Here is a 72,089-nt window from a genome sequence, read left to right as displayed (position 1 = left end):
AATAATTAATATTCATTAGCATGTCATTAAACATGTCATTTGCATCATGATTATATATGATCTATTTTATTATATTATGTGGTAGATAAATAAATTATTTAGTTACATATTGATTTAATTGAAAAGTAATGATTTTGGACTAAATTGAAAAGTTAGAAAGAAAGAGGATTAAATTGTAATTTGCCTATTTCCACACCAATATACCACCTCTTTCATTTGTTCTTATCTACGTATGCTTTCCAATTTCCTTTTCTTCTTTGTCTCTCTCATTTTTCTCCTTTCCTTCTTCAACTTTGATTTTCCAAATCAAACTCTACAAAACTTTTAGTAAGTGAAAATCAAATTCTTCTTTTAAGCTTGAAAGATTTGGGCTTTCTTAATCAAGGAAAACAAAGGTGAGTAATTTTAATTGCTTGATTTTGCTGTAAATTAGGGTTAATGATATGAAATTGTTGATGATTATGTGTTTTGGAATTGTTTAATCAAGAGTAAACATGCTTTTACTTGTGATCTTGAAGCTGAAATTTCTGGGCAGATTTTTCACTTATGATTTCGTGACCTTAGAGGCTTTATCTCGAAAATTTTCAAACATGAAAGTTGTAGGTATATGTCTCAAGAATATCTCTGTAAAATGGTTTTGCAGATTGTTGAGTGAGTAGGAACTTATGAGGTTCGATTTTGCTGCTGCTCTGTTTTTGGTTCAGCAGGTGACCTGGTTTTGTGCTGACATTTTGAGGCATTTAGAGGCTGAACCAAGCAGAGAGTTAAACATAAAAGTTGTTCATTTATATATGTAGTATATGTCTGAAAAATTTCATAATTTTTGGTTGAGTATAACGTGAGATATGTTGAACTTAATATGGCCTGCCCGAAACTGTTTTAAGCAGAAATCGGGCTTAGGATTCAGAAATTTGTTGCTAATTGTGTGTTTCACAACTTGAGCTAGAAAAGTCCAAATTGAGTAAAATTAGTGTCTATAGAAACTTTAGAATGTTAACTTTATATCTGGAGAGTTTCATCAGAAAATTCATTTGTTTGATTGGTCATTTAATAGGAAACTTTTTTCTGTTCTGTTTAGATGGAAATTTGAGCAGCTGTATAGAAAATGCCATAACTATTTCTATACCAATGATTTTGAGGTGATTCTTTCTGCTATGGTTTCTATAAAAATGGAAGTGTAATTCTGGAAAATATGAGATTTTTATTAATTGTACATAAGTTTTGGTGTAATTTCTAAGTCAGTATCTACAAGCTGCCTTCATCAACAAATATGTTGATTTGTTGTCATTCATCTCATGCATCATATTAATATCTAGAATATATGTTATTTTGTTGAAATGTGATATTTTATTGATAGTAAATATATATATATATATTTATGCCTTGTGATTGAATTGTATTTGTATTGAATATGTGAATAGGTTCATCCAAAGGCAAGGAAGTGGTAAGAGAAAAAGAATAGGATTACTTTGTTATCCTATAACTTCGGTAAGTATTTAATAGACTAAACTTTGTGTATATTGAGTAGGGACTGCTGTTTGATTACTTGATAATTTCTTGGTTGACTGAGTTGATATTAGTTATGTTTTTGGCTTGTTATAAAGTGAATTGATTGTGATGTGTTGTGAAGTGAATTGATTGTGATGTGTTGTGAAGTGAAATGATTGTGATTAAGGATTGATGACTTTTGTATGGATATTGTGTGATCGGAAAGCTGAGCCGGATAGCTACCCGAGTATGTGAGATGGCAAGGCGGATAGTCTTGTCAAGTGGTTACTGAAATTTAAAAATGTGAGGAAATGTAAGGATGAGTCATCTGATCCTAATTTGATAGAAATAATGTGGAATTGAATTATTTGACTTGGTTGAGTTTGAGATTATTTGCATTACGTGAGATGAAATTATATGTTTATGAGAATAAACTGAAATGGTTGATTTTGTGATTGTTAGTTAAGTGTTGGTATAATTTTCCGTATTGATAAAGATTTGATAATTCTAGCCTAATATACTATAGTTTAGTAAATTAAATGCTTATTGAGTCGCTAGCTCATTCCTTAGCAATTTTTTTTTCAGGTTAGTGCAGTTGTAGATAGCCTTAGGCTGTGCATTGCTCTTTTGCATCGATCAATATTATCGGTGGGCCGGAGGAGTTATCTAAAGCATTGGGGCATTTTGGGAACTTGTGTGAATTAAACTACTGTATAAATATTTCTTATATATATTAAGTATGTCATGCCACTTAAATTGTATGAATGTATATTGTAACTAAGTAGTAAATTATGTTTATAAAGTTATATATATATATATATATTGCTATTCAATGGGAAGTTTGAGTTGGGGTGTTATAAGTAATCCGACCACGATTGCTTGAAACTCCCTTTCTTCAATGCTGCTGAGAGTTTCAAAAACCATTGCCGGGAAGCTTGTTTTAGGTTGTACAATAATTTTTATAGCTTACAAACTCTTGTCTCCCCCTTACGGCCAAAACCCATTGGAAGTTGCATATAGATGTTCTCGTATAAATCACCATTGAGGAATGCATTGTTGACGTCGAGCTGATGGAGATGCCATCCACGGAGAGCTGCCAAACCAAGGAGAAGTCGAATCGCCGTCAATTTGGTAACAGGAGCGAACGTTTCTCGGTAGTCAAGACCGTCCACTTGGCTATAGCCCTTGGCGACAAGCCGGGCTTTCAACCTCTCTACTGATCCGTCGGCCTTTCTCTTCACCTTGTACACCCATTTACATCTGATCGCCTGCTTGTCTCGCGGAAGAAAAGCAAGAGTCCAGGTGTTGTTGGCTTGAAGAGCTTTGATTTCATCGTTCATGGCAGAGACCAAGATGGATCCATTCAAGCTTGAGAGAAAGATTGAGGATCCTTTACTGCAGAAATATTATTGATAAATGCATAATACTTAGGTCGAAGATGATCATAACTGATTACCTTGGATAAGGGATGAGGAGCTCCGGCAGAGACCAACACATTTGAAGAAGATGGCTTGGACGAGAGCGAAGCAAGCGTGTCTCAACGTGGAACTGGTCGAGAGCCGGTGGCGACGGGTGATCCTGGAGGATCGGTGCAGTTGAGGCAGCAGTGGGGTGGCAGCGGCTGCTGGCGGAAGTGGAGACTCGGTGGTAGTTGGCGAGATATTTGGATGAAGTGGTGATGAGGAAGAGTTTTCGAGTGGTGGATTTTCATGTGAGCTAGGGCAAATTGAGGTAGATGATGTAGGCCTAGAAAAATCTGAATTGGAATTATGAGGATGTCCAAAATTATGGGGATGTGATGGAGTCCGAGAAAGAAGGGAATCATCATGTGATCCTGTGGGGAGCAAATCAGCTCCGTTTTCCGTGTGATGAGAGAACAGACTAGGATTGAGTGGACTTTCAAGCAATAAAGGTGGATTTTGTTCGAAATAAATAGGAGTGGATGACACATGGAAATTCTCTAGTGATAGACTTGGAGAAATGGTTAGAGAAATGTTCTGATCGGCAGGGTAAGGTTTTGTTAGGTCAGGAAAAATATTTTCATGAAAGATAACGTCTCGAGAGATAAAAATACAATGTGACTTTAAATCCATGACCTTATACCCTTTTTGCCCTTATGGATAATCCAAGAAAATGCACACCTTAGACCCAGGCTCAAACTTGCTTGGTTTTGAAGGATGGGTTGACACAAAGCATTTACATCCAAAAACACGAAGATGATCATATTTTGGAGTTTTGTTAAACAATTTTTCAAAAGGTGTCTTTCCATTGAGTAAAGGTGTGGGTGTCCGGTTAATGAGATAAGTAGTCGTGAGAATGGCGTCACCCCAATACTGTGGTAAACGAGATTGAAATAAAAGAGCTCGAGCAACATTTTGTAAATGGCGATGTTTTCTTTCTGCAATTCCATTTTGTTGTGGAGAATTAATATAGCTTGTTTGGTGCAAAATGCCTTTTTAGGAGTAAAATTCAGTGCATTTAAATTCAGGGCCATTATCACTTCTTACTGTTTTAACTCGTGTATCAAGTTGTGTTTCAACGAAAGTAATAAAGTTTTGAAGAAGTGAACGTGCTTCTGATTTTGAATGCATAAGAAAAATCTAAGTAGCACGAGAATAATTGTCCACAATAGTCAAAAAATACTTAGCACCAGAAACTGTGGGAATGTATCCCACCCCAAATGTGTACATGAATTAAATAAAAAATGGACACTTGAAGACTAACTTAAGGGAAAGGTGTTTCTTGTTTACTTAGCTAATGGACAAATGGGACATTGTCTTGCAACACAAGATTTATTGTGCAAAAATGGGAAAAGGGATGTTACTTTGGCTGAAGGGTGACCGAGTCTCTCATGCCATGGCAGATCTTGTGGCATTTGGACCGTACTGCAAGCTCTAGACGTCGGCATGTTGAGGCAGTAAAGCCCTTTGTTCCTAGCTCCCGTCCCAATCATCTTCCCCGTTTGTAGGTCCTGTATAAAACAAACAGTCTTGATAAATATCATAACATAGAGTGTATCCAAGGCAAGTTTCATAACTGAGATCAAGTTCAAGTAGAATCCAGGCACACATAGCACATTTATCAACTTGAAATCCTTTGTAAAATGCACAGTACCAATGTGTGTCACCGGTAAAGTAACACCATTAGGCAATCGAACCGTTTTATGCTCCACTGGTTGTGACGTGGTGAAGAGACCAGGACCATGCACAATATGATCAGATGCACTACTGTCAATGACCCAAGACACATCTCCGGATTTTCTAAGCAAAGCACACACCATACTTGACATATAATCAACTCGAGGTCCGTGGCCAACATAGTTTACGGACGGGCTGCTCATCATGTCAAGCAAGTGGTTATCATCAGATGCATCACAGCTTGCCTCCTTTACCTTTGATATGAAACCCAACATGTTGTCACAGTCCTTAGTTGAACATCCCAATCCAGAGAGATCATATGGGTTGCTCTTGGCTACGGCATTAGCTCGAGTTGCCATGTTATTATTCCCTTGCCCCTGGTGTCTCCTCTTGGTGCGGCAATAATCGACAGAATGTCCTTTGCCATTGCAGTAACTACAAACAATGTGTGCACGATAATATTTCATAGAATGAGTAGTTTAGTTACACTTTTCATAATATCTCCCAGTCGATTCATTCGATTCGGTTTGCCGTGAGGGATTATCTCTACTCCCTTTCTTGCTCATCGTTTTAGCAGCAAAAGCCGAGGCTTCCACCACTGCTGGTGCTTGCTTCTCGGCAATGATCATGGTTTCTAGAAGCATTGGGCCGCACATTAGGGTTTGATTCTTTATTGCTTATCTCTTAGTCCTTTCTAGGGTTAGAATCATTTCAAAACTCTATAAATAGAGCTATGTATTTCGGCTAAAGGACATAAGATCGATATACATTTCTGAATGAAGTTTTATTTGATTTGTTAACTCTTATTCCTTAAGGTGTTCCTTATTGAATTTCTTGAGATTAAATTAACTTGTTTGATTTAGTTTCACATCTACATGTTTGATCAATCAATTAACTTTTTATTAGTTTCTTGAGTTGTTTGAACATTCTTCATCTATTTATAACTAAAGGGCTTAGTAGTTTTATTGATAAGTTTGTTAGTTCCATAATCAATTGCAAACTTTCAAGTTAGATCTTGGGGCGACAAATTCGAACTTATTGGTAAGGGTGCTTCCTCTTAAATAGGGAGAGCGTTTATCAGTTTGATTTTCTCACCATTACTTATCTTGGTGTTTGAACGTATCCGGTTTGAGTTCGTATCATTTGGTATCGGAGCCAAACTTGTTAGTTGGTTCATGTTTTTCAATTAAAGAGTCATCTTCTATTTCATCTTAATTTCGCTCGCATCATTATAAATAAAAAAGAAAGTATACTATTTTCATTCGCATACCAAGGCGATTTCTAAAAAAAAAAAAAGGGAAGGAACGGAAAACTAACCCTAACCATTTGTGTTTGGGTAGTTCTCAAAGAATTGACTCTTGATTTATTCATTCGCAATTCCTTTTAATTAATTGGAGCCGTTCTTCATTCTTATAATTCCTGATTTGGGTAATTTTGTTTGTTTTCTCTTAAAAAGCTTTTCTTTTGGGTTAATTGAGTCTTGTTCGATTAGTTGTAAGCTTGTTTTGTTCACACGCTTATAATTCATTTTATTGATTCACGAGTGTTCTATTGAACTTCAGAATTAATAAACGTTAAGAGGTTGTGAAAAACTTATTCTTGTGATTACTAGAACAATTTGATTTAATTTCTATAAGGAATTCAATTCTTTGTGAGTGAAACACGTGAGGGAGTGATCTTTTCTTGTTTTGCCTTTAACTATAAGAAGCCTCCAGAGTATAACACTTGATCACGTCCTTTTTTTTTTGTTTTCTTTCTTAGTCTTTTGGTTTAACCATGTCATCTGAACCATCATTGACTTTGGAAAATTTAGCTTATACATTGAGAGATGTAGTAGAACATATGACAAAACAATTTGAAAAACAAGATGACAAATTAACTAGGTTATTGAATGATATGCCTAAAACGTCTAAAGGGGATGGTTCTGATAATGACCAAGAAAGTGAGTCTAAAGGGTCTAGACATAATCTCCAACCCAAAATTGACACTAATTTGGGTAGCATTAAGATGAAAATACCATCTTTTCATGGTAAGAGTGACCTTGAAGTTTATTTGGAGTGGGAAAAAAAGGTTGAAAGGGTTTTTGAATGTCATAACTATAGTGAGTCTAAAAAGGTTAAACTTACTTTGTTGTTGAATTTTGTGATTATCGCCATTTGGTGGGATCAATTGGTGAGTGGTCGTGAGGCGTCATGGGGAACACGAAGTTGGTTCATGGGATGAGGTTAAACGCATTATGCGTAAAAGGTTTGTGCCATCGCACTACCAAAGGGATTTATACAACAAGTTACAAAATCTAGTACAAGGTAGTAAGAGTGTTGAGGAGTATTGGCAATCTATGGAGATAGCTATGATTAGAGCTAATATAGATGAGGATAGGGAAGCCACAATGGCAAGATTTTTGCATGGTTTGAATCGTGATATTGCTAACATAATTGAATTGCAGCATTATGTAGAGATGGAGGATATGTTGCACATGGCCATAAAGGTGGAAAAACAATTAAAAACCAAGAGCAGAAGTGCTGCCCCTAGCTCAAAATGGAGTAACGCATGGAAAGGGAGCAACCAGCCCCCTAACAAGGGTCGTGAGGCATCAAAGGACATCAAGCCAGCCCCTAAATTTGATGTTAACACTAAACCAACGACGCAAAGTGACCTCAAATCAAAGAAAGTGCAATGCTTCAAGTGTTTGGGGTATGGACATATATCTTCCCAATGTCCAAACAAGCGAACCATGGCAATTCGAGGTGGTGAAATGGTCTTTGAAAGTGATGAAGAATCCGAACCAGGTGAGGAGGATTACCTATACATGCCTGAGTTGGAAGAATGTGATGATGTGCAATTGGGTGAGGTTAGTAATGTACTTATAACTTTTAGAGCTCTTAATTTACAACCTATTGATGATGACGCTCAAAGGGAAAACATATTCCATACTACATGTAAAGTACAAAACCATGATGCTAATTGTAGTTTAATCATTGATGGGGGTAGTTGTACTAATGTAGCCAGTGCTATGATGGTTGATAAACTTAGACTTCCAACTATTAAGCATCCTAAGCCATACACCTTGCAATGGCTTAATGATCAAAGTGGGATTAGAGTTACTAAGCAAGTACGGATTGCATTTAGTGTAAAGAAGTATAATGATGAGGTATTATGTGATGTTGTTCCCATACAAGCATGTCATATGTTGCTAGGTAGACCATGGTTATATGATAGATCTGTAATTCATAATGGTCGAACCAATGCATATTCTCTTGTAATGGATGGAAAACTGTATGTTTTGGCACCATTAAGTCCTAAAGAAGTTTGTGAATTACAAAAAGTTGTAAAGGACCGAATGGAAGCATATGAGAAAGAAAAAAGAAAGTGTGAGAGTGCATATGAAAAAGAAAAGGTGCACAAGCAAAAGGGGAGTTGTGTGGAAAATAATAAGGGGGGAGAGCAACGAGTGGTAAAAGGAGAGTTTAGCGAGGGTTTGCGCAAGAATGTGAGCAAAAGAACGAGTAAGGCGCAAGAAAAAGGGGAGGCAAGCGAGAAAAAAGTGAGTTTCTTAGTTAGAGAGCGAGACATGAGAAAGGCTTTGAGTGAAAATAGGCAAGTACTTGTACTTATGTACAAGGAGACTTTATTTAACACTAATAATCTTAACTCTTCTCTTCCTAGTGTGTTTGTAAGTGTTTTGCAGGAATATGACGATGTGTTTCCCGAGGAGTTACCTAGTGGGTTGCCACCACTAAGGGGGATAGAGCACCAAATTGACTTTGTGCCGGGGTCATCCATTCCAAATAGACCAGCCTATAGAGTCAATCCGGAGGAGACCAAAGAGCTGCAACGCCAAGTTGAGGAACTACTAAGTAAAGGTTATGTTAGGGAAAGTCTTAGCCCATGTGCTGTTCCTGTTTTGTTAGTCCCTAAGAAAGATGGGTCTTGGCGTATGTGTGTTGATTGTCGTGCAATTAATAAGATTACCATTAAATATCGTCATCCTATTCCTAGGTTAGATGATATGTTAGATGAATTGCATGGAAGTGTTATCTTTACTAAAATTGATTTGAGAAGTGGCTATCACCAAATTAGAATGAATATAGGTGATGAGTGGAAAACATCATTCAAAACTAAATTTAGTTTGTATGAGTGGTTGGTCATGCCTTTTGGCTTAACTAACGCACCAAGTACTTTTATGAGACTAATGAACCATGTTTTGCGTGCGTATATTGGTAAATTTATGGTAGTATACTTTGATGATATTTTGATTTATAGTAAGAGCTTTAGTGAGCATGTTGAACATGTTCGGATGGTGTTGATGGTTTTGCGTAAGAATTCTTTATATGCTAACCTTGCTAAGTGTGATTTTTGCACAAACAAACTTGTGTTTCTTGGTTTTGTTGTTAGTGAAAATGGAATTCAGGTCGATGAAGATAAGGTAAAAGCAATTAAGGAGTGGCCAACACCAAAGAATGTTAGTGATGTGAGGAGCTTTCATGGGCTTGCAAGCTTCTATAGGAGGTTTGTCAAGGACTTGAATTCTGCCGCACCATTTAACGAGCTTGTAAAGAAGAACGTGAAGTTTCATTGGGAGAACAACAAGAAAACGCATTTAATATGCTAAAGGACAAACTTACTTCATCTCCCATTCTTTCACTTCCGGATTTTTCCAAAACTTTTGAAATTGATTGTGATGCTTCTGGTGTAGGTATTGGAGCTGTTTTAATGCAAGATGGGAAGCCAATAGCCTATTTTAGTGAAAAGTTGAATGGAGCTAGCTTGAAATATCCAACTTATGACAAGGAATTGTATGCTTTTGTGCCTGCACTCAATGTTTGGCAGCATTATTTGCTACCTAAGGAGTTTGTGATTCACACGGATCATGAAGCATTAAAGCACTTGAAGGGACAGAACAAGTTGAATAAGCGCCATGCTAAATGGAGTGAATTCATTGAAGCATTTCCATATGTCATTAAGTACAAGCAAGGTAAAGAAAATGTAGTTGCCGATGCACTATCTAGAAGGTATGCTTTACTTGCTTCTCTAGAAACAAAATTGCTTGGTTTTGAGTATATCAAAGATTTGTATGTTGATGACCACGATTTTGGTTCTATTTTCTATGCTTGTGAACATGGTGCTATTGATAAATTTTATAGACATGATGGATTTTTGTTCAAAGAAAAACGTCTATACATTCCTATGTGTTCTATGCGTGAATTGCTTGTGAGAGAATCACATGAAGGTGGTTTGATGGGACACTTTGGTGTTCAAAAGACTTTAGATGTTTTGCATGATCATTTCTATTGGCCTAAAATGAAATCTGATGTGAATAGATTATGTGCTAACTGTATTGTATGCAAGCAAGCTAAGTCTAAATCACAACCTAATGGGTTATACATGCCTTTGCCCATACCTAATTCTCCTTGGATTGACATATCTATGGATTTTGTGCTTGGATTACCTAGGTCTAAGCATGGGCATGATAGTATTTTTGTTGTGGTGGATAGGTTTTCAAAGATGTCACACTTTATTGCATGTAGGAAAACCGATGATGCACAACATGTTGCTGAATTGTTCTTTAGAGAAATTATACGTTTATATGGTATGCCTAGAACTATTGTCAGTGATAGGGACACTAAGTTTTTGAGCTATTTTTGGAAGACCTTATGGGGTAAATTGGGAACTAAATTACTTTTTTCTACTACATGTCATCCCCAAACCGATGGTCAAACTGAGGTAGTAAATAGAACTTTGTCACAATTACTTAGGACCATGGTTAAACGAAACTTGAGAACATGGGAAGATTGTTTGCCGCATGTTGAATTTGCATATAATCGTAGTATGCATTCTTCTACTCAATTTTGCCCATTTGAGATTGTTTATGGCTTTATTCCTTTGAGTCCTTTAGATTTGATTGCTTTACCTTTGAGTGAACAAGTGAATTTAGATGGTGCAAAGAAGGCTGAATTTGTGTTGAAGTTGCATGAGCAAGTGCGTGCAAATTTGGAAAGACACAATGAACAAATCACCAAACAACGCAATAAGGGCCACAAAAGGATGGTATTTGAAGTTGGTGATTGGGTTTGGGTGCACTTCAAGAAGGAAAGGTTTCCCAATCAAAGAAAATCAAAGTTGATGCCACGTGGTGATGGTCCATTTGAAGTAATAGAGCGCATCAACGATAATGCATACAAAGTTGACTTACCTGGTGAGTATAATGTTAGTGCTACTTTTAATGTTGCTGATTTGTCTCCTTTTGATTTTGATGAAGGCGTTGATTCGAGGTCAAATCCTTTCAAAGAGGGGGGGAATGATGCAACCAAAGATGCATCTAAGTCAACTAGCATGGATCCACTAGCCTTTGGAGGACCGATGACACGAGCAAGGAGTAAAAGGTTCAAGCAAGCCTTAAATTCTTACTTGGAGCATGTTTTGAAGATGGCTAATGATGGTGCTTTTAATGAAGATAACAACGCCTTGAAGATAGTGACATTAATTGCTATTAATGAAGCTTAAACTTCCGGTCATGGAACAAGGTCAAGGTCAAAGATCGGGGATCAAAGTCAACAGGCTTTCCTAGGGTTTCTAGAAGCATTGGGCCGCGCATTAGGGTTTCTAGAAGCATTGGAGGTCTTACCTAACCCTAGGGCGGCCACCACTTATGCTTAGAGAAGGAGGCAGCGCATTAGAAGTCTTTTAGGGTTTGATTCTTTATTGCTTATCTCTTAGTCCTTTCTAGGGTTAGAATCATTTCAAAACTCTATAAATAGAGCTATGTATTTCAGTTTAAAGGACATAAGATCAATATACATTTCTGAATGAAGTTTTATTTGAGTTGTTAACTCTTATTCCTTAAGGTGTTCCTTATTGAATTTCTTGAGATTAAATTAACTTGTTTGATTTAGTTTCACATCTACATGTTTGATCAATCAATTAACTTTTTATTAGTTTCTTGAGTTGTTTGAACATTCTTCATCTATTTATAACTAAAGGGCTTAGTAGTTCTATTGCTAAGTTTGTTAGTTCCATAATTAATTGCAAACTTTCAAGTTAGATCTTGGGGCGACAAATTCGAACTTATTGGTAAGGGTGCTTCCTCTTAAATAGGGAGAGCGTTTATCAGTTTGATTTTCTCACCATTACTTATCTTGGTGTTTGAACGTATCCGGTTTGAGTTCGTATCAGATTCTCTCTCGTCCCAGAGACTCTTCAATCTGGTGTAGTAAGCCGTCACCGAAAGAGATCCTTGCTCCACCTTATACAACGCCTCCTCAACTTGGAACGCTGACAAGCAACTTGTCTGAGTGAATCGCTCCTTCAACTTGTCCCAAATGGCCTTGGCATCCTTCAGCTGAGAAACACTTTTATGCATCTCTTTGCTCATAGATCCGAGCAACTAGTGTTTGACCATCGTGTTACAACGCCTCCATTGTTGTTGCTCTTCTCCGTCTTCTTCGGGTTTTTTTTGAGTTCCATCTAGAAAACCAGCCTTGTTCTTCATGTCTAGGGCATTGATGATGGCCTCCTGCCATGTTTGGTAATTGTCTTCTTCAAGAGATATGCGGATCAAGGCACCACCTGTCTGATCCGAGTGATGAAGGTACAAAGGATGGTATGGGTTGTTCTCCCATGGTTGAGGAATACGAGGATGTGGCGAAGCCACCATCTGCTGCTTGTTATTTTTTTCTCCAGCCATAAGGTGTTGGTACTGAATTTTTTTTTTTTTATTTAGGTCTCCAGAGCTCTTTGCTCTGATACCATCAAGAAAATATAGCTTATGTTTTCCTGTTTCACTTTTATACAATGTTACAACCTATATATATATTCAATTCTAACTACAAGGCAGGACTCTTAGTTAAGATGATATACCAATACTATTCTAGGAGTAAATAACTTAAAGATAATTACATACTTAAGTAGAGATAATTACACAATTGAATAGGAATATCCTTTTCTTCAAGAGTTGACAAGGTCAAAGACTCCATTGCAGTTGTTGTCCTGTGCAGGAACCATCTAGGAGAGATCGTTAAGGGTTTGACATGCTTTGTATCTCAAGGTTCAAAGGTGTTAGCTGTTGCTATAGTTATCAATCTGTGTCTTGATTGCATTCAGGAGCTGATTCTCATGACATTAATATTTTGTTTAATTGTAAAGAACTTCATTATATTTTTGTTCTCAATTTTGAGGTGCCTTAGGAGTTAGCAAATGATCTTGATCAAGCAAGGATGAAACTTGGGCTTTTTCATAGCATTATTGTTTGTTGTATTTAGAAAAGTTATAATGGGATTGCTAGATGGCTAGCCTCTAAATTCCTTGTTGATAGTCTCCCCCTTGCTTGGTTAAATGTTCCTCCCTAAGGTTTTCCAGACACTGTGTATTCCAGTATTTAGTTCATGTTATTTCTTTCACTATTAGAATCTGACAGTTTGGCGACGATAATTTAGCAGCAGAGTAGGAGGAGATTACTTTTGGTATTTGTACAGAGGTTCGATAGCTCATTTAAGAGGTCCTCACAAAGTTTCTGATTCCAGGCAAACATATCCTCCTCCACCACAGCCCAGCAACAACATCAATATGACGACCATGATTAGCAGGACAGCCACCAATAGTTTAGATTTTTTTTTGTTCTTTGTGTATATTTGTTAGTTTGCACTACAATAAACCTGATAATACTTTACATGTTCATTTTTTATTATATTACATTTTTTTATATTGGCTTCCTTTTATATTGATGCCAAATGTGATTTTATAAATTAATATTTAAATTATAAATAAAAAATAAATATAACTAAAAATTAAAAAAAAAGAATAAAAATAGCTATGGGTTAATGACTACTTAGTGACGGATATGTCATCGCTAATTATTGTATAATCATAGCCAAAATAGCGAGAAGTATTTTGTCGTCAAAATAGCAATGGAATCAGCAATAAATTCAATATGGCGCTAGTGTAGCGACAAAAGTTCTATCGCTAAAAACCTCGCTATATCCAGCGACGATTTTCGTTGCTCGACAATTAGCAACAGACTCTCACTCGATAAATAGCGACTGTCTAGTTGTAGCCAAAATAGCAACGAAATATTCTATCGCCAAAATAGCAATGGAGTCAGAGACGGATTCAATCTGTCGCTAGTGTAGCAACGAAAGTTCCATTGCTATATCTAGCGACGATTTTCATCACTTGACAAATAGTTACGGACTCGTTGTCGCTATGTCGTCTCTATCTTTACTGATCGAACAAGTCTGTCGTTTGCTTAGCGAGGAGCTTTAAAATTCATCACCGATTATTACTAGCAACAGATTTATTGTGTTTAGCGATAGATATACTGATAGATTCTTACAGTGTTCTGTCAAAAAAAATAATATTTTCTTTAGTTTATGTATTATTTTAATGGAAGAGTTTAGATTATATTTTAGACTGTTAAAATCTACTATTTCGAGTATTTATGTGAATTAGACAGAGATGGTAACTTCTTTTATATAGTAATACACAATCCACTTGTTTTGTCTCAACTCTTGCCACCTGATGTAACTTATAATATTTTTATAAAACTATCCTTTAATTTCAAAATATTAAAAGATAATTTTATAAAAAAGTATTATATGCCACATTAGATGGATAATAATTGGGATAAAAAATAAATGGGATATTTCGTATTCTTCCTTTTTATATTATATTATTAGGACTGTAGAATTTGAATTTTTTATAGGAAAATTTATAAATTACCCCCTAAAATTTAGCATAATATGCACTTACATTCCTCATTTTTTAATAATGTGCATTTTAATCCATCTCTTTTGTATGTGGTTTATTATAATAATCCTTATATTAGTATTCCATTAATTTAATGACAATTTCACTCTTAAAGTGTTGAGGTATCATATTTTACTTATTTAGAAGGATATTTTTACCTTATTTAAGTATATTTTAAACTGAAAATAATTTAAGAGAGAAATAAAGACATTTCTCTCTTAAATTAAGGGGGGGAAAAGTACCTTTTCTCATTTCCCATCTAAATTTGTTTCTTCTTCTTCAGTCTCTTGGAATGTGGCTTCAAGTTCAAGTGCTTCAATAGGAACCGAGATCGAAGGAGGTAGATTCAAGAACATGCCATGTGGGTGTGGGTAAAAGAGCAACAATAAAGATTTCTAAATCCTCTAACAGCAGAAATAGGTTGTATTATGCTTATGTTGATAATATTTGTGATACTTTCTTGGGCTAGCGTATCTCTATTAATGGAGAAAGAAATGAAGTCCCTAGAAGAACAAGAAATATAGGAAGTCAAGGTAATTTTTATGGTAATACAGATTTCATTCAATTAATGGAAATGAAGAAAGAGATTAGGAAGGAAATGGACGAAAATATGATGCTTTGTAGAAAGATGGTTGCCATTGAAAATGATATGGGGTTTGTTAAGACATTTTTAGCAATTTCTATAACTTGTAATCTTTTCATATTTATTGTTGTAATTATATTATTAGGGATTAGAATGTAATAGATTCTTGGAATTTCTGTAGCTTGTAAATTGCATGATGAATGGTATAATCTTTCAATCACTCTTGTACTATTAATTTCTACCTTTTTAATAATTAAACCCACTGTTAATCAAATAATTATTGAATAATGATAAAAAAAGATTTCAAGCTAAGGAAATCAATTCAATCCTACAATGGCAGTAGCAAAGCTAATCAAATCAAAATCATCAGTTAATGAAATAACAGTACAAACGTACAAAAAGACACATAAAGCCACCTTAACCATCAATGTATATACCTAAAGCCAAAATAAAGGCATATAAGGCCACCCTACCCATCAATTTATATACCTAAAGGTAAAAAAAAAAAAAGGCATGTAAGGCCATCTTGACCATCAATGTGCAGTACACAAAACACTACAAGAAAGGCACATAAGGCCACCTAAAACAAATGTATATACCTAAAGCCAAAACAAGAATTCCAATTGGCTTGCTAAAATAGAAATCATCAATTTAGTCACTCGACCTAAATAAAAATTTCAATTAGGGCGTCTTCTTAAGTAGCTTGTGAACTAATGGGGTAGATAGGGTAGGTTGCATTGAAACTTGCTTGAAGAAGTGAAGATTAATATCGAAAAAATAACTAAAAAAATTAATAAAATGGTAAGAGATTTTGCTAATACCTGACTACTAGATGATCTTGCACTTTTTGTACCTCTAATAAGATCTCTACCACATGCACGCTTGTTGTGACCAAATTACTTGCAAACTACACATTTAATAGTTGAAGACCTTTTTCTTTTCATTTATGGTTCTCCTTCTTCTCTCCTTCTATTCTTCTTAGGTCTTCCAAGTAATCTTTTCAATAGAGGAGATAAAATGAATAGGTCTTATAGATTCATGATTAGCTTTTAGGTAAGTCTTAATGTTATAATATTGATGGTAGTAGTCTTCAAGGTTTGTTCTTTTGTACCCAATGCAAGCAATTGCATGCCTACATGGAAGGCCACTTAGGTTCCACCATTCACAACTACATTCCACATTTACCAAATTTAAGGCAAATGAATGATCACCTTCTTTGACCTAAAATAAATCACTCCTCCCATTTTGTACCCAATACAAGCAATTGCATGCCTACATGGAAGGCCACTTAGGTTCCACCATTCATAACTACATTCCACATTTACCAAATTTAAGGCAAATGAATGATCACCTTCTATGACCTAAAATAAATCACTCCTCACAGGTAGCACCTTGCAACTCCCTGTTCCTTAAGTAATTTTGTTGATGTAGTTCTTAATGGCTAGTTTCACTTTCCCTTCCTATGTGCAGCCCTTTGCATATCTATATCCACAAATAACTATCACCACATAACATATAATAGTTAAGACCAAAGAAATTAAATTAAATACCCTTACCTATTATGTAATTTGACCATTAATTTCTGCCTTACAGCATCAATAAGTTGTACAATAGGCTTAGATCTTACCTTAAGAATCCAACTATTAAAACACTATGTCATATTATTAGTCCAACGTTCATTTTTTCCTTCAGGCCAGAAACTATTCCTTGTCCATTGTGGCAAGGGTATGTTGAGTAGCCATTGATATGGTCCTCCATTATCTATCTCTTTCATAGCATTCAATCTAAACCAGAATTCTTTACTGTCGGTAGCCTTAGCAGTAGCCCAGAAACTAATATGCAAGTCCAACCCTGAAAGTCTCTTCTTGAAATTCTGGCATAGATGTCTTCCACAAAATCTGTGACAAGCATCAGGAAAGACACTTCTAAAAGCATCTGTCAAGCCCTATAAATTTCAGAATTAAAATTATATTACAAACTGATCATAACATAAATACAATTCAATAAGAATTTGATATTTCACCTTTTGTCTATCAAGGATAATGGTTAAAGGAAGTTCATTTGTGTCCTCTCCAATATAATCATACAAATTTTGCAAGAAAAAAAGCCAACTATTTGAGCATTCGATCTCCACAATCCCTATAGCAACTGGAAAAATTCCTTTATTTCCATCAAGAGAGACAACTGCTAGCAATAGATCTCCATATGGATCCTTTAAATGGGTGCCATCAAGACTAATGAACAGTTTACAGCGTCCATGAAAACCGATAATCATTGCTTAAAAACAAACAAAAATCCTCTGAAATTATGGTGGACCAGCAAGATTATTAGACCCTTCAACTCTCTCACAAAATTTAAACTTTACTACTGTTCAAGGTTCTTATTTCTTTGAAAGTTCAATATACTTTGACAGTTTTTTGTAAGAATCAGAATGCAATCCTTCATTTTTCATTCTTGATTTCACTTTGGCCCTGTATATCTACCCATTTGATGGATCTAACCCATATTCCATATTCAATTGATCATAAATCAAATAATAGCTCATGTTTGGGTCAGCTTTGAGTTGATGCTCTAATTTCTTTGCAATCCATTTTAAATTGGCATTATAATTTTTGTTGTTTGTTGGCCTTATGCAAGTGTGTATATTGTTTAGAGTCGTGACCATGAATGTCCTTCCATGTGGCAGTACTGATGTGTGGATTTTCCAAGGACATCCATCGCCCTTGCAATATGCAGTAACTCTATCCTTGTCATTCTTTTTCTTAAAGAACTCATAGCCCTCTTCAAAACCATAATCTGTTAAAACTTCTCTAAAAGCATTCATATTTCCAAACACTTGCCCACACTGAACTCTATTTTCTTAAAAATATTAGTTTGAATTCCTTTTAGTAGATATTTAACTCTACTTTCTCCTTCTTTATCTTCGAATTCTATACTGCCTTCCTCATTGAAGCTATAATTGCTTAACTTATCTTCCCTATCATCTGTAATTTCAGACTCACAACTTTCAGTAGTTGAAGAAGATTCAGACTCTATTTCCTCACTATCATTGTACTACTCATACCCTTATTTGGTATATGCTCATCATCCTCACTTGAAGAGAAGTGATAATCTTCATCAGACAAAATTACTTCTTCCACACTATTGTATTTATCTTTTTTCTATTGCAGTCTCCTACTTGCCCTCCCTTTGCTAAATCTAACAGTCTTTTCTTTTCTTTGATCTCTTTCCTTTTCCTTTATCCACACTTGTACTCCCACTTCTAGGCCTCCCTCTTCCTCTGGCCATATTCCTATGACAATATGAGGTATTGTATATGCTCCCATCTTCTAACTGAACAGGGCCTAAGGGTTGCATATTCATATGTAAATTCAATTGATCAACAGAAAGTGACAGTAAATTGGGATAAATATTAACGATAATGACTAGTGTATTAGCATATTCCCTAAATATATCAACTACAGAATCATCATCAATAATTTGTAAACTATCTCCACATTTCAATGTCACAAAATTTGAGTCAATTTCAAGCAAGGAATATACATCTTGAATCATAGATAGATAGGAGTATTTCTCAAGTTTCATATTAACCACAGACTTTTCAATCAAATTATTGTTCAACACAAGTATATATACTAGAGTATATGAACTAGCAAATGCCATCTGGAAATAAAAAATTAATTAAACAATTATTAACACTAACACAGTTTAGGATTGAGAATTTTAAAGAATCTCTATTGCTCTTTTAAAAGAAAAGTATGCGGTATTATGATTTGTTTAATAAAAAATCATAGTAGTTAGGGATTTTTAATATAAAAATGTGAGCACTTAAAAAAATTTTAATAAAAAATGTGAGCACTTAGAGATTTTAAATATAAAATGACAGCAATTAAGAATTAAATTAATAAAAGATGATAGAAATTAGAGATTAAATTAATCAAAAGCAATAACAATTAGGGATTAAAAAAATAAAAAACGATAACAATGTCACACACCTTTTTAGACAATAATATTCTTGTGATGTTGTTGTTCTTTCCAAATAAAAATGTTTTAAGAATTTTGATTCTTTTCAAATTTCGAAAAAAATTAGAATTTATCTTCGTCTTTAGATTCTTGTTCTTAGAAAGTGAGATAAAAAGCTTTTATCTTTTATGTAAACAATAATTGCTCTTTTTAGTAATTTTATCTAATACTAACATCTTTTCAAAAGTGTTGACAAGACGGATTAAAATGCACATTATTAAAAATGGAGAATGTAAATACAGATTATACCAAACCTTAAAAATATTTATAAATCACTTTTTTTATAATTACAAATAACATATCAGTTAATTTAAAATAAGACAAAGGAAATAAAGGACAAAACTAAAAGTTAATAAATAAATAAAATTTTATCAATTTTAAATAATTAAATATATAACCAATCATTTGATGCTTAAATTAAAATGTTTATTTATTACTGATTAAGGTCCGAAATGTAGGGTCAAGCGGTTAAGAAAAAAAAATAGAAAAAAGAAAACTGAGAGTGGAGTAGAGAGCGTGAGAGAAGTGCGCGTGAGCTTAGCGATAAGTTTACTGCTTGGGCAATGCACAGTACACACAAAATCAGCAAGCAAGTCATCAAAATCAAAGCTGACACGAGAAAAACTGCATTAGCATACACCAACGCCACTCATTCCTGAGTTAGGTTTCAATTTTAATCCCTCTTTTGTATCTTAACTTTTTCAGGTACCCTTTACTTGGATGATTATGTCTCTCTTTTGAATTTTTCAATTTCTTTTCTTTTTTGATGTGCAAGTTCCAAAAGTTGCTCAAGTCTGTTGATCTTTATAATTCTTAATTTTCTTTTTAGAAAAAGGTATGATTCTAGTAAATGGAGAAGAGCCTTTTTGAGTGAATTTGATTTTGGGACCCTTCCAGGGTGCTCAACTCAAATATGTTGTTGACTGTGTTGTGGAAAGGAATGGTATCTTATATCCTTTTCTTGGTACTTAATTCTTGCTTTCATGGCTTTTGGTTTTGTTGAGTGATCAACTACTTTATTAGGACTTATGTTATCATCTTAGTCATTAACAAATGAAAAGATTGCAATTTTTACATGCCAACTTTTTAATCTAACTAATGACTTGATAAGAGTTTTTCACCAGAGTCAAATTCTTAGTGGCTCGCATATATACAACCCTGAGTTACAGTAATGATGGTGGGTTTGATAGTGATAATGCTAACTGATGTAGGTATCGCGAATAATGTCATTGTTATTATTGTATTTCTTTTAGTTGATACATGTGTTTGTTTCCAGAGCATATTGCAAAATCTACTATTGTGAACCAAAAGGGCCAATTTGATTCGGTAGATCATTGTAAACGTTCATTAAGTATTTCTTTCTCCATTGCTTCTTGTATATGTATATATTTTTGCATGAATTTGCAGCCAAAGCTTACTGAGTTGTCTTGACTAAGCATTCTCGGCTTCTTTTGAATGTAGAATAATGGCCACTGGAAAAGGCTTCATCAACACTTATGATCACGGTACTGCTCTTGAGAAGAATAGAGTTCAATGCAACTATTGTGGTAAAGTGGTCAGTGGCATCACTCGTCTTAAGTGCCACTTAGGAGGTATACGGAAAGATGTAGTCCCTTGCGAGAAAGTTCCAGAAAATGTGAAGGAGGCATTTAGAAATATGTTGCAAGAAATTAAGAAAGAGGCTCTTGCTAAGGAATTTGGGAAACAATGTCAGCCAGATCTTCCCTGGAAGAGAAACTGGTCTCCCACCCCAAATGGTGTCAAGCATATCAAGCATGAAGCTAGTCAAACTGCTGGTTGTGAGAGCAATAAGCAGGTAGATATGGATTCTGGTGCAGAAGATGGTGCAGCAGAATATCTTCCAGTTTGTAACAGAAGAGTAGATCCAGAATTTGCCATAAATGGTGAAGCAAAAGAAGATGCCTCATCAAGGCAAGCTAAAAGATGCATCGGCAGGTTTTTCTATGAAACTGGTATTGATTTCAGTAATGCCAATTCTCCTAGCTTCAAAAGAATGCTAAATACAACTCTTGGTGATGGTCAGGTGAAGATCCCTACTATTCACGAGTTTAAAGGGTGGATTCTTTGGGATGAATTGAAAGAGACACAAGAATATGTGAAGAAGATTAGAAACTCATGGGCAAGCACTGGATGCAGTCTTTTGCTGGACGGATGGATGAATGAGAAGGGTCAAAACCTGGTTAGTTTTGTGGTGGAAGGCCCTGAGGGTCTGATTTATCTTCGTTCAGCCAATGTCTCGGATATAATCAATGATCTAGATGCCTTGCAGTTATTACTTGATAGGGTTATGGAGGAGGTTGGAGTTGACAATGTAGTTCAAATTATAGCATGTTCAACAACAGGCTGGATGGGAACTATTGGCAAGCAGTTTATGGACAGACGCAGAACAGTATTTTGGAGTGTTAGTGCATCTCATTGCATTAAGCTCATGCTAGAAAAGATAGGGGCAATGGATTGCATTAAGTGGATAATAGAGAAGGCAAAGATTATCACAAAGTTCATTTATGGAAATGGGGAAGTTTTGAAGCTCATGAGAAATTATACAAATAGTTATGACTTAGTAAAGACGTCCAGGATGAAGTTTGGTGTACCTTTCTTGACCCTGGAGAATATTATATCGGAAAAGAAGAACTTGGAGAACATGTTTGCATCATCTGAATGGATGACCTCAGTTTGGGCTTCTAGTCCAGAGGGCAAAAGAGTAGCTCATTTGATGGGGGATCTCTCATTCTGGACTGGAGCTGAGATGACCTTGAGAGCAACAGTACCACTGCTTCGTGTTCTGTGCCTGATCATTGAGGCTGACAAACCTCAAGTGGGTTTCATATACGAAACCATGGATCAAGCAAAGGAGACAATTAAGGAAGAGTTCAGAAACAAGAAATCACAATATGTTCCTTTCTGGGAAATAATTGATGAAATCTGGGACACCCATCTTCATAGTCCTCTACATGCTGCAGGCTATTATTTAAACCCAAGTTTATTTTATTCAACTGATTTCTATAGTGATCCTGAGGTTTCTTTTGGCTTGTTATGCTGTATTGTTCGCATGGTACAAGATCCGCGAACACAAGATTTAATATCTTTACAACTTGACGAGTATAGACATGCAAGAGGCGCTTTCAAAGAGGGGAGTGCCATTAACAAAAGAACCAATATTTCACCAGGTAAGGGTATCCTAACTGTTGTTTCGAGTACTTTGGGGTTATTTTCTGTTGGTAATGAAAACCAAAATCATAAACATCACATCCTGTAAACCTAAATGCAGCCCAGTGGTGGTCCATCTATGGGAAACAACATCCTGAGCTGCAAAATTTTGCTATAAAAATTTTGAGCCAGACGTGTGATGGTGCTATGAAATTTGGGCTAAAGAGAGGTTTGGCTGAGAAGCTTCTGTTGAATGGAAGGAATTGTAATGAGCAACAAAGATTGGATGAGTTGACATATGTTCACTATAACTTGCACTTGCAAAACACACAATTTGGTGTTGAAGGTGGCCTAGGGGCTGAGGAGATTGATCCAATGGATGATTGGGTTGTAGACAAAACACTGGAGATTGCCCCCAAAATTGGTGGCTTAGAGTGGATGGAAGCAGATTGCACTGAAGCTACTGTCAATGTGGATAAACCTTGTGAATTTTAAGTAAGATGTATGAATTAATAGATCCTATTTTAAATTAGAAGCGAAAGACAAAAAAGGAAAAGAGAGAGCACCGTAACATCCACTGTAACTAGGGTTTCTTGTGCATACTTTTGTCAGATATTGATAGTCAATAGTTGTAAAATATCTTGTGCTTCTCTCTTGTTCTTCAGATTTAGTATGCAATGTGCTGTGGCATTGGCATGTGCAAGAAATGCAACAAGTCATTATTTCGACTTAACAATACAGCATTAATAATTTGATATTTAATTTTATGATAAATTTTAGTAAATATTTTATGATTTTTATAAAATATATTTTGTATTTACTAAATTAATGAATAACTAGTTGTTTACCCGTGTTCGACCACTATTATTATATGATTATAAAATCAAATTTATAAATAAAATTTAACAAAATATTAAATATTAATATTTATTCATCATATTTTAAAAATAATAACAAATTAGATACTTCTAATTTTTCTTCTTAATTTTTTAATATCATAAAATTATATTAGTGTATTTATATAAAATTATTTTAAAAATATTTATTAATTAATTCTAATATTATATAAATTAATATTGATGATATTATTTTTTCTTAGAATTAGAAATTACTATATAATTAAAAATATTAATTTATTAGTAAATATTATATATAAAATATTATTTTTAGAATTAAATTATTATCTAATTACAAAATTATTTATTAGTTTGCATAATATTAAAATATAATTAATATGCTATTTATTAGGATAATATTATCTAAATAGAAAACTAATCATTAACTAATTAAAAAATTAATTTATTATTAATATATTATTTTTTAGGATTAGAATTAGTTTTTAATTAGAAATGTAACTTATTAATCAATAAGTTAATAGAAAAAAGTCACAAATATACACATAAGCTTGAATCCTATGTGTCTAAAATAAATACATACTAGTCGTTTACCCGTGGGTTGCACGGCCATTACTATTATTCGATTATAAAATCAAGTTTATAGATACAATTTAATAAAAAATTCGATATGTAATATTAATTAATAATATTTTAAAAATAATAGCAAATTAACTTTTTTAAATGTCCTTTTTAATTGTCTTAATATTTTAAAATTTTATTAGTGCAATAATATAAAAATATTCTAAAGATACTTATTAATTAATTCTAGTATTATATGAATTAATACTATCAATATAATTGATATTACTATTTTTTAGATTAAGAATTTATTATATAATAAAAAATTAATTTATTATTGAATATAATATTAAAATATTATTTTAGATATTATTTTCTAGAATTAGAATTATTATTCAATTAGAAAATTAATTTATTAATTAATATAATATTAAAATATAATTAATATGTTATTTCTTAAGATAGAATTAGTATCATTATCTGATTAGAAAACTATTTATTAGTTAATATAATATTAAAATATAATTAATATCCTATTTTTTAGAATTAAAGTCGATTTAATTAGAAATGTAACTTATTAATCAATAAATTAATAGAAAAATCTATACTCAAAACTAGGACTGGAATACCCTAAAACTCACCGATTTTTGCGATATGGCCACGGTGCCGCCGCGTTCCCAATGTCCATATGGCCACATTAGCTTGAATCTCATATATAAAAAATAAATGCACGTATCAAAATAAATAAGTACACATGTCAAGATAAAAATTCTATGTGTCAAAAAATTTAAGTTTTAGAAAGTTATATATATATACATATATATATATATATATATATATATATATATATATATATATTAATTTGTAATTTAAATTTATTGAAATTTTTTTTATTCATACACGATTAAGTTTGAAAAATAAATGAATCAAAGTTGGGGCTTTTCAAATGTGTAAAAAGTGCGAAAGAGAGCCTGTTAAGAATTATAGGTACAAGGTACAAACAGAGTCCGTGAACTATTTAGGGGTGTGCAATTAAATCCCTATATTTCAAAATGGTTCAATGTCACCCCATAACTTTTTAAAAGGTACAAATAAACCCAATAGTTAATGTGGTTAAACTTTCTGTCTACGACTTGTGGGTTCCTATTTAGTAAAAGGCACTGATTTAACCGCCTGATTTTTCAAGGCCATCTTTGCTTCTTCAGAATGAAAGTTCAACCTAATTTCCAAATCTCCATTTATTTGCTTCTTGAAATTAATTAGCTTTCTCAAATCATAAAACAATTCATAACTTACTTTTCTTCTTCATTTTCTTTTTGTCGATACCAAATAATGGATGTTAGAAGTTCTATGTAAATGCCAAATTCTCTTTGAAGAATGTGCCTTATTTGTTGCAAAGCAATTATACGCCCCTTGTGACTGTGATGAACGTGTAAGAGTATTTATTACACAAACTGAAATAACAGTGGCAGGAGGTATTGGAAGTATGATTGTAGCGTAAGTATGAAATTTGATTTGGAATTTTCATAAAATGGTGGTTATTCTTATTGTTTGCAGTGATTTTATATGCTTAGTGTTCTTGTTTTTCTCCTATTTTTTCTTGATTCCATATAGCAATCAATGTGACTTTTCTTGGTGGTATGATGAATGGTTGAGTAAGAGAGCCCTATTAATATTGACTGAACTCAAAAGGTTGACGATGCTATGGTTGTTGCTTTTAAAGAGGTTCATGAACCGAGGAAGTAAGATGAGGGATTGAGGTTCAGGCTTAATAAAGCAAGGCAAGAAGTAAGGATTATGAAGAATGGTAAACATCGGAATAAGGAAAACCTTATTTTGATCGTAGGAATATTAGTTATGATGCTTTGTTTGAAGTGGTAAAGTGGAATTTGGAAGCTTTAGATGTAGGAGCTAACAAATTGGATATGAAGAAAGGTGTATTAAGTGTTCAGTCAACCTTTTTTGTGTATGTTTACAGTGATCATGAAATGGTCTTTTGATGCTAATTTGGTGCAAGGACTAACTAACTGAAAGTTGATATTGAAAAGAGATATGGACATTCACAAACTTATATGTTATATATTAGAGATAAATAAGGATTGTTTTAGGTTTGCTAAAACAGACACAAAATAGCAATTTTTGTAACTATTCATAAAATAATGTCATAGCAATACAAACTAAAAAATTAGCCAATATTTCATATGGCATGAGCAAATTGTCTAACTACTCATAAAATAAGTCAATACTCTAAGCAAAATCAAAAAGTTGTCATTCTAACAAAGAAATCATGGCTTGGGCAAATTCACAAGTGCTCAGCTAAAAAAGCCTACAGACCTAACAATTTTCACAAAGTTCATTTAGCTTCTTGCTAGATTCATCCTTGTTAAACTTGTTCATAATCTTTTCAATTGTTTGCTGCCTCTTTTCACTAGTTGTCCTAGTAAGTTGGCCACCCTATTTTAAATCTGAAGGAGTTTTATGTTGCAAGTTAGTTGGGCCAGAACCATCTTGAACAAGTTTAAATTTTCCTTCTCTCTCTACGGTAGATCTTTTAACTGGTTCAATTGATAGTCTCTGTAACAATGCGTATATGAATGTCCAAAAACTCGAATCATTCTGGGAAGAGTTAGAACCTTGACCTATCCCTTCATATTACGAGTTTAATAATTCATGCACATACAAAAAACTCAAATCAAATCACATAATGACAAATAAAAATACTCTTAAAGTAAAAGCATTAAGATGGCATACTGGGAATATTGTTTCTTCATATATTTTCATTCATGTAAAGAGCTAATCCATATTTTTATGCTCTTTTGGCATCCCTATGAACCGGTAACTGCCATACAAAAGGGGAAAAATCATTTAATCAATCACACGCGAGCTTTTACATTTTATGCATAATTATTCATACTTTTACCTTTTCTTTTTGCTCATTAGTTGACTATACTACTTGTTTCAAATGGCCTGTGTGAGCTCTTTTCCTTTAAGTTGGTGCTGAAGATCCTAAAGCTCCAACTTGCTGACAACAAATATATAATGAGATTATACTATTTAGTGAGCTATTATTTGTATTGAGTTAATAGAAATATACTTGTGATGAAGCATTAAAGAAAAAATCAGGCAAAGAACTTGCTTCGTTCACTGTTGGAGATGTTGTAGTAATTTATTACTCTATCTCATGGGGTGTTGAGGTGCAACTGTCGTATGATTGTTTTCATCTTTGCCATCTACACATAAAACCTAGAGTCTTTTACATAAATATATCTTTTTTTAAGGTATTAATAACATAGACCTGAAAAAAATATATCATATAAAAAATAAATAAATAAATATATATATATATATTTATTATTTATCTATAGTTATTATTTCACTTTTTAAGATATATTTTTATATTTAAGATATACAATTCTTGTTTATTATCCACATAAACAATTTTCAATCAAATATCATTTAAGTATCAACCAAACATCAATCAAATATAATAAAGTCATTCCAAAAAATACTTAAAATAAATAAAAAAATTTAATAAATATAAATGTAAACACTTGAACATAATTTTTCAATACAAATCTAAATTTTAATATTTTGTATCTTCTTCAATAAATAAATAACAGCGTAAAGAAAAAAAATTGAAGATAATTTTTTATAAATTTAAAAATCAACCAAATATAAATGAAATTATTCAATTAAGTTATTTTACTGTCTCCGTTGTGAGTTACTTATCTTGCATATTTATGTTTGCTAATTTTATAGCAAGCCAACCTCTCAAAGAAGAATTAGTCTGTGACTTTACTATTTCTTTTCATTTTTTAATCATTTTCTGTAACAAATCAAATCAAAATCAACTAAAATCAAGCACAACAACAAGATAAATTTAGACACTGAAACATAATTTTTAAACTAAGAAAACTAGTTTCTAGTATTTTTGGCTTTTTTCAATAAATAAATAACAATTCAAGAAAAGAAATTATAGACAATTTTTTTCATAGATTTAAAAATCAACTAAACATCAACCAGACATAACAAACATTAACGAATTCATTCAATTACATAAAAATTAACTGAAATGAATGAGAAGATAATATATATTAAAAAAACTTAAAACATTTTTCTTATTCCTTTGTGAATTTATAAATTTCAAACCATATTTTATTTTATCTTTTAGTCAAAAAATTAATAACAAAGAAAATCAAGTGTAATATAAAAAAAAAAACATAAAACTTAGAAACTTTTATATATAGAAAAACCAAAATATTTTGAAAAAAAAAATTGAACTTTTAATCGAGCAAAAACCAAATAAATTTTAAGAATATTTCAAAATGATTATTTTTTTAAAATAAAAAGAGAACTGAAAATGAGAGAGATCATAAAAAGAAAGAAAAAATAGAAGTTGAAACCAAAAGATACAAAATAAAAATTCAAAAAAAAAAAATAAAGATAATCTTTTATATATCTAAAAATCAACCAAACATCAAAGGTGGCAGTAGCGGCAGTGAACGGTAATTAATGGGAGCAAAACTATTTTAAGAAATTACATCAACCAAAGCTTCAAATAAATTATCAGCCCATGAAACAAACAAAAAAGTGAAAAGCTCTATTAATTGCTTGCTAGCCATGCATTTTAGGATGTACTGTCCAAAAAGTACTAAATAAATAAAGAAACATGATAATTATTTTCTTAATGTTGGTTGACATTTCTGTAACTTAGTCTTTTCAGTTTTAATTTTTTAAATATAAAATCTTATTTTTGGAAAACAAGCTTTAAAATTAGAGAAAAATATCACTTTAGGTGAAAAATCACTTTACATATGAAAAATCACATTTTATTATAAAATAAAGAACAAGAATAAAGAGTGTTGTAAAATAAAGAACAAAAATAAAAGAAATAAAAAGAAAAGAGAGAATAATTTTTCTGTATGTGTGTATATGTAAATATGTATGTGTCATTTTATTAATTATAAAACCTATTTATAGGCGTAAAGAGTTATAAAAATACAAATTTATTTACATAAGAAACTCTACACATTGAAATAATGATAGACATCCAATATAATTTAAAATAATAAAAGACATCCAATATAATCCAAACACTTTAATATTATCATAACACTTTTTCTTGGATATCTATTACAATGAATATGCATCATTAAAACTTTACTAAGAAACACCTTGTGGAAAAAAATCTTAATGAAGAAAAAGGAGTACATGGCGCATGCCAATTTTATTCATCAACTTCTCAAATATTATTGTAGGGAATGCTTTTGTAAATAAATCTGGCAAATTATTAATAGATCGAATTTGATGAAAATTTAAGAAACTTTACTTTTGAAGCTCATGTGTGACTAAGAACTTTGGCGAAATGTGCTTGGTTCTATCTCCTTTAATATATCATCATTTGAGTTATGCGATACAAATATTATTATCTTCATATAACACTGTTGGGCTTCTTTTTATCAAATGGGAGATCACATGTTTCTTTGATATGTTGGATTATAGATCTCAACCATATGCATTCTCTACTAGCCTCGTGCATTGCCAATATTGCTTAGTAGAATGCTAAGATATAGCATTGCTACCATATGTAAACAAGTAACTCGTTTGTGATTGAACTTTATGTAGATTAGATAAATATCCGACATTTGTATATCCAATTAATTTTGACTTTAATCTTGTGGATAAAATAAGCTCATATCTTGTGTACCATGTAAATAACGAAAAAATTATTTCACACTATTCTAATATTTTCGAGTTGGTGAGGAACTATATCTTGCTAGCAAATTCATAGAAAATGCTATATCGGATCTTCTACAATTAGCAAGATACATTAATGTTCCAATAGCACTAAGATATGGTACTTCTGGACCAAGTATTTCATCACTATCTTCTCAAAAACGAAAATGATCATTTTTCACATCCAGGTGTCTAACAATTATGGAAAAACTCATTGGATGAGATTTATTCATATTAAAATATTTTAGTATCTTTTTAATATAAGTTGACCGAGAAATAAAAATTTCTCCAAATAAATGTTCGATCTACAGGCCGAGAGAAGATTTTGTTCGTCCCAAATTTTTTATTTTAAATTTATTTTTTTAAATAAAGCTATAGTTTTTGTCAACACTTCAAGAGTCCCAATGATACTTAAATCATCAACATAAACTGCAATTATAGCAAAATCAAATTTATTTTTCTTAATAAAAGTACATGGACAAATTAAATTGTTAGTATATCCTTCATTCAAAAGATATTCACTAAGACGATTATACAATATTCATCCAAATTATTTTACTCTATATAAGAATTTTTATAGCTTAATTGAATACATTTCTCCAGTTTTTGAGCTACATGCTTCAGGCATTTTTAGTCCTTCAGAAACTTTCATATAAATGTCATTATTAAGTGATCCATATAAATAAGTTGTAATAACATCCATAAAATGCATATGAAGTGTTTCTAAACTTGTTATGCTAATTAAAAATCTAAATGTAATTGCATCCACAACTGAGGGAATAAGTTTCTTCATAATCAATGTCAGGTCTTTGTATGAACCCTTGTACTACAAGTAGTGCTTTATATCTCACAATTTTATTTTTTTTATTGTGTTTACGCACATAAATCCATTTATAGCCTACTGGTTTAATACCTTCAGGTGTTAAAACAATGGGTCCATAGACTTGGTATTTTTCTAATGAGTTTAATTTTGTTTGGATTGCATATTTCCATTTAGGCCAATCATTTCTTTGTCGACATTCAATGACAGACCTAGGTTCAATGTCCTTACTTTATTTTGCAATGTCCATTACTACTGCATATGCAAATATATTGTCGACAACAGTTTTACTTTGATTCCATCTTTTACCTGAAGTGACATAATTAATTGATATCTCATTGTTTTCATCATCTTCAGGTACTTGAACTTTTTTTGGAATTACTTATTCATCTATGTCTTCCGTTATATGCTCTTCAGGAACATCAATTTTGGGATTATCACTTGGTTTATTTTGTTCCCTTTTCTTTCTTAAATTTTTATCCTTAGAACCAGGTGGTCTACCATGCTTCTGGTGTGTCATGGAATAATTTGCTATAGTATTAACATGTTGTCCTACTGGGACATCAATTCTAGTTAGAGCATTTTCAGTTGGTATATGAGATTTAGTAACTCTTTTTTGTCACAAAATATATCTGGCAATTGATTTGTTATACTTTGTAAATAAATTATTATTTAAACTTCTAATTCACACTGTTTTGAATAAGGATCAAGATGATTTAATGATGGCTAATTTCAAATAATTTGTTTCTTTAATTGTTTGTTCTCTCCTCCGACCTAGGAAATAAAGTCTCATTAAAATGACAATCATTAAATCTCACAGCAAAGATATCTCCCATTAATTGCTTAAGATATTTAAGTATAGATAGAGATTCATATCTAATAAATATTTTCAATCTCCTCTGAGATCTCATTTTTATACAATATGGGAGGTTAATTGGGATATAAACAACATATCTAAAAGTTCTCAAATTAGAAATATTTGGCTCCTGGCCAGAAACCAAATATAATAGTTGGCCTGATGCGAATAATAATTTATGCATGTAAAATTGCATGTCCCCAAGTAATTATTGGGAGGTTTGTCTTCATAAGCAATGGTCTAGCTATTATTTGAAGATATTTAATAAAAGATTCTGCTAAACCATTTTAAGTATGAACATGAGCTACTAGATATTCAACAATTATTCCAATTGACATATAATAACCATTGAAGGCCTTAGATGTAAATTCACCAGCATTATCAAGACGAATTATCTTAATAACATATTCTAGAAACTGTACTCTTAATCGAATTATTTGAGAAAGTAAACTTTTAGTTTACTACCACATTTGTTTCAATAGTACACATATATGTGTAAATAAGCCAGAGAAAGAAAAAGTAATTCTTTAATACACATTCTTTGTCCATTGTGAGGGTTGTAATATAGAGATATTCAATAGTTTCTATATTTGTAGTCTCAATATGATATTCATTTCAGTAGATATCTTTAAATCTCAATAGATTTCTACGAGATTTTGCGGAGAACAATACATTTTGAATAAAGAAATATGTACCTTCAAGTAGTAATATATTTGTTCTTTCAGAACTTTTTATTATTCTTTTACAACTGGATACTGTATTAACATAAACTTTTAGGCATTTACATTGCTATCACGATTAGATGATCAATTTTTTCTTTAAGATCTTAAAAAAAATCCAACACATTTAATTATGTGAGATCAAAAAAGTCATCACTAAAATCATCATTTTTTACCAAATTTACTTATATATTTTTACTTTTCTTCTTGAAGGACTCTTGATATAGATCAGTAAGGTGCTTTAGTATATGATAGGTACGAGACTAATGCCATTTCATGCCATATCGATAGCATTGATTTTTTAATTTTTCTTTGCTCCATTGTTCTCTTCTCGATTCTTTCACTTCTGGTAGAAAGATGCATTATTATTTCTAATACCACGATTGTTGTTATTATAATTTTGGCTTTAACCTCGGCCACATCCTTACCACGATTATTTTTTCGTCTTCATCGTCCATTGCCCAACATTATTATATGTTGTCTCAACCACTTCAGGGAATGGAGTAGAATCAGTTGGACAAGTTTCATGATTTTTCAATAGGAGCTTATTATTTTGCTCAGCAACAAGAAGATATCAAATGAATTTAAAATATTTCTTGAAATTTTCTTTTTCTTGATATTGCTACTGTAGAAGTATATTTGAGAAATGAAAAGTAGTAAATTTTTTCTCTAGTATATCATGATCAACAATATTTTCTCCATATGATTTTAAAATCTGAAGACTACAGAATCATATTCAATTACAATTTTGAAATCTTGCAATCGTAAATGTATCCATTCATAATGAGCCTTTGGGAGTATGATAAATTATGATGGTTATATCTTTTTTTCAGTTTCTCCAAAGAACTAATGGATCTTTAGATATCAAATATTCAAGTTTCAGTCCTTCATGAAGATGATGACAAGAAAAAGTCTTCACCTTGGCGCAATCTTATTAATATTAATCTTGATTTTCATCTTTGATTATATTTCCAAGACCCTTAGCATCTAAATATATTTTGACATTTAATATCCATGACAAATTATTCTTTTAAAGACTAATATTTTTAGTTCTTCATGAATATAAAATATTAATTCTTTAATAAATTGGGATATTAGATTTCAAGATATTTTATTCTTCAGGAACTCATGGTCAAAATTCTTAAGAAATCTATACCTTAATTATTTATTTAATTAGTTCTTCATGAACTAAAATTAATATTAATTCTCTAAGAATAAAATTTATAATATAAGTTCTTCAAAAACTATATATAATAATAATTCTTCAGGAACTAGAGTTAATCTTAACTAACATCAAATAATATATCTATAAAATTTATTAAGTTATACTATGCATAATCATGTTTTAAAAAGCTACAATTACAAAATACAATATCAGAATAAAGATCTCTTAAAAGCAAAGTTATATTGATAAAAAAAATAAAACTTTAATCCTACAAAGTTTGCAGATAAAATTATAACTATAATACAAACTAACATTTAATTGTTTAGCCAAAACAAGAAAAATTAATAGAAATCTAAAAGCCACAAAATTAAAATTGAAAAAAATAAGGTGATATATACTCATTAGGACTACCAAAATAGGTCCTTGTGAACTCAATAATTAATTCAATAAAGATAGAGTATAACCTCATGCAATTTTTCTTTTTAGAAAAAAATTGAATCTTAAAACAAGCAATCGTGCTGATAACTTGTTGCAACATAAAGAACAAGAAGAAATGGAGTAATTTTTTTGTATGTATATATGTATGCATGTATATGTCATTATATTGATTGTAACACCTATTTGTAGGTGTAAAAGATTACAGAAATAGAGTTGTATTTACATAAGAAAATCTATCTATTGACTTAATGATAGACATCCAATATAATCCAAACACTTTAATATTATCATAACAAATTTAAAATCTTATAGGACACTTATGATGCTATAAAAATTTAAAATTATTTTACTTCTGACAACACCATTATATCATATATAGATAGTAACTCTTAAAGATTCGTATTGAGATAATTCGGCATGTCCTTTGCTTGCGAACTTCTTTATGAGGGCGGGTAGCTTTGGAGATCCCATTCCTCACCAGGTATACGCCCTGATCTTTGCTCCACACATCCGTCGATCGACCGAATGGACCGGTAAAATGAAGTTTTTTTTAATTTATATTACTGACAATTTAAAATGGTTAGATTGGCATGCACGTTTACTACTTTAAATGTAGGCCATATACACGAACTGTAACTAGTAGTAAACTTATACTAAATGCATATATATAGTCACTTAAACTTTATTCATTTAGTCACTTTTAACACTTTAATTTGTAATTTAATCTAATAAAATTTGTAGTTTTGTAATATTTAAACATCTTTTAACAAGTGACTTCATTCAATATGTTGCATGTTGATGTATGATATGTATAAGTGTTTTAATATTATCATTTAGCAGAGTTTGGGTATTTTTTAGGTTAAAATAAAAATAAAATTATTTAAGAGATTATAAAAATAAAATTTAGATGTTTGTTAAGTTAAATTGAATATTAAAGTATTAAAGTGACTAAATGATCAAAATTCAGATGTTTAAATATGTACTCTATTGTAAACTTATCGTCCATTGTCCAAAAAAGAATAAAAGTTGTTGTCACTACTCTTAAGAGACCGCAGTAATAACTTGGCAATTAGCGGGCATTGAATAATATAGTGGTGGGACAAAGATTTGAAGTTACAACTGCCATAAATGGATCCCCTTTTTTTTAACCAAACATAGATACGCAGTATTAATAAAAAATTGTCTTGGCTTGGATATGTGCCGATATATTACAAGATCTAAGATTAAAGGGAAAGGCAAAATGCATAATTGGCCCCTTGAACTTATTATTTTTTTATATCTAGCCCAATAAACTCAACTTTAGTATAATTGGGTTTATGAACTTCATGGATTGTATCATATAAACTCCTCATAGATGGGTGTTAAGCGTGTGTTTAAAACTCTTTTGAAAAGCGCGTTCCAATATTATTCAAATACTTTTTAATATATAATTTTAACATTTTAGTAATATTTCATAAATAGAAAAACATAATTAAAGATGAATAAACAAAATGGTTCCATTTTTCTTAATTATATACAAAACAACCCGTTTTATTATTTTGTTTTTAATTTGGGGATAATTCTAGAGAAAAAGACTGTTTTATTGTTTTTTGACATTACAATAGCTTTCTGAGAGTGAGTATCTAGTTCAACGGTGTTTTGAAGCTTAATACAGCGGTGTTTTCAAGCTTAAGACGGAGTATTGAAGTTTATTTCACATTATGGTCCCAAGTGTCGGTTGTTGAAGCTACAAAAGGTTAGTTTTTATTTTGTTGTTAGTAATATTTAATGGAAGTGGTCCCAAAATGAGTGTGTTTATGGATTTATTTACTACTTTCTTACTTAATGTAGTGTTGCTTTGTGGAAAAAGAATAAATCTTAAAGTAGACAAATGTTTGTCGTTTGTTATAGTTAGGTTGCATTCCTTTTCTTAAAAACAACTTATCAACATGTGTTATGCAATATAAATTGAATTGATTATGTCATATTGTTACTGAAATGCTTTATTTTAATAATTTAGGTGTTATGATGTTGATATATTATATTGGTTGTTTGCATTACAGGATGGATGAGGTAGCTATATAAGGTTATTATTTCACCATAAAGGTCATTTCCTTAGGAACAAATAAGGTGTTGTAGTTATGTTGGAGGTAAAGTGTTTTGAAGAAAGTTTTGATATTGACACCATGTCATATCCTAACTTAATGTCTTATGTTAAAGACTTAAGGCACAGTGCAGTCACTGAGATATACTATAAGTGTGGTTTGAGTGATGAGTTTTCACTAATTCATGATGACAAGGGCACACATGGAGTTAGTGCAAAATTTAGTAGACGGGTCTGACTTGCATGTCTATTGATTATGTAAACAACAACACTGGAAATCAAAGTGGGCTAAGTGATCAACCTTTTATTAGTGTTGTTGGTAACATTGGTAGATTAAATATTGAGGAAACATCCCAATCTAGTATTCATGACAATGCATCAAGATTTGGTTTGCATTACAAGCACCAAAGACCAAGTAAACTGCCTGTGAAAAAAGGACAAGAAGGTGGAAAGGGTAAGGCTAAAGTTAGTTCAGGTTTGTATGACGAAAGTGGAAAGGTAAAACTAAAGTTAGTTCAAGTTTGTGTGATAAAAATGGAAAGGGTAAGGGTAAGGTGAATTCATAAGTGGCTGGTGAAAGGATTGGGCATGGAAGAGAGAACTTGTAGGATGATATTGTCAGATCTGTTAGTGTACTTACAGATGATGAGGATGAGGAACTCATTGAAGCTAAGAGGAAGGTGAGGGAGTATGAACTGAGAGAAGCAGCCAGTAGGAACAATTTCAGCTCCAAAGAAACATAAATTGGTGAAGAGAATCTATCTAAAGTTGAGTAAGATGAGATAGGGGGATCATCATCTGAAAGTGAGGAAAATAGTTCTGAATACTTTGATAATAGTGATTATGGCAGTTTTTATGAAGATTCAGATGAAGAATGTGGGGATACCAACATTCCTATTTTTTACCTTGGAATGATTTTTGAGAATATGCAGCAAGTTAGGGATGCAGTTGCAAGATATTCAATTATGAAGGGTCTAGGTGTGTGGCTTAAAAAGAATGAGAAAGACCAAGTTAGAGCCAAGTGTAGGTCATCCTTCGACATTATATATCTCAAAAGAAAGTAGGAATAACAATTTAACAGCGAAAACCTACCACCCACATCACTGTTGCAAAAGGGTTGAGAAAAATAAGATGGCAGCCAGTAAATTCTTAACAAAATTATTGAAAGATAGGATAATGTCTCAAGCAGGAATGAGACTAAGGGACTTGAAACAAATTTTCAGAATTGACTACAAGCTTGAAGTTAGCATTACAGTTTGTAAAGCTGTCAAGAAGAAGGTACTTGAAGACTTAATGGGATGTTACAAAGAGGAATATACAAGGCTACCAGATTCTGTAAATGAGATCACATGTAGTAATCCAGGAACTACATGTGTCTTAAAACCTAATAACATTCAAGAAGGAGACAGTAGGGGGTTTGAGAAGTTTTTTGTTTGTTTTGATACCTTAAAGAAGGATTGGTTAACTAGATGTAAGCTAATTTTAGGGCTGGATGGATGTTTTATGAAAGGGCCTATTAAGGGTATGGTTTTGATTGTCGTAGGCAAGGATGGCAATAACTAGATGTACCCACTGGTATGGGGTGTAGTTGATATTGAAAATAAGAACACGCAATCATGGTTCCTAAGGTGCCTCATTTAGGTGATGGAGAGGGTTACACACTCACCACTGACATGTAGAAGGTAATCACAGTTTTATGATTTTTTTCCCTTTTTATTTTATAATCAGTTGTAAAAGTGAATTGTTTTATGCTTAATTTGTAGGGATTAGACAGTGCAATTCCAGAGCTATTGCCAAATATTGAACATCGAATGTGTGCAAGATATATCTTCTCTAATTGGTCCAAGAAATGGAGGGGAGAAGAGAGAAGGTTGGCTTTCTGGACTTGTGTTAAGTCCGCCTTTAAATAGCAACTCAAAGCAAACATTGAAGCACTTGAGAAGCTTGGAGTAGGTATAGTTGAAGACATGCTTGAAAGGCCAATGCATGCTTGGTGTAAGAACTTTTTTAGTACCACCATTAAATGTGATGTGGTTGATAATAACCTATCAGAGATATTTAATGGATGGATACTTGAAACTAGATGCCAGCCTATTATTACAATGATTGATAACATAAGGGTCCAAATAATGAAGAGAATAGTTGAGAAAAGGAAGTTTGCAAATAGTTGGATATCAGACATCTTTCCAAGATCACTAAAGAAGCTAGAGAAGAACAAGGGAACTTTCTTACAAGTGGTTCTTGGAATGGAACAGAGATGAGGGTTTCGAAGTAATCAACATTTATAATTGTGCTAGCAGACATACAGTTAGCTTACAGAATAGGAGTTATACTTGCAGAAAATTTGACTTAACAGGAATACCTTGCCCACATGCAATATTTGTCGTTTACAGCATTGAGCAGGATCCAGAAGAGTATGTATCTCATTGGTATAGAAAAGAGACTTACTTAAAGTCATATCAGTACTCTTTGCAACCAATAAAGGGTAAAATGATATGGACAGAGACTGGATTGCCTGGACTTAAGCCATTAGCAGCAAGAAAAATGCCAAGCAGACTTAAGAAAGCAAGGAGAAAGGACAAAGAGGAACCAAAAAAGTTGAAAAGTTGTCAAGAAAAGGTCGTATCATGACTTCTGGATTATATAACAGTAAGGTCCATAATAGAAAAGGTTGTCCAAATATGCCAGCAGCCCTAGAGGTAATTATTTTACTTTTACTTATTTTATTCTACATAATGTAATTAAACTAAAATTTGTTGAGTTGTGTTCTCAACCTAAGGCACATCTTCAAGAAAGCAACAAACTCCTACAAACACACCTAAGACCAGCCAGAACCAGCAAGCGAGCCAATTATCATAAGATAAGCGGAAAAAAGCTGCACAAGATCTCAAAAATGACTATTATGCAAGTAAGAAGAAGGAACACAAAAAGAAGAATAAGCAAGAAGTAGCTCAGAATGCAGCTTTTTACACATCATTTGACAAAGCGGCAAATATTAATACTCATAGGGGTAGTGAAGGGCAATCAAGTGCTAATCCAGACTTAATGAACTTTGAGATTTATATTAGTACGAAAGCATTTCAAAAGCATCAACAAGATGGTAGGGAGGCAATACAACAAAGAAGATAAGATAATGAGATGAATGCTAGAGCTACGAAGCATGAAGTAAGCTCACAACCAACTACCAAGTAGTACTACAAGAAGCCAAGGGTGATTGGTCAGGACTGCTACATTGATATTGACACAGGATTTGCAATATTAAATGTAGGTGTTTCTCTTTTAATTGTCGCATTATTATTAAAACTTGTTTTAGTAATATTTGGTTTGCCTTCCTCAGCCTGGAACAAGTAGTGCAAGAGCTATATATCCAGGTTCAAGCACACAAGCTCCAACACCAAAAGTAAATCAAAACAAAGAAAAAGGCATTAAGATTACTCAAAAACAAACCCAGTAATGGAAATGCTTGTTTTTTTTTTTTTTTTTTTTTAGTTTTGTTTTGGCAATTTGTACTAAGTTAGGAGCTTTAAAGCTCTATACTGCTTATATACAAAACTGTTTTTTATTGTTGCAAGTGCATTACTTTTGTATGACTCTGCATTCGACAATTTGTATTAAGTCAGGATGATTATGTAAATAATTATTTAGCTAATCTTATCTGAATGATTTACTTAATTTTATTTATCTTCTTTTCAAACATTTTGGTAACATATTTTTTATATATACATTTCTTATCAAAGTAACTTTGTAAATAAAAAACCAAGTATCAAGTTAGAAGCCAGTTTTCATTAAACATTATTACTAATACATAGCAATAGTCTCACAATTCCCTTCTCCAAAAGGCTTCATAAAGCATAAACTTACTACCTACATACATGTAAACTAATCGGGGTAAAAGACATGTGCAGCACCAACACCTAAAGCACCAATTATTCTAATGAGGTGCAGATACAGCTTCTTTCTCAAGCCAAACACCTCTTCCTTCGGCTCTTTCATCTCTTCCATTAACCTTCCTATATCTGCCTTTAATTCTTCCAACTCTCGACTAGTACTTCCAATCGAATGATTGTCGCATTGATGCTAGCAGCCTTTTCTTTTGTAGCTATATTCATAGCTTTCACCTCGTTCAACATCAGAAGCTAGCATTCGCTCATCCACTCATCGTGCTAGCGAGAATAATCACAATGACCCTACATAAATCATAGTAAAGCATATAAAGAGGCCAACAACTCAAAAAAATTGAAGAATAAAATAATTTAAACAAAGAACTCATATTGTTCTAAGCGCAACCCCAGAACTTTCGCCCAAGGTTCCTCTCAGTCCTTGAAGTCATTAGCTTCGCACGATTGGCGCACTTGCATATAAGATTCTTCATTTCAAGTGCTCAACAACTCTTGGCTTCATTGAGGAACCGGTCCACTTCTTCTGTTTCAAACGTTGCATTTTTGCCCCAATTCTATTATTTTGGCAAACATTATCAAGAAGAAGTGATAAAATTGAAATCTTTAGAATAGGAACAAAATCCTTATGAGAAGAAAGAAGGGAAATGTGAGAGCTTCAAATTAGGGATTTCACATAATTGAATTTGATATTCACGTATTTAATTATTTAATATTTTAAAATCATAATATTTAAGTAATTAACTTAACGGCGTTTATAGAAAAATCAGTTTTTAATTCCTGTAGTCTGTGAGGGGTCTATGTAATACAACCTGTGAAGTTCAAAGACCCAATTGCACTGAAATAGAGTTTATGGGGCTAATTACAAAAAAACGATAAATTCAGGGAGCTAGTTATGCAGTTTGCCTAAAGCAAAATTTAACATGATTAAAGGACTTCATCGGCAAATATAGTGCATACAGAAGAATGAATCGTCATTGTTCCCACAACTATCTGAATGACTTGCAAAGCATCATCTTCAAACATTACTTTTGGCTAATTATACTCATCTGTCCATTTCATAGTGTGTCAAAGAGCCAAATTTTCCATAACAAAAAAGACTTGTATAACTTGGAAAGTGACTGTATTATTTGATTATTCCTATTCTGGGCTATAGTGCCAACACTTCCTCTATTGATGTGATTTCTAATAGGAGCATCAAAATTAACCTTAACCCAATCCCTTGAGGTGGTTGTCTACTAATGGATCCCACTCTAGTCTTTCATTATTACTCCTTTCTATTTTTCTTTTTCCTTTTGCTTGATTTTAGCAATGACAGTACATCAGTGTCGATGCAAGAAGAGAGAGTCTGCATAGGGAAAAGCGTAAAAATATAAGAGCAAAAGATGAGAATGTAATAACTGAAAATACGGTGATAGAAAAGATATTTTTACAAAAAAAAAAAAAAAAGAAAGATTAGTGTAATTTCATCTAAAACCTAGCCTTTATAAACAAGCCTTATCCATTTCTATAATAGGTTTGCACCCACTTAACCACCCCTTCTTACAAACATCCTCCAAAAGACCCACCTACCTTGCCTAGCAATCTTTGGACAATTAAATATCATAAAAATTGTACCATGATTGCTTCTTTTTGTCTTTCGCATATGATGCCTGTCTTGCAAATTTTATTTTGAGATTGTCAGCAAGCTTAATCATTACTATCCTCTTTGCTCTTTTGCATTTGGCTAGCGACATTCCCTTAATTCTTCCTAAGTATATTCACTCAAATCCTTAATTAAAGTATTTGGCTTTTGCTTCAATCTCTTTCAAGAGTAGTCTGCCGATTACTTTGCACTTGCCCCAGAACTTTTATATACCCTCAAATATGCACACTTGGGTTGTAAGTTTTAAAAATCGAATGGTCATTTGAGTTTTCCCTGCCCAGAAATAGTAGATAGACATCCTTCACATATTAATCATAATCTATGGAGCTCATTCTTATTGTATTATCACATGAAACCCAATTGCTATAGAATACTTTGCTACACTTCTAGTGCATTTGAAAAAGCCATTCCAAGGCAGAAATGAGGTTAAGGAGCGAGGGCAAAGAGCTACTTCCTCCTAACACATGTATCTCTTTCAGAATCACTTGAGCCATATTCATCACAAGAGCTAGGATCATCTAAAGAGAAGTACTCACTCCTATTTCTATTATTAGCTCTTTCACTATCACTTGAATCTGACTCAAAGCCACTCCTATTTAAAGCATCGAGTTTAATCTGAGTCAGGAATACAAAAGCAAAGCTGAATGGACATTTTTAATTTCAATGACTCACCTCCCAACCTGCCACATATTCTGCACTAACCGGAAAAACTCGGTCAGATAGTGTTTTTAGGCAAAATTCATTGTCCAGATGTACTTTTGACAAATTCTAAAGATTTGAATAAAATTGAAAAAAAAAATTGAAAATTTAGGGACTAAATAGGAAATTAAGCCTTTATTAAATAAAGGCAAACAAACTTTTAACGGGGCAAATTTCAAATACCTCACAAGAAGTTTAGAATAGCTCGTACGTTGGGCTAATGCTGTTTCTTTTTCTCCTAGATCATGTAATAGGTCTGCTGATCAGCAACTACAAGAAAAAAACTCTATTCCTAGTTGTTGGTTAGCTACCCTTGTAATTCAGCAGCTCTTCTTAGAGATGATTGCAATGATATCACTTTAAATAAGTAAAAGAAAAAATTATTCTATGATGCATTTGTCTAGACAACTACAATCTTCGGATATTCCAGTTTGCGAGTGAAATGTGCTACCAACACATCCCAATAATACTTCATCACACTTATAGTCTTTTTAATGTATGTAACAAATTGCCATTTGGGCTCAAATGTCTATAACTGCATGTTTGAAATGAAATCAGCAAAAATGCATGCCAAGCCTCTTGCATGACAACAATTTTGAATGTACCTTACAGCTATCCCTACTATGAGAGATGGTGCATGTAGGCCCCCCTTTTTTTGGCTGTCTTCAGGTTTCTCTCATGCGCATGGAGGCCCCCCCTAGCAACCCTTCCTGTCTTGCTTCACCTCTCTCTTCATTGATCTGTGAGGATAAAGAGCCCATCTTTAGGTTTTATTGAAGCTTTAAATTACTTGCCCTCTTTCTCAATCTCAGCTTCAAGCCGGGAGCTTTCTTTTTCAAAGAATTCGATTTCCTGAAGAAGTTTAGTCAGCTTAGCAATTTCCTGCTCCTGAATATGAGCAGGTACTTTCTCTTTGTAGCCGGATGCATTAACCTTCTTATCCAATTTGTCATATTGCCTGAAATAGGATAAAAGAAGATAAAACGTAAACAAGTAAATCAAGAACTAATAAAGATTTTGAAAAGAAATCACTGACAAATAGCAGCCCTCGCTCACCAAACCAGTTGAATACCCTGTTCTGTCAAGCCAATCTATTGATGCATTCAAGTAAGACTTTATTAGTTCTTAACTTTGGCTTTCTTGATCTTCTTGTAAACTCTCATTAAGTAATTCTCAAGTTTAATATCAAGTAGAAATTATAGTTGAGAATATTTGAACTTTTCTTTTGGTATTAGATTAAGATTCTTACTCTAATTAGTATCAAGTTGGACTCCTAAGTAATCAGCATAGTTTAAGGAGTGTCTTTGTTCCCTATATAAAGATTTGTAATGAAGCCTCGTGATTTTGGGTTAATAAAATAGTTTTTAGTGTGAGAATGTGAGTTCTATATCATATTCATGATATTGGGTTGATAAAATTGTTTTTAGTGTGAGAATGTGAGTTCTATGTCGTATATGTTTTATCATTAAACACAGCATGATTGCTGCATCAAAACCAAATCATGCACCCTTCAACTTTGTATTTTTATAATATTCAAAATGTTTTATGAACCTATTGCGCATCTGAATTTATAGTTTTAAACAGAGCTTGCACAACTAATCTATTTCTGTATATAACATGCATTAACAACAATGTGATTGGCCATCATAGAGTACAAGGATGCATAAACATGCAATATACAACTACATGATGTATGTGTGATCGCAACCATATTTTAGTTGATATATTAATCTTAACTGAGAAGTCAAACTTACTTTTGCTTATCATCCATTTGATTTCTGACCTTCTCAAGCTCTCCTTCTCTATCAACTTTTCCTTGAGCCTTGAGATAGACTTTTAGATTCTCGTTGACATTCTCAAATGCACATCCAGCTGGAGGAGCATCTTTCCTACTCAATAATACCTGAAGATTTTTTATTTTAAAAATGGTGACTTCCAGTAAAACAATAAGATAGCAAAGGAATTTAGTGTCATCAGGGAACAAAAATACAACATTAAGCACTAATAACAATAGCCTATCTTATCCTACATTTGAATGAAAAAACAACAAATTCACAAAATTGGCATCTTCTACGGCATATAACCATTTCCCGAGATATCCTTTCTCATAGCCGAAGAGGCCAGCACGGGAAGCTTTATCACATAAGGGCACAAAGTACGCAAAAACAAATCTTAAAGATCGTTAAAAATTTAACACTGGTCAAATATATAACTATATTAGATATGTATTACACATGTAAAAATAAATAAATAAATAAATAAACAAACAAATAAATAAAATTTTGATCAATTACTATTAGGAACATAAGTAATAAGATCAAAATCTAGTAATTAATAATAAGATAAGTGAATATATTTAAAGAAAAGCAGAAAACAATTGCTGTTTGTTAAATCTCCATCTTAAAGAAGTAACTAAAAGGACACAGCTTTAATAGATTACTCCAAATTGACTAGAGTACCTATTCTAGAAGGACGAAGTAGAATTTTTGGTCTCTTTATGAGGTGCAGTGCATAGTAATAGACACCTCTCCTGGTGAGAATAGAAGCTGTAAGAGTATTTATTGCTTCAGCCAAGCACCTAGGCATTAGACACTTTTGACTACACTGCATCAAAACTAGAAAGAAGAATAGACTAGTGTTTGCTCGTTGCTCCAACTCAAGGTAACAAAAGCAAAATGACTTCCAATTTCAAGGATTGTTTGCGCTTAAATATGATTTTGACTGGTAAATAAAATCATGACACTTGACTTCAAATAAATTTGTAATTGCCATGAGATTATGTTAGAATATTATAGGGTAATTATAGGCTGTAATATGTAGTATTAGCCTAAACAGTTGTAGCTTTGATCATAGGAATTATTCTTGTAGTAGGTAGTTGATTTTCTTCCTATTTTAGTCTATATAAAGCTGTAAATTTACATAATATTTTCACAGTCGAAATACACATTGATTTTCTCTCGAATTTTGCACAATTACATGGTGTCAGAGCTTGGAGACATCAGCTCCGGTCTAAATAATTTTTCTGGTCTTTTCCTTTGCTGCCCAAGTGAGCAGCTCTGATTTTGTGTCCAAGTGAGCAGCGCTGCGATTTCTAGGTTACCCATTTGAAGTAACATCTGCATCTCACTGCCCAGATCATTGGAACGGCACTCTCAGTTCAGCCTGCCTACTGAATCCCTTCGCCAAAATCTCATTGAGCTACATGTGCCGCCGTCATTTTCCATCTCTCCATCACGCGCCGGAGCGTGGAGCCGCATGTGCTGACCTTTTCTTCTCCAGTCACTTCGTCATGAATCGCACTCTCTTCCACTTCTGGGTCATTGTTATTTTTCACCGTGAAAGTTCCTTTACACCTCTCCATTATTGGTGTAACCACAAGTGATGCTCCTCATCCCACTTCAGATCAAACTATTATAATTTTTGGTTTTCAGTCAGCTCATGTTGTAACTACAGGTGGTGCTTCTCATACCACTACAAATCAAACTATTACAATTTCTACAGATGAGTATGCAGAATTTACCCAGTATCAAGAGGCATTAAAGAACTCTCAATTCATTACTATGCTTATTGATTTAGGTAAAACCAATACATGTCTTATTTCTTCTTCCTCTCAGTGGGCCATTGATCCTGGTGCAATAGATCATATGATAGGCAATTCTAGTCTTTTTTCCACTTTCCAATCAAACACTTTTCCTTCTTCAATCACCTTAGCAAATGATTCTACCTCTTTTGTCTTTGGTACTGGCACTATCAATCCTACACCAAAAAACTTTCTGTCATCTATATTTAGTTTATAATATTTTATTTAATTTGTTGTGTCTCATTCTTTCCTAATTATTGTTTGTTTCAAGATCTTATGATGAAGAGGATTATTGGTAAAGGACGAGAATTAGGAGATCTGTATATTTTGGATACCTGGGTAACCCAAACCTGTGTCTGTTCCAATAATTTATCTCCTTTTTAAAGCTCATTGTTAGTCGGGGAATCCTTCTTTACCTTTGTTGAACAAGTTATGCCCTTAGTTTCATGATGTATCTTCTTTAGATTGTTAGTCTTGTCAATTTGCAAGACATCATCGTTTATCTTCTGCTCTTTGAGTCAATATGCTTGTCATGCTTTTGAGTTAGTACATTCGGATGTTTGGGGACCATGTCCCATTATGTCTAAGACTGGATTAGGTACTTTGTTACCTTTGTGGATGATTTTCTCATATAACTTGGCTTTATTTAATGAAATCTCGTTCTAAGTTGCTTTCACATTTTAAATTTTTTGGTGTTGAAATGAAGACTCACATCGAGAAGTGATAATGCCAAAGAATTTTCTTTTTATTATTTTTAGACCTACATGGCTCATAATAGAATTCTCCATCAACCATCTTGCGTTGACACTCCATCTCAAAATGGAGTGGTTGAAAGAAAAAATAGACATCTTCCTAAAAGAGCCAAGGCCCTTTTATTTTGGGTTAAATACTATTTACCCCTTATGGTTTGGTCTAACATATAAGTCGGTCTCGGCATTTTTTTTATTACATTAATACCCTCTTGAGTTTTAATATAACTAACTACTGCCCCTTTCTGCTTTAGTCGAATGACTAAACTGGTAATTTAAGATTAAAATCTTGAACGTATTATCAAGTATCAAATTCGTCCAAAATTAATTTTATTATCAAATTAGAATAAAATCTTATTTTTAGCACAAGTTAGTTTTAGTGCCTAATTAAAATAATAAATTTAATACTTTTTCTTGCTCTAATTTTTTATTTTTAATACAATTTAATTCAAGCAAATTTAAGCATTTTAAAACTACTTATATTTACAATATTATTATAAAATTACTATATAATTTCATGTTGGTTATTAATATAAAATAAACATCTCTAATTAAAAAATATCATTCTGTCGTTATTTTTATTATACGTTATAATTAAACTATGTAAAAAGTAAAAGTTAAATTAAACAATTATGTTAATCTAATGAAATAATCTAGACACCAAGTTGACAAAGTCATTATCAGTAAAGAAGATAATGACAATCTTGTATGTTAAAATGTAACTTTTTATCAACCATTCAAATGAGATTAATATGAGTAAAATTTTCATTTTTAATATAATTTAGTTTTATTCTCTAATAAAAATAATAACTTTTACTATTTATTTTATTTAAAATTTTAAATTAAACTACATAATAATTTAATAATATTAAACAAAAAAAATAAGTGTTTTTAACACGTTTAATTTTAAAAAAAATTAAATTATGCTAAAAAACTAAAAAATATAAACAAGTAAAATATTAAATTTATTATTATAACTAGACACTAAAATTAACTTGTACTAAAAATAATAGTTTACTCTAATTTGATAATAAAATTAATTTTGAACGAGTTTGATACTTGATAATAAGTTCAATGATCAAATTGTAATCTTAAATTACCAATTAGTCATTCGACTAAGACGGAAGAGAGTAGCAGTTAGTTTTATTAAAACTCAAGGGGGTTTGAATGTAATAAAAAAATATAGAAACTAAGTCATATATTAGACCAAACCTCAGGGAGTAAAGTATTTAACCTTTCTATTTTAGACATGTGCCAAAACAACTTTGGATTGATGTTGTTTCTACAATGTATTTTTGATTAATCGCATGCCCTCCACTGTTCTGCATGATCAAATTCTTAACAAGATTTTGTAACTTAATAAATTTGTGTTTCCTGTTGAATCCCAAATCTTTGGATGTTCTTATTTTGTTCATGATGTCCATCCAGAGGTTCCTAAGTTAGACCCCAAGTCATTAAAATGTGTTTTTTGAGATACTCTCATCTCCAAAAAGGGTATAGGTGTTTTTCTCCTCTCTTGAATAGGAATCTTTGTCATTTGATAGATTCCTTGAACATCTTCCTTTCTTTGTCGCTCAATCTACACTTGTGTTCACAAAAAGATGATGATCTACTAGTGTATCTTGTCACCATCACCAACACCTTCTCAACCAAGACGAACTATCAGCAACCTAATCCTCTTGCGACAAGTCCGATACGGGATTCTTCTTTGTCATTGGTATCCAATGGCCAATCATATATTTACATATTACTCTTTGAAAAGATAAATGTCAATGTACATATCTCATTTCCTCTTATGTTACCTATGACCATTTGTCCTCTACTTGTTTGTTTGTTGTGCCTTTTGATTCTATAGGAATTCCCAGATCTGTTCACCGGGCCTTATCTCATCCTGGGTGGCGTGACACCATGCTTGAGGAAATGAATGCCCTGACTGATAACGTACTCGGCATCTAGTTGATTTGATTACAGGTGGGTATATGCAGTCAAGTTTAATTCTGATGAATTGGTGGCTCGCTTGATGGCGAAAAGCTATGCACAAACATAAGGACCGGACTATTCTAATACTCTCCCCTGTGGCAAAATTGACTTCAATTCGATTAATTATTTCTCTAGCAGCTACATATGGTTTGCTACTTTACCAGCTTGATATTAAAACTGCTTTCTTGTATAGACATCTTCAGGAGGAGGTTTATACGGAGCAACTACATAGGATTTTTGCTTAAGGGGAGTTTGAGAAAGTTTGTTGTCTTCAAAAATCACTGTATGGACTAACATAGAGTCCTCAAGCTTGGTTTGAAAAATTCAGTCAAGAGGCTTGGGATGAGAAAGAGCAAATCTGATCATACTATGTTCTATAAGCATTCCATATTTGGTATCATTCTACTTGTATATGTAGATTATACGGTTATCATTGGGAGTGACGCGCTGGGAATCTCATTCTTGAAATCCTTTTGCAAAGTCAGTTCAACACTAAGATTTGGGGCATCTAAAGTATTCTCAGGGACTGAGGTGTCAAGTAGAAAAGGCATTTTCCTATCCCAGAGGAAGTATGTTTTGGATCTATTAATAGAAATTAGGAAGTTGGGAATCAAACCATGCAGTACTCTAGTGATTTCTAACCAGCAATTCACAAAGGATGGAGATGCTTTTGATGATCCTAAGCGACATAGAAGATTAGTTGGAAAATTGAATTATTTCACAATGAACCGTCCTAACATTGTTAAATCAATTAGTATTATAAGTAAATTTATGTCCTCTCCTATAGTACATCATTGGGCAGCCTTAGAACAAATCTTGTGTTACATGAAAGGGGCTCCTAGATGGGGATACTGTACCGGAACCATGGTCATAGTAATAGTAAGTGTTTTTATCATGCAAACTGAGCGAGTTCCAGGATTCGATCGAAGGTCCAATTTTGGCTACATTTTTGTTGGTAGGAGTTCCAGCAAAGCTATAGTGTGATAATCGAGTTGCTATTCATATTGCTCTAAATCCAGTTTTTCATGAACGAACTAAACATATTAAGATAGACTGCCATTTCATTAGTGAGAAAATTCCATAAAACTTGATCTCTACAGCATATGTGAAGACTGGAGAGCAGTTAGGAGATATCTAAACAAAAGCTCATAATGGAGCTCGGATTTCTTATATTTATAACCAGCTGAGCATGATTGACATCTATGCTTCAGCTCGAGGGGAAGTGTTATGAGATTGTGTTTAGAGATCACACAGGAAATATGAGTTGCACTTGCCAAATAGGAATAGCTTGATTATAGGAATTATTCTTGTAGTAGGTAGTTGATTTTCTTCCTATTTTAGTCTATACAAAGTTGTATATATATGTAATATTTCAGTCAAAATACACATCAATTATCTCTCAAATCCTGCACAATTATAATTATAAAATCACTATAAAAAGAATAGAAGAGTGAATATTCAATTGGATTTCAATTCTGAAAATATTGCCTCCCTCGCTGTAGAGATTGCAGCTTTGCCGCAATCAAGATAGAGATTTATGGGCTTTTTGCAAGACCCTAGTTCTTGGAAAATATGAACTCTTTTGCTTGCAGTCCTACAGTTTATTTCTCATCTTTCTTTCATGAAATATGAACTCTTTTTCCTGGAGTCCTACAATTTATTTCTCATCTTTCTTTCATGAAATATGAATTATTTTGCTTGCAGTTCTACAATTTATTTCTCATCTTTCTTTCATAAAAATAGGACTCTACATATGAAACAAAATGTTTTCCTATATAGAATATAGAAAGGGGCAAAGGCAATGTGGAGATATATCGCTTGAAAATAAGAGAAAGGAAGTACTACAAGCTTCAGACCAAGCAGCTTCCTTCTAGACAGCTTCCTTCTAGAATGCACCGCATTCTTTTAAACCAAAATATTGGATTACATCAGCATGAATCCAATAGATAGGATATGTATATATCTTTCAAAAGAACATTATTTGGTTTGAAAAAATAGTAATTACTGTTTCTTTTAATGCTAATATGGTACCAGGTGCCTAATGGTCCAATAATAGAATTAAGATTGTGTTTGTTTCGAGCGCCTAAAATTGTTTTGAAATTTGGGCCAAGTTCTACTATCAAGATTGTTTATGCAGTTTCTGTACGCAATAAATTCCTGTTTGATTTGTACAAAATTTAGGGAAACTTGCTAAATGTGTAAATAACCATTGGGTCCCTGTTGTTTCAAGAATACACATTCAAATCCTCGTACTACCATGAATGCAAAAGACAGATGGAAGACTGAGAGTGTCTAATGCTAAACTAAGTGCAATCAAATTTTAGTCGTTGAAGAATAGTCGCATGTTAAGAACCAGACTAACATATAGCACAAGTTTTTGGAATATTATTAAACGGCCACATATTAGAGAATCACAGAGACTAAAGTGCATTCTTTTGAAAGAGTTGATTATGACATTGAAGAATTTTGTAATTTTACCAAAATCAGAGACTATGATTTAGGGTCTAGCTTTTCTCACTCAAACTACTTCAGAACATATTGACAGACCTATAATCTTATTTACCTCATAACATTCACTTTCAGATTCCACAAGAAAAACACCCAGTTAAAAAGTTGAGATTCCAACTCCCTAACGTGCATAAAGGCCACTCCCATTTTAAGTCAAACAGACAAGGAAAACAAATACAGCATACACATAAAGGAAGAAAAAAATAAAAGGGAAAACTGAAATTCAGATGCAACTCAATGGCGTACCTCTAAAGAAGATAAAGTTGCAAGAGTTAAAATTTCCAATTCATGGCTGCTAATAATTCGGGCTACTTCGTCACTTTGGCAAAATGCAAAAGCCGGTAGTCTGAGAAAACAAACAAACACATAATAGATATTAATCGTTTCAAACACTTGAAGGAAATGAGCAAGACAACTTCTGAAGTACTGATCCTCCATACAGACAATAATCCCTAGTGTCACCTTTGAAAACAATTCTGAAGTTCGCTTTCCATTTAGGGGTAAATCTAAACAACAAAAAAGAAAACAAAACAAGATGTATGTCTTATAGCCTAGTATTACATGTGCTAACATCAAACATCAATGATCTTGTGGAGTTTGAAGGAAAAAAAAAAACGCACACAATGCAATTTAACTGCGTCTTGTGCACTAGGGACGTCCTTTTCGATGCAACTGCACTTATCTCATATATAGAGGAAAAGAATTGTCATTTTTCTTACACGAGGAAACAACTATATGCATGCATGTACAAACAGGGAAAAAGGGAGGATGGAAATGCAACCCACACATGCAAGTAAGCAATTTGATTCTTAAATAGAACAATAAAACCAGCACAATAACCAAGTTTCTTGCAAAATAATTTTTTTTTTTTTAATAATTACCTTTCATTCTTCTGCTTACCAAGCACCTCACCCCTTAGAGATCTTACACACTTCACAGTAGACTCAACAAGGTCCATTTCATATTCGACCTGTTCATTTGTCCAGGCCTATAGAGAAAATGTTGCATCATTAGCCATATTAAAAGCATATACTGTCAAACTTGATTTGATTACAGTGCCAATCTAGTCTTCAATTAGATCCAATAACATGAAAATATTTAGAACAAAATGATTAGACTAGAATGAGTTCCTTGTGCCAGGATCATCAATTAGCAGGCATTCACAGTAAAATTAGAACTACTAGTAAGAACTAATATATCGCCTGGAATTGTGAGGACTAGGACTTACTTCTACAGCTGATGGATATTCAGATATCATAATTGAGTCTTTTCTTGTATGGTCCCTAGCTGAAGGAAGACGTTGCCACAATTCCTCAGTAACAAAGGGCATAAATGGATGAAGCAACCGCAGGCCATTGTCCAAACACACCCAAAGAGTGCCTTGAGCAGCATTCTTCGCAGAGGCATATTCTGGATTATCACCAACGAAATAAGGCTTGATTGCTTCAATGAAAACATCACAGAATTGATATTGCCACCATGAATACACTGTGCTGGCAGCATCTGAAAATTCATATGAGTTCATTGCCGAAACAGTTCTGGCTATGGCTTTGTTAAGTGCTGAGAGTATCCACTTGCAGCTAAAAGGCAAAGCTTCAGTATGTAAGGTCAGTGGAGGAGAATAGTCAGCATCAAGTTTGCTCATAGCAAATCGAACAGCATTCCACAATTTGTTACACCACTGACGATATCCAACAACTCTTTGAATGTCTAAATTTATTTTATCAGACTGAGAAGAAGTGACAAAGATACAACATCAGCAAAGAGATATAAGAGAGGGATAAATGTGCTAGCAGTAAAAGATAAACATACTGATAAGCATAAGCATCAACCTGAGCTGTATAAGAAACAAGAGCAAATCGGAGAGCATCTGCACCACATTCAGCTATACCATTAGGAAAGTCTTTCTTCTGCCCGTCTTTCGCAGTCACCAGCTCATTTGGATCCAAGTTTCCTTCCTCCAGTCTCTTGTGAAGGCCTTCAAGGTTTATCCCATTTATTACTTCAAGAGGGTCAATAACATTTCCCAAAGACTTGGACATCTTGCGGCCATGTGCATCACGAATCATTGGATGCAGATAAACCTGCAAGAAAACAATGTATTAATGTATCAACAAGCAAAAACCACTACAATGACTAAATGCAATTTTAGGACAAGAATTTTCTCACCTTCCTAAATGGCACATCACCTCTCAGTGTAATTCCCAACATCACCATCCGAGCAACCCAGAAAAATAGAATGTCATGCCCAGTTTCAAGCACTGAAGTTGGGTAAAATGTTTTCAAATCATCAGTATCATCTGGCCAACCCAACACAGACAATGGAAACAAACCAGAAGAAAACCAGGTGTCAAGAACATCAGGATCTTGACTCATCTCAAATTTCTTTCCAGCAAATTTTAGACTAGCCTCCTCTAAAGCCTCTTTCTCATCTCTACCAACTACCCAATGGTCATTGTAGACACCAAATTCCTTCAATTCATCATCTTCTAGTGTAATATACCACGCAGGAATACGGTGACCCCACCAAAGCTGCCTTGATATGCACCAATCACGTATATTCTCAAGCCACCTATGTATTTTAGAGCCAATATGAATACCAACAGAATCAAGCAAGGAAGAAAACTATGACACAATAAAACAGACCATCGGCAACAAAATTTCCCAGTTAGATGCATACCAGTTAAACGAGAAAAAGAAACAGGAGAACAATCAAAAAGGAGACAAAAAGAAAAAGGATAACAACAATATGCTTCAAGTACACATTTCTACAGAATATAGGCTATGGCTAAGGCCGAAGGTTGTTGAAGACAGCAATCACAAGTTTAAGGACTATCTTCTAAGGGAACACCAAAAGCAGTTCACAACCAAACATGTATATGCAAACAAGAAAACAGATAGTAGATTTCCTTTTGTTCCATTAAGAACCACACACTCTAGAAACATTCTTCTTTCACCAATCTCATTCTCCTACTATCAATGAGAATTGTCATTCCTGAAGTTTCTGTTTGGTCCTTGACCAGCAAATCAATAATGTTATAGGCATTAGGTTGTTTTCAAGTATGAGCAACACACACCAAATATAGTGCTTAGAGCAAGCAAATAGAGGCATAAAGCCTCACTAGGGAGACTGTGATTTAGGTTGTTGGTATGAATAAGTCCTATGCCAAGAATACTAGTCTATTAGAATGAATAGTAGAGAAACATTGTGTCTAGGGTTGTCTATGAATACAAAATACTCTTAAGAGTACTATATGAAAGTAGAGTTTCTCTAATGAAAAGCTATACTTTTATCGCAGCATCACACTTGAGTTTTTTTACAGGCGCAAGTTACTGACTTGGCTTGTTGCTAGATTTTGTTATGAAGAAATTATTTAAAATTTAATGGAGTTAATTCTTTTCCGTGTTGAACTAAAACACACAACAAAGCGGCAATATTTAGCAGTGTGCTGCATTGTGTTGTGTGTTAAGACGTCTCTAGTTGAATTATCTACATTGGTTTTATTGTGCTCTATCATGCAACTGAAAGTGATCATATCCTGCTTTACATCAGCTTAATTACAGGGAGAAAAGTAAGAGAACCTTTTCCAATCAGCCAAATATTGTTTCGGGAAAAATTCAAGCTTTGGATTTTCACCATCAAAAGCTGCATCAAGAGCCTGTTTCGCCATAGTACTGCAGTTAACAAACCATTGGGGCTTTATCATTGGCTCCACAACCTCATTGCTTCTTGAACAACAGCCAAGTCGCATCTCATTGTTTTTGGCACCTCTATACAATCCCTGCAAGTAAGAAATACAAGTACTTAACCTTAATCCAAAATTAGATGAAATAAGGTATAGCACAATGCCAAAGAGAAACATATGTTAAGAAAACAAAATAACCAAAACAATGGGGGGTGGTGGGAGGGGATAGAAGACAGTGGAAGCAGTTGCATTTCCATAATGTACTAAATCTGTTTGATTGGACACCAAGTAAGACATTGTTCCTGCAACGCCCTTACTTCACCATAATATGTTCTGACCATATTATAAAATGTTTTAAACAACAATGATTGTAACATGAAGAGCGCTTGTAGTTGTAGGTGTATCTCTCTCCACATGTAAATACTGAGAGACGGAGACAAGAGGGAGGGGAGCAACTAATTCTATTCATAAACATCTTGAATATCAATGTGCTTCCTACGATTGAAAGAAGTACCTTTTCCTGTAGTGCTTCTGTCACTGCCTCACGGGCCCTGAAACGCGGTATCCCAGTAAACTCAGAGCCGCCATTGCTATTAATCTTACCATCATCGGTAAAAATATTGATAAATTCAAGATTGTGACGTTTCCCAACCTCAAAATCATTTGGGTCATGTGCTGGAGTAATCTGCAGAAATAAAAGAAAATCAAATATTTGACTAAATAAAAGGAGATTATGACAACTTGAGCATTCCGAGAAGCACAGCCTTACCTTGACGGCACCAGTCCCAAAATTGGGATCAACAAGAACAGAATCACATATTATTGGAAGTCTTCTTCCATTAAAAGGGTGAATTGCAAATTTTCCATGCAGGTGACTGTACCTCTGGTCATCAGGATGTATAGCAATAGCAGTATCACCAAGCATTGTTTCGATTCTGGTAGTGGCAACAACAATTTCACCCAAATCTCCCTCCAGAGGGTAAGCAAATGAGGTTAATAGACCAAATTCCACAGGCTTATCATACCCAGGAACCTTCAACAGTGTCTTCTCTTTGATGTCAGTATAATCTACCTACAACAAAGAGATTTCCAGATAAGAAGAAGAACAACCAACAGAATGCTTACTTAAACTCATCGACTTACCTCGATATCAGAAATAGCAGTTCGTAATGTGCAATCCCAATTCACCAGTCGGAGATCCCTACACACGGTATTATTAGGAGGCTTCTAAGAGCTATTCCCATCACAAGAAAGGACATAAACAGCAGTCGGTCCCTTTGTATGATTAAAAGTGGAATGAAGGAACATCTTTTTAGCAACTAAAGAATTCAAAATATCTTTCATTGTCCATTTAAAACTGCAGCCTGGACGGTTATTTGCTTCCAAGCACCAGGTATATCAATACAAAGGTCACAGGTCATAAGAATTTCATTAAGAAAATAAATTATTCAATTCTTTACATACTAGTTAAATTTCAAATATACTGTCACCAAAAAGAAAAGACATTGATGACTAAATATATCCAATCTCTTCATAGTAAATTGGACAAAAGCCAAATAGTAAATAACTTATTCAAACAAATAAGATCTTATCCTTGCGGACAAATGTTTCACTTATTAACTTTGCCTAACATCACAAAATGGGGCAGGGCAGCTAGGCATTTATTTAGTTTCAGGAATCATCCATAACCATACACTTGATTTGGGTACATGTTGAGTCATTCACATAACCCCAAGGCTAAATACAGAATGCCAGTAAAAAGCAGAAATCAATATCTTCTCAAAATATGGATGAATGTCACACTATACCACGTCAAGCATACCTATAGATGAGACCTTCCTTGTATAACCGGACAAATTCCTCTATCACAGCCTTTGATCTTTTCTCATCCATTGTAAAACACTGCAGATGAAGAATAATTTAACATTGACAGTAATTTCCAAGAGCCCAAACAAGAACCATGTTAAAGAACATTTGTAAACTGAAGCTGATATATGGAACTTAGATTATTACCTCACGAGACCAATCAAGAGAGGCACCTAATCTTCGCAACTGTCCAAGTATGGTACCCCCATATTCCTCCTTCCACTTCCAAACCTTTTAAAAAGAACATCAAAGGATATAAAAGAAAGGATAATGCATGGAAACTATAAAAAGAAAGGAAGCTATCGACAACTTCAATATAGGTTCAAAACTCAAACTCACTTCAGAAACAAATTGCTCACGACCAATGTCATGTCTGGTTAAGTGGCGTTCACGCATCAGCTTCTTTTCTACAACCACCTACATCATAAAGGCACTACATTGTATGTTCACTAGCTATGGAAACATATATAGCAGAAGTGAAGTTGAAATATAATAAAGTTACAGCAGATTTGAGTATTTGACCAACAAAAAAGTAAAGTGAGAAATTAACCTGTGTTGCTATCCCTGCGTGGTCCACACCAGGTACCCACAAGGTATTATATCCAGACATTCTCCGCCATCGAATAATTGTATCCTATTTATCATAAGAGTTCATAGGTTCAAATCATGCACCATAAAAGTTGCCAAAGGAAGAAAGAAAATGTTGCCACACCTCTACAGCAGCTGTAAGGGCATGGCCTATATGTAGGGCCCCAGTCACATTTGGAGGTGGAAAAACCTGTAATACAATGTACGCGTATTAGGAAGATAATACAAAAGAAAAAAGAACACAAAGGACACAAAGTAAGAAACTTACAATGGTAAATGGTGGTTTAGAGCTTTTTGCATGGGCTGTAAAATAACCAGATTTTTCCCACCAAGCATACCATCTAAAAGAATGAATACAAACAAAGAGTTAAAATAATGAATAAAATAATAAAAATTATCCTAGTAATTGAAATGCTGAAGCCAGTACTAACGATTTCTCGACAGCAGATGGAGAGTATTGTTTAGCCATTTGAGCAGAGAGTTTTTTCCTCTCACCAAAAGGAGTATGAGGATCCTCTGGATTTTCTTCAGTTCCACCAACATCTCGCCTTGCATTCTTTTTAGGACCACTCTTCTTCGTAGCAGCATTACCACCAGATTGTTGTTCCTTCGAATACAATCAAAACCAAAAACAAATTTTCAAAAGAAAATACATAAAGAAATTATAACTACACCAACAATAATTTGCAAAAATAAGTCAAAATTTACCTTCAATTTAGCGGCTTCAGCAGCTTTCTGAGCAGCCTTTAGCTTCTTAGCTTCCTTTTCCTTGGCCTAACAAAGATTGTAAGAATTAAAAATAGAAAGTAAGAAGTTTAACATTCCTATTATATTAAATTATAATAAAAATAAATAAGTCCTAATTTAAAACCTTTTCTTCCTTCTTTTTCTTGCGCTCGAGCTCCTCTTGCGTCTCAATCTTCCTCTCTGGTTGTTGTTCTGACTGCAAAATTACTCAAAAACCACTTTAATATCAAAACTGATGCCTACATTTCTGCTTAACAAAGACGCAATCTTACCATTTTTTTTAGAGTTTAATTAGAGCTGATAAACCGAACTTAGTACAATCTGTCTTCGGCGCCGATGATAATTGCAAAGGGCGGCAGCGGCGCCGCCGATAAGTAAGACGCGATTTAGCCGGAATTTGCTTGATTCTGTGTTATTGTACAACAATTCTCACTCGGAAAAAATGAAAGGAATAATGCATCCGTCAAAAGAACTTTAAACCCTAGATGTTTTGATAATGTAGTTAATCCTAGGGAAAAGGCTCAAATATGCCCTTCATATTTATGCCTCTGTCAAATAGGTCCCTTATATTTATTCAAACAAATATAACCTTACTAGCAATATGCTTGTGCTAATTGTTACGGCCCGCCTCATTTTGGGTGAGCAAGGCATGTCCATGGTAGTGCATATGGGCAGAAATGTGTTTAGCAAGTGCCAAGAGTGGGCTGCTACTTGCCTAGCCTAAGTGTGGTGCCTAGAGAAACAAGGGAAGACTCGAGAAGGTGCTGGAATGCTGCGGAAATGGGCAAGGTTGTGTGCTGCCAAGCCTAGCCAATTGGCTGTCTAGAAATTTCTCATGTTCTTGTAAATATAGTAGCTTACTAAGGAAGCCATGTACATAAGATTTTTGTAGAAATGTCTAGATGAAACAATTGTAGCCACATCTTAAGGAAGTGGAAAACCTATATAAAAGCCACCCCATATACTTATAAAGGTTATTGAAAAATTCAATAAAGCTCTATACTTTCCCAAGCTCAAGTGCTCCTAACTCTACTTTATACTAGTTCTAAACCATTGATGCCTACTTTACTCATATGAAATCCATTCTAACTCACATATAGGCTTACTTAGTTCGACTTTGACATACAAGTTAACTAAGTGTCGCGCGACTTGGCTAACATCTAAGCCTAAGTTCGTGACAGGTGGTATTAGAGCAACGGTTTAAATCCTAGGTACCGCTGGTTGAGTGATTCGAGTAATGGCAAGCAAGGAAGGAACTGTCGCTGCTTCGGTGGAAGAGAAACGCACTGAGCATACCCGTGGGTGTGAGAAACAACAGTCACAGCCCAAATAGAGCAAATCCAAGGCTCCAACGCGTGAGCCTATGGAGTCCAGAGTTGCTAGCCTTAAAAAAGACTTGGTTAGTGTAACTTTGACAATTGGCGAACTCAGCGATCAAGTTGACAACCTCATCCATGAGAACATGGAGATCACGAGGGCTGCCAAGGCCATGATCGAAGACTTTGGTAAAGCCTTTAGGGGAGAACTACGCTCCCTAAGAGAGGAGTTCGCTGATCAACAAAAGTCCCTACGAAATGAACTAAAAGAGCTTCGTAGGAAGATGGATGCTCTTCGTCGAGGTAGTCCACCCTCGACAAGTACTGTTGCCACTACTAGTTCTGCTGCCCCTTACGGATTAAAAGTCCCTAACCCTGCCATGTACAATTGCATGCGCAATGCCACTACGGTGGAAAATTTCTTGTTCGGTCTTGAACAATACTATAAGGTGATGAATGTCACTGGTGACTTTACAAAGATTAGCAATACTGCCATCTTCTTGAGGGATTTCGCCCAACTATAGTGAAGAAGGAAGCATTCCGAAAGGGAGAAAAGGCTTTGCATTATCAACACATGGGAGCAATTCAAGACTGAACTCCGCAAACAATTTGTGCCTCACAATGCCAATGATGAGGTACGAAGCAGGCTATGTAGGCTGAGGCAAACGGGAAGCATTGCCGATTATGTCAAGAAGTTCATGACTCTTATGTTAGAGATTCTAGACTTGACCGAGGATAAACTCCTCTTTGATTTCAAGGATGGGTTGAAAAATTAGGTGAAGATGGAGCTCGAACGAAGTGGAGTACAGACCCTTAATGAAGCAATTGCTGCTGTGGAGAACCTTAAGGACTATTCCACTCAAGATAAGGGCAAGAAACCTAGCTCTTCTAAGAGTGGGGGAGCTCAAAAGAGGGACTTCAATAAAGGGAAGGAGAGTGGCTACCAGAAGTCCCCTTATGGCAACTTAAAGCACGATAAAGGCTCATCGTACAAAATAAATCTACTACTTCTAAATCGTCCAGGCCCTACTTCATTTACGACGGTCCACATTGGGTGAGGGACTGCCCAAATCGTAAGACCATGAATGGCATTGTGGCAGAGTTTAATAAGGATAAATGCTAAGAAGAACCCCAAGCTGGCATGGGTTCTTTACAACACTTAGGTGCATTATCAAAGCTCCTCTCTCATTCAGTCTCCAAGGAAAGAGGCCTGCTCTACGATGATGCTGCCATTGAAGGCAAAACTGCTTGCCTATGCTTGACACGAGTTCTACGCATAACTTCATGGACATGCACGAGGCGAAGCACCTAGGCTTGAAACTGTCCAAGGGATACGACACAATTAAGGCTGTCAACTCAGAGGCAAAGCCTGTGTACGGCATTGCGGAAAATGTGAAGGTGCAAGTGGGCGATTAATAAGGTATGCTAGACTTCACTGTTGCGCCTATGGACAATTTTAAAGTTGTCTTTGGTCTAGAATTCTTATATAAGGCCTTTGCCATTCCGGTCCCTTCTTTGAGCTTTCTATTGATCCTCAACGCTTCCAAGCTTCGAGTGATCCTCTTGAAGAGCATACTTTAGAAATACCCCTACCATATTTTTTACGCTCATGAACAAGGTACTCCATCCTTTCCTTGATAAGTTCGTGGTTGTTTATTTGGATGACATTGTTGTGTATAGCAACAGCCTTGAGGAGCATGTGCAACACCTCAAGCAAGTCTTCCAAGTGCTCCACAAACATGAGTTGTACGTGAAGCGAGAGAAATGCTCATTCGCAAAATAAGAAGTGGAATTCCTTAGCCATCGAATCAAGAATGGCAAGCTAATGATGGACCCAGCGAAAGTCCAAGCCATCTAAGAATGGCAACCTCCTTTTAAAGTGCCTGAATTGTGATTTTTTTTAGGCTGGTGAACTACTATCGGCGATTTATCAAAGGCTATTCTGCCATTGTCGGCCCATTGACAGACCTACTCAAGAAAAATAAGGCATGGAGTTGGGGTGAGGAATGCCAAACTGTGTTCGAAGCCGTGTCAAAAGAGCTTGTCATAATGTTGCCCGACCATGGAAAGCTGTTTGAGGTGCACACGGATGCCTCGAACTATGCCATTGGAGACATTCTCATGCAAGATTGGCACTCCATTGCCTATGAAAGTCGCAAGCTCAATGAAACAGAGAGGCGGTAACTGTCCAAGAGAAGGAAATGACTGTTGTCGTCCATTGCTTGCGCATATGGAGACATTACTTGCTTAGTAGCAAGTTCACAATTCTGACGGATAATATGGCTACAAGCTATTTCCAGACTCAAAAAAGAAGTTGAGTCCTAAGCAAGCTCGCTGGCAAGACTTCTTGGCCAAATTCGATTATAAGCTTGAATACAAGCTAGGCAAAACCAACATTGTCGCTGATGCGCTAAGTAGAAAAGCGGAGTTGACTACCGTTGCTGCTAGCACACCGAAGAGTGACTTTCTTGGCCTTATTAACGAAGGAATGCAGCAAGATACCTTAGCCAAAAGAATTATCAAGCTAGCCATTGGGGGAAAAACTCGACGCTTTTGGGAGAAAGATGGCCTTCTCCTCACTGCTGGCAATCGAGTCTATGTGCCAAAGTGGAAAAATTTACAAAGAGAAATCTTAAAGGAGTGGGCTGGATACCCCAGTATGGCTCACACACTTGTGCTAGTCCAGCAAAGCTACTACTGGCCGCAACTTAAGGATGATGTAGAGGCTTATGTACGAACTTGTCTTATATGCCAACAAGACAAGGTGGAACAACAACAGCCTGCTGGCCTTCTTGAACCTCTTCCCATCACTGAAAGGCCTTGGGAAAGTGTCTCGATGGACTTCATCGTGGCCTTGCCAAAATCTAAAGGGTTCGATAGCATTATGGTCGTTGTGGATAGATTTAGCAAGTATGCTACTTTTATCCCTGCCCCAGTGGATTGCAAAGTGGATAAGGCAACTCGCCTCTTCTTCAAAAATGTTATGAAGTTATGGGGCTTGCCAAAGAGCATAATCAGTGATAGAGACCCTCGATTTATAATACCGAGAATTTTTTCCTTAATAATGATTAATAAATGAGTTTTGATTTAAATTAATTTTATTTTATTTTTATTTGGTTTAATTTGGAATGAAGGAATTGAAATTTTAATGTTAAACAAATAAATGATTTATTTTCTATATCCAATTAGTTTGATTTTTAAGAAATTAATTAAGTAAATCCTTTAAGAAATAAATTATATTTTTGGTTATTCAAAATCTTCCCCAAATGCATATTTATATAAATAAAATATATATTGGAGAATTATTGAAGAATTTGTAAAGGGTGTTTTTATAAAAAAATTTGGAAAAATTGGTATTTTAATTAGCTAGTGGTATAAAATTTTAAGTTAGAAAATATTTAGCAAATTGGTTATTTAAATTAATTGTGTATTAGGACTAAATTGGAAATTTATTTTGGGATGAGGATTAAAAGTAAGATTTTATTATTATGGGAGTTTAATGAAAATTTGTAAGTTTGGTATTTTTGTAAATAAATATATCGACAGAGATATATATGTAATTGTGTATTTTCAATAATTCTAATTTGGCCTAAATTAATTAGTTAGGGGCTTAATTGAAAGGCTAAAGAGAAGTTTAGGGGTTAATTAGAAATTTTACTGGACAAAATTGTTGTAATTAAAAAAGTTAAGGGATCAAAAGGTAAGAAAGGAAACTTCAGGGGCTAAATGTCAATATTGAAAGAAAGAAAAGAGAAAAGAGGAATCGGGGGAGAGAGAGAGAGGAGAAGGAGAAGAAGGGGGGGGTTGGAGGCCGACCAAGGGGGGGGCATGAGCTGCGGCATGGCGTGGCAGCGGCAGCGTTGGCGGTGAGAAAGCGCGAGTAAGAGGCGTGACTTTCGGCCATTTCCTTCGATCTCGGTGGCAATCGGCTCCCCTCAATGAGTTGGCTTGTTGTAAAGTGAATTGATTGTGATGTGTTGTGAAGTGAATTGATTGTGATTAAGGATTGATGACTCTTAAATGGATATTGTGTGATCGGGAAAGTTGAGCCGGGCGGATAGCTACCCGAGTATATGAGATGGAAAGACTGAGCCAGGCGAATAGTCTTGGCAAGTGGTTACTGAAATTTGAAAATGTGAGGAAATGTGAGGATGAGTCATCTGATCCTAATTTGATAGAAATAATGTGGAATTGAATTATTTGACTTGGTTGAGTTTAAGATTATTTGCATTAGATGAGATGAAATTATTTGTTTATGAGAATAATTGAAATGGTTGATTTTGTGATTGTTAGTTAAGTGTTGATATAATTTTCTGTATTTGATAAAGACTTGATAATTCTGGCCTAATATACTATAGTTTAGTAAATTAAATGCTTATTGAGTCGCTAGCTCATTCCTTAGCAATTTTTTTCAGGTTAGTGCAGTTGTAGATAGCCTTAGCTGTGCATTGCTCTCTTTACATTAGTCAATATAATCAGGTGGGCCAGAGGAGTTATCTCAAGCATTGGAGCATTTTGGGTACTTGTGTGAATTAAAATAATGTATAAATATTTCTTATGTATATTAAGTATGTTATGCCACTTAAATTATATGAATGTATATTGTAATTAAGTAATAAATTATATTTATAAAGTTAATTATATATATATTGCTATACAATTGGATGTTTGAGTTTGGGTGCTACACTTATCTAGTAACCCGACTCCTTCATCATCGAGTGATGTAATTTGATTTGGTATGTTAACTTGTAAGATCTTAGATTCTCCGCAGTACTAACAGTAGATGTATTAGATGTAATTTTTTATAGTTTCGGGTCTCGCCTAATTTTTCTAGCAGACCGAATTAATTATGTAAAACTTGACTGTTAAGATAATTGTGGTATCAGTAAAATGAGACGAGATTTAATTGAGTTAGTAAGTGTCAGGCTTACTACAGGATTCGGTGGCCTTACGCCTACCCATTCTCTAGTGCCAGTCACGGGCCCACAGATGTGGTCGTGACACGATTCACCGGCAAGTTTTGGCGAGAGTTGTTCAAGTTACTTGGTACAGACCTCAACTTTTCCATAAGCTTTCATCAGCAAAGCGACAGCCAAACTGAGAGGATTAATGCGTTGCCGAAACTTTACTTAAGGCACTACGTTAGTGCCTACCAGCGAGATTGGGCAAAGCTACTTAACATAGCTCAATTCTCGTATAACCTCCAACGAAGCGAGTCCACGGGCAAGAGTCCCTTCGAAGTCATCATGGGATAGCAGCCCTTGACGCCAAATGTTATTGCTGCTAACCATGGAGGAGTCAACCCTTTTACCCATAAATTTGCGAAAGAATGGCACGAAGAGGTAGACATCACAAGGGCATGCCTCGACAAGGCAGCAAAACACATGAAAAAGCGGGCTAACGTGAAGAGGTACCCCAAGGAATACAACGCTGGTGACTTGGTAATAGTAAAGCTGTTGCCTAATCAATTCAAGTCCCTCCGCCAAGTGCATAAAAGCTTGGTAAGGCGATACGAAGGCCCTTTCCCGATTGTAAAGCGTGTTGGTGCTGCTGCCTACCAGCTCCAACTTTCTTCAAAGTTGAAGATCCACAATGTCTTAATGTGAGTATGTTTAAACCATACCACGAAGACAAGGAAGACCCTAGCCGTGGCGAATCTAAAGGAGCTCCAACGACTGTTGTCACCGAATTCGATAAGGAAATCGAATGCATCCTTGCGGATAGAGTGATAAGAAGAAGAGGAGTTCCCAATTACACCGAATACTTAGTGAAGTGGAAAAATCTGCCAACATCGAGGTTACATGGGAACGTGAAGATTTGTTATGGCAATTCTCTACAAGGCTCAAGGCGCGACGAGGACGTCGCGAGATTGAGTGGGGGAGGGTGTTACAGCTCGCCTCATTTTAGGCGAGCAAGGCCTGTCCATGGTAGTGCACATGGGCAAAAATATGCTTAGCAAGTGCCAAGAGTGGGCTGCTATTTGCCTAACCCAAGTGTGGTGCCTAGAGAAACATGGGAAGACTCTAGAAGGTGCTAGAATGCTACGAAAATGGGCAAAGCTGTGTGCTGCCAAGCCTAGCCAAGGGGCTGTCTAGAAGCTTCCCAAATAGGAGTAAGGATGGCTGCCTTCCGGAAACTTCCCATGCCATGCTGCCTATGCAGTTCAGCCCGACTCTAGAAACTTCCCATGCTCTTATAAATATAGTAGCTTGCTAGGGAAGCCATGTACATAAGATATTTGTAGAAATGTCTAGATGAAATAATTATAGCCACATGTTAAGGAGGTGGAAAGCCTATATAAAGGCCAAGCTCAAGTGCTCCTAACTCCACTCTACACTAGTCCTAAACCCTTGTTGCATACTTTGCTCATCTGAAATCCATTCTAACTCACATCTAGGCTTACTTAGTACGACTTTGACATACAAGTTAACTAAGTGCCGCCCGACTTGGCTAACCTCTAAGCCTAAGTTCGTGACATATATATATATATATATTATAAATATACAATCAGAGATTACCGGGAATAGATTACTATATACGAATAAAAGATATTATACTAAAGATTACCAGATATAAATAAAAAATATTATACTAACTAACATAATATTAAAATTTCATATACTTGTACATTCTATGAAAAAAAAATTCTTAATCTACAAAAAAACCATAAAGAGATTGTCAATTTTAAGAATATACAACTCTCTTAACGATTACGGAACATTATCCTATTTCATATCATATTTCTATAATGATCAATATAGTTGAGTTTGAGTTAATTTTAACTAATTATTACTATATTAATGTAAATAAAGTAATGTTAAATTAAAACTCATATAATTATATAAATCAATTTGTAACCACTCGTTTTTCGAATTTAGATATTAAGAAAATTAGGAAAAAATCCAATGATAAAATCGATGTTCCTCCCGAGTTTCATGGAGCTGAAATCCTAATTAGGGCTATGAGTAATTGAGCCAAAATATATTTTCGGAATTAAAAAGTCAAAATTGATCAAATTGACTAGAATAGTCAATTTTGGGATCAAAATCAGTCAAATAGCCAAGTTCGGGGACTAAATTACAAAACTTTATAAATTTGTCAACCTTCAATGTAGATTAGCTCTGCATAGTGCCGGTTGGCTCAAAACTCTTTTTTTGTGATTTCAATATTTTTCAATTTTAAATGCTTATAACTGTCAAAATTAACTTTCTATAAGATTTTATTAATAATTATCTAGTTTTGTGATTATTTTTCTAATTAAATAGATATTTTATCAATAATAATTCAAATTATTTTAATTTACCTATATTTATTGATTGGAAAATATTCTGATAAATCTATTTAATTATCTATGATTTTGGAATTATAAATAATTAAAAGGATATTCATTCTGGGCTCTAGGATTTCCCATACCTTCTTTATACATAAAAAAAGGAAACCCTAAGCCAAGGGGTTGACAATTTTTAGTAAGAGAATAATTGGTAAGTTTTGGTGAACGTACTGAGATTTCAAAAAAATAATAACCTACTAAACTGTCACAACCAAATTTATTTACTTCTTTTTATTAATAATTAATATTCATTAGCATGTCATTAAACATGTCATTTGCATCATGATTATATATGATCTATTTTATTATATTATGTGGTAGATAAATAAATTATTTAGTTACATATTGATTTAATTGAAAAGTAATGATTTTGGACTAAATTGAAAAGTTAGAAAGAAAGAGGATTAAATTGTAATTTGCCTATTTCCACACCAATATACCACCTCTTTCATTTGTTCTTATCTACGTATGCTTTCCAATTTCCTTTTCTTCTTTGTCTCTCTCATTTTTCTCCTTTCCTTCTTCAACTTTGATTTTCCAAATCAAACTCTACAAAACTTTTAGTAAGTGAAAATCAAATTCTTCTTTTAAGCTTGAAAGATTTGGGCTTTCTTAATCAAGGAAAACAAAGGTGAGTAATTTTAATTGCTTGATTTTGCTGTAAATTAGGGTTAATGATATGAAATTGTTGATGATTATGTGTTTTGGAATTGTTTAATCAAAAGTAAACATGCTTTTACTTGTGATCTTGAAGGCTGAAATTTCGGGCAGATTTTTCACTTATGATTTCCCGTGACCTTAGAGGCTTTATCTCGAAAATTTTCAAACATGAAAGTTGTAGGTATATGTCTCAAGAATATCTCTGTAAAATGGTTTTGCAGATTGTTGAGTGAGTAGGAACTTATGAGGTTCGATTTTGCTGCTGCTCTGTTTTTGGTTCAGCAGGTGACCTAGTTTTTGTGCTGACATTTTGAGGCATTTAGAGGCTGAACCAAGCAGAGAGTTAAACATGAAAGTTGTTCATTTATATATGTAGTATATTTCTGAAAAATTTCATAATTTTTGGTTGAGTATAACGTGAGATATGTTGAACTTAATATGGCCTGCCCGAAACTGTTTTAAGCAGAAATCGGGCTTAGGATTCAGAAATTTGTTGCTAATTGTGTGTTTCACAACTTGAGCTAGAAAAGTCTAAATTGAGTAAAATTAGTGTCTATAGAAACTTTAGAATGTTAACTTTATATCCGGAGAGTTTCATCAGAAAATTCATTTGTTTGATTGGTCATTTAATAGGAAACTTTTTTTCTGTTCTGTTTAGATGGAAATTTGAGCAGCTGTATAGAAAATGCCATAACTATTTCTATACCAATGATTTTGAAGTGATTCTTTCTGCTATGGTTTCTATAAAAATGGAAGTGTAATTCTGAAAAATATGAGATTTTTATTAATTGTACATAAGTTTTGGTGTAATTTCTAAGTCAGTACCTACAAGCTGCCTTCATCAACAAATATGTTGATTTGTTGTCATTCATCTCATGCATCATATTAATATCTAGAATATATGTTATTTTGTTGAAATGTGATATTTTATTGATAGTATATATATATATATATATATATATATTTATGCTTTGTGATTGAATTGTATTTGTATTGAATATGTGAATAGGTTCATCCAAAGGCAAGGAAGTGGTAAGAGAAAAGAATAGGATTACTTTGTTATCCTATAACTTCAGTAAGTATTTAATAGACTAAACTTTGTGTATATTGAGTAGGGACTGCTGTTTGATTACTTGATAATTTCTTGGTTGGTGAGTTGATATTAGTTATGTTTTTGGCTTGTTATAAAGTGAATTGATTGTGATGTGTTGTGAAGTGAATTGATTGTGATGTTGTGAAGTGAAATGATTGTGATTAAGGATTGATGACTTTTGTATGGATATTGTGTGATCGGGAAAGGCGGATAGCTACCCGAGTATGTGAGATGGCAAGACTAAGCCGCGGATAGTCTTGTCAGTGGTCTTGAAATTTAAAAATGTGAGAAAATGTAAGGATGAGTCATCCCGATCCTAATTTGATAGAAATAATGTGGAATTGAATTATTTGACTTGGTTGAGTTTGAGATTATTTGCATTACGTGAGATGAAATTATATGTTTATGAGAATAAACTGAAATGGTTGATTTTGTGATTGTTAGTTAAGTGTTGGTATAATTTTACGTATTGATAAAGATTTGATAATTCTAGCCTAATATACTATAGTTTAGTAAATTAAATGCTTATTGAGTCGCTAGCTCATTCCTTAGCAATTTTTTTTTTCAGGGTTAGTGCAGTTGTAGATAGCCTTAGGCTGTGCATTGCTCTTTTGCATCGGTCAATATTATCGGGGTGGGCCGGAGGAGTTATCTAAAGCATTGGGGCATTTGGGAACTTGTGTGAATTAAACTCTGTATAAATATTTCTTATATATATTAAGTATGTCATGCCACTTAAATTGTATGAATGTATATTGTAACTAAGTAGTAAATTATGTTTATAAAGTTATATATATATATATATATATATTGCTATTCAATGGGAAGTTTGAGTTGGGGTGTTATATAAACACTCTGAATCCCTACCAAATCTTTGGATCAACCTCTTCCTCTACTTATAAGACTCAAAGATCTACACAATACGATGACAACTTGAGGATTTTCTAAATTGAAATCATCTCGTCATCTTTTTCTTCTCTTTCTTTATGTTTTTTTATTCTTAGTGGCATGTTTAGGATATCTTCTTTTGATTTTGATTACCTATACACGAATTCGATGCTTTTGCCATGACTACTTGAATTTTGCTTAGAGTTAATCTGCCTGTTTATGGTTTTAATTCTAATAACTTTTTAGATTAGTTGCTTAAATTTGCATGCTAGGGTGATTGTTCAAAGGATTTGCCATAATGATGATAAATTGAAATTGTCATTCTATTAAAACATGATTTTAGGAAAGTTTCTATTTTTATATGATGAATCTGTCAATCCTTATTTAATATCCAATCTGTTTAGGACTTATCAAATTATTTTTTTATTATTATTTATGAATATCAATTGATCTTGGCATGATAATTCAATGGATTTTCACATTTATTCCTGCTTTTGTTTAAGTTACAATGACTATTGCCTAAATATTTGTTTTCTCAAATTTATCATGGGAAAAGGCTCAAATTTGCCTCTAAATTATAACCTCAGATACAAATTAGCCCTCTATGAATATTTTTAGTCAGTTGCACACTATTTCTCGCCAAACAAAGTTCTTAAGCCCTTGTTTACACCTGCTGATGATGGAGTTGAAGTTCAAAATATATAGTAGGACCCACATGTGAAAATAACTTAATAAAAAAGCGGAACTCGTTTTGTAACGCCTGCATTTTCTTATCATATATGTTATGTGCATTTACATTTAATCATTAGGCATGATGGTATATTAATAATATTTTTATTTTATGAGAATAGATATATATTAATTATAAGTAGAGAATAAGAAGCATGATAGTAGATTATTAATTCTTACTAACCATACATAGGTGTCAACTTTCAATTGTGACATTTAATTTCATCTATTTACCCAACCTTCAATTATTTGTTCAATTAAGTCTTAAGGTTTAATACTTAAGACTAATTTTAGTAGGTGGTGACATTAAGAATTAGGAGCTGTCAATTAAGAGATTAATCTTAGAAATTAGAACAATGAGCAAGCTCATTTTACCTTTTCATTTCTCTAAAATTCGTACCTGGCCAAAAATCCAAAATTTAGAACAAGAGAGAGAAGTGAAATACCCAGAAAAACCTAAAATTAAGATAGGGTCTTCTTACCAACTATTGAAGGAGTCAAGCTAAAGCTAAAGGATTTGGGCATATTAGCAACCCAAAAGCTGAAATTGGTGAGTTGTTAGTTGAGTATTATTAATTTGTTATTAGAGTTCTTGATTATAGATTAAAAAAACTTCAATTGATGCTTTCATTGATTAATTAAAGATTTGATTATCATGAATTAGTAGAATATTAAATGATTGCATAGAGATTAAGCTTGATTTTAGCTTAAGTATGTCAAGACAGAAAACTGCCAAAATTCTAGCAACTTTAATGTTATGTATTTTGGGCATAACTTGAGTTATATAAATCCAAATTAAGCTTAATTTATGTCTACGAAAATTTTAAAGAGTTCTCTATAACTTTGTGGTTTTGTGATTTTGCTAGTTTTGACGTTGTGATTACTTAAATTGAGAAAACAGATTGCTGCTCAGGTACAGCAAGCTGTATGACCCTTGCTTAGTAATTTGAGAATAATTAAATCTATAGAAGTCGAAATTGAGTAATTCTTCTTGGAGATGAAACTAGAAAAATAAAGTTATATGTCTATTTAATACGAGATTTTTATATTAAGCCAATTTCGCCCAACAATAAATATATTTTGGTACTAAATTCTATCCAGAAAATAAAGATGTTGGAGATTAGTCTTATGCTATTTATTTGATGTTAGTTTAAGTTAAATTGATATATAGCTAGATGGAACATGTTTATATGATATTAACACAGTAATTGAAAGTCTTGGAGGAAGAGTTAAACCTATGAATTAGAAAGGAAATGGTCTTATAATGCATTAGAACTAGCATTTACATGAATATTTGGAATATGAATGAAATGTGAATTGATGAATGTCTTAACAAGAACTCAAAGGCCTGGAAAGGAAGTTGTGGAGAAAGGAGGTCCTTCTATGGTGAAGGAATAAGTATATTTTGAGTAAGTATATAGTTATTATTTGCTATATTCATATATTTAATCAAATGTTCCGTGAATAATTGTGTTTGCTTAATATTATGTTATGTTTGAATGAATGAGATAGAAATGATTGGTGTTGAGTAGAAAAATTGTTATTGCTTGAATGTGATATAAATGAAATGATTAAATTGTGATGTTAAATGCGTATGCACATGTCAGAAAAATGTATATATATAAAGCTTTGGGAGGCTAAAGCCTAGAGAGGCTATAAAAGTGTGTAATGTGAGGATAAGGCGGAGCAACTTACATGTGTGATAGGTGAGGATGAGGCAGAGCAGCACATTAAAGGGGATCTACGAGGCCTAAGAACTAACCATAATTATTGAATTGTATTTTCTTATGATGATTATAATGAATTGAGTTGAATGGTATGAACTTATGCGTAAATTATGAATCATGTTAAGTTATGTGATTGAGTGGAAATTGTATTAAGTGTATGTGTTGTAGATTATATTAATTATTTATTTACTGATTTTAAGGCTCACCCCTCTCCAAATTTTATTTTCTAGGTTTGTAGATAGTAGTGCATCAGTTGATTGTATCCGAAGTCTAGCATTTAATAGTTCTTTGGGCCAGTTTTGCCGAGTCTCCTTATGATGTATTTTATATGTAGTTATGTAATGTATATGGAAGTGTGCCTTGTAAGACATAATAAGATATTTCGAATACTTGTTAAATGATGTTTAAGTATAATCATATGTTTGTATATTAATAACCTTGTGTTTTGATTCTTAATAATTTGTATATTAACCTATCTACATGTAGTATATAGTCTACGATGCTTGTATGCCACCTAGCAAATGTCTGTTAGTTAGCATGCAACGAGGGTGTTCCATTTAGTAGTATCAGAGTGGGGACTAGATTCATTGGGAGTAGATTCATGTTGCACATCAATATGCATATGACATATGTTCTTTGAACTTGATTGAGTATTTGCATTTCATATATATAGATGGAGAGACAAGGATAACACGCAGCTGGCTCAGATGGGTCATTAGAGTCTATGCATGGTCATGAAAATGTATCCGAACATGATCAACATGATGAGCATGAGCCACATTCTGAAATGCTACACAACCGAATGTACAAAATGTTATGAAACAGTTTATGGATTTTCTGATGCAAAAGGTAGCTCGACAACAAGCACCGGCACCTTAGGCTCAACAACAAGAGGCCGTGATAGATAAGAATTATGAGAGGGTTAGGAAACAAGGTGCTAATATTTTTTAGGGTACTACTGATCCTGTTGAGGTTGAGGAATGGTTACGAAATACAGAAAGGGTGTTGGACAGTTTTAATTGCACATCAA

At 33.6% G+C, this 72,089-nt stretch overlaps 2 protein-coding genes across 11 annotated transcripts; one reads left to right on the top strand and one right to left on the bottom strand.

Moving 5' to 3' along the window:
• Nucleotides 1–19,281: 19,281 nt before the first annotated feature.
• On the top strand, nt 19,282–22,789 carry LOC8287228. 6 transcript variants are annotated; one of them, XM_015726130.3, is made up of 3 exons: nt 19,282–19,631; nt 20,434–22,160; nt 22,262–22,789. In XM_015726130.3, the coding sequence occupies exons 2-3, from the start codon at nt 20,438–20,440 to the stop codon at nt 22,633–22,635; spliced, it is 2,097 nt and encodes a 698-aa protein (XP_015581616.1). In that variant the 5' UTR covers nt 19,282–19,631; nt 20,434–20,437; the 3' UTR covers nt 22,636–22,789. The 6 variants fall into 6 exon arrangements, with proteins under 6 accessions (XP_015581616.1, XP_015581615.1, XP_002530377.1 ...); XM_015726129.3 differs by having other exon boundaries at nt 19,282–19,636; XM_002530331.4 differs by having other exon boundaries at nt 19,284–19,677.
• Nucleotides 22,790–39,135: 16,346 nt separating this feature from the next.
• Nucleotides 39,136–57,812, bottom strand: LOC8287230 (valine--tRNA ligase, mitochondrial 1). Of its 5 annotated transcripts, none has more exons than XR_007214682.1 (23): nt 57,589–57,812; nt 57,441–57,512; nt 57,278–57,343; nt 57,001–57,176; nt 56,838–56,910; nt 56,694–56,759; nt 56,532–56,615; nt 56,321–56,398; nt 56,129–56,212; nt 55,938–56,017; nt 55,259–55,316; nt 54,885–55,187; nt 54,630–54,800; nt 54,012–54,211; nt 52,599–53,001; nt 52,262–52,513; nt 51,658–52,158; nt 51,311–51,417; nt 50,676–50,775; nt 43,367–43,515; nt 42,218–42,570; nt 41,586–41,898; nt 40,205–40,616 (listed from the first exon to the last, which is right to left on the bottom strand). XR_007214682.1 is itself a non-coding variant. In XM_002530333.4 (21 exons), exons 1-21 carry the CDS (start codon nt 57,589–57,591, stop codon nt 42,399–42,401), a joined length of 3,198 nt encoding a protein of 1,065 aa, XP_002530379.1. In that variant the 5' UTR covers nt 57,592–57,812; the 3' UTR covers nt 41,981–42,398. The 5 variants fall into 5 exon arrangements, 1 of the variants encoding a protein (XP_002530379.1); XR_007214683.1 differs by having other exon boundaries at nt 41,796–41,898; XR_007214680.1 differs by lacking the exons at nt 40,205–40,616; nt 41,586–41,898 and adding an exon at nt 39,136–39,559.
• Nucleotides 57,813–72,089: the final 14,277 nt, after the last annotated feature.

The sequence above is a fragment of the Ricinus communis genome, chromosome 2, assembly GCF_019578655.1.
Source record: "Ricinus communis isolate WT05 ecotype wild-type chromosome 2, ASM1957865v1, whole genome shotgun sequence".
Lineage (NCBI taxonomy): Eukaryota > Viridiplantae > Streptophyta > Magnoliopsida > Malpighiales > Euphorbiaceae > Ricinus > Ricinus communis.
Note: the sequence above shows the minus strand (reverse complement) of the source record. Positions and strands in the feature narration are given on the sequence as shown.

Excerpts from the sequence above, each read along its gene's own strand:
- LOC8287228 (XM_015726130.3), top strand. The coding sequence starts at position 20,438 with ATGGCCACTGGAAAAGGCTTCATCAACACTTATGATCACGGTACTGCT. Across the intron at positions 22,161-22,261 it reads AAGAACCAATATTTCACCAG|CCCAGTGGTGGTCCATCTAT; the intron begins GTAAGGGTATCC and ends ACCTAAATGCAG.
- LOC8287230 (XM_002530333.4), bottom strand. Across the intron at positions 56,760-56,837 it reads CTAAACCACCATTTACCATT|GTTTTTCCACCTCCAAATGT; the intron begins GTAAGTTTCTTA and ends ATTGTATTACAG. Across the intron at positions 55,188-55,258 it reads CTGCTATTTCTGATATCGAG|GTAGATTATACTGACATCAA; the intron begins GTAAGTCGATGA and ends TCTTTGTTGTAG.